The 60948-nt window shown below is 72.0% G+C and overlaps 5 protein-coding genes across 6 annotated transcripts in view; 3 read left to right on the plus strand and 2 right to left on the minus strand.

Moving 5' to 3' along the window:
* The window catches only part of SLC6A3 (solute carrier family 6 member 3), an 18200-nt gene extending 12092 nt beyond the window's left edge, over nt 1-6108 (plus strand). Inside the window, exons 9-14 of the mRNA XM_037529672.2 lie at nt 537-665; nt 1074-1173; nt 2540-2640; nt 4238-4405; nt 4534-4605; nt 6043-6108. Of these exons, the coding sequence (XP_037385569.1) occupies nt 537-665; nt 1074-1173; nt 2540-2640; nt 4238-4405; nt 4534-4605; nt 6043-6066 (594 nt within the window). The 3' untranslated portion in view covers nt 6067-6108. The remainder of the gene's footprint in view (nt 1-536; nt 666-1073; nt 1174-2539; nt 2641-4237; nt 4406-4533; nt 4606-6042) is intronic.
* A 9611-nt stretch (nt 6109-15719) lies between these two features.
* On the plus strand, nt 15720-24993 carry CLPTM1L (CLPTM1 like). 2 transcript variants are annotated; one of them, XM_037529961.1, is made up of 17 exons: nt 15720-15886; nt 16024-16124; nt 17383-17572; nt 18475-18623; nt 19340-19418; nt 20685-20802; nt 20885-20979; nt 21513-21597; nt 22045-22148; nt 22365-22430; nt 23036-23086; nt 23366-23448; nt 23681-23715; nt 23955-24010; nt 24091-24135; nt 24424-24539; nt 24653-24993. In XM_037529961.1, exons 1-17 carry the CDS (start codon nt 15725-15727, stop codon nt 24735-24737), a joined length of 1620 nt encoding a protein of 539 aa, XP_037385858.1. In that variant the 5' UTR covers nt 15720-15724; the 3' UTR covers nt 24738-24993. The 2 variants fall into 2 exon arrangements, with proteins under 2 accessions (XP_037385858.1, XP_037385859.1); XM_037529962.1 differs by having other exon boundaries at nt 18478-18623.
* A 1504-nt stretch (nt 24994-26497) lies between these two features.
* Nucleotides 26498-38780, plus strand: TERT (telomerase reverse transcriptase). The gene is made up of 16 exons (XM_037529381.1): nt 26498-26716; nt 26896-27898; nt 29543-29738; nt 30163-30337; nt 30492-30671; nt 30855-31013; nt 32010-32105; nt 32515-32600; nt 32932-33045; nt 33346-33417; nt 33874-34062; nt 35374-35500; nt 35852-35913; nt 36699-36823; nt 37209-37346; nt 37653-38780. Exons 1-16 carry the CDS (start codon nt 26498-26500, stop codon nt 37754-37756), a joined length of 3045 nt encoding a protein of 1014 aa, XP_037385278.1. The 3' UTR covers nt 37757-38780.
* Nucleotides 38781-39165: 385 nt separating this feature from the next.
* On the minus strand, nt 39166-46645 carry SLC6A18 (solute carrier family 6 member 18). Its single transcript, XM_037529383.1, has 12 exons — nt 46492-46645; nt 45574-45714; nt 45023-45160; nt 44431-44612; nt 43666-43780; nt 43021-43126; nt 42500-42628; nt 41576-41732; nt 41211-41415; nt 40773-40932; nt 39952-40114; nt 39166-39330 (listed from the first exon to the last, which is right to left on the minus strand). The coding sequence occupies exons 1-12, from the start codon at nt 46643-46645 to the stop codon at nt 39166-39168; spliced, it is 1815 nt and encodes a 604-aa protein (XP_037385280.1).
* Nucleotides 46646-48154: 1509 nt separating this feature from the next.
* On the minus strand, nt 48155-56980 carry SLC6A19 (solute carrier family 6 member 19). The gene is made up of 12 exons (XM_037529410.2): nt 56756-56980; nt 54004-54144; nt 53453-53590; nt 52833-53014; nt 52528-52638; nt 52216-52328; nt 51224-51352; nt 50846-51002; nt 50024-50228; nt 49772-49931; nt 49048-49210; nt 48155-48943 (listed from the first exon to the last, which is right to left on the minus strand). Exons 1-12 carry the CDS (start codon nt 56955-56957, stop codon nt 48740-48742), a joined length of 1905 nt encoding a protein of 634 aa, XP_037385307.1. The 5' UTR covers nt 56958-56980; the 3' UTR covers nt 48155-48739.
* Between the last annotated feature and the right edge of the window lie 3968 nt (nt 56981-60948).

Below are 60948 nucleotides of genomic sequence, written 5' to 3' on the forward strand. Positions count from 1 at the left end.
CAACTGCGGTTCCCCTCACTCGCACAGGTCAGGCCCCCCTCAGCCCCTTCCCCACCCACAGGTGCACCCCAGATGCATCAGTGCTGGAAGGGTGAGCCCCAAGAACAGCACTTCCCAGGGCAGACAACCCTCCAAAGAGGCAGCGAGGCTCACCAAGCCACGGGGGCACCCACCTGCCCGAGGCCACCCACCCTGGAGTCAGGACGTGTCACCAGGAGGGCTTGGCTAGCGGCCAGTGGCCAGCATCCAGGCCAGGCCAGGCGCCCTGGGAACCACTAAGCGGAGACATCTGCTCAGAAAAGTCTGGTGGAGCTGGGCGCTGTGGGGGCGCCTCAGAGTCACCTCTCTGTCGCAGCGTTCCCCCGCCCTCCTCCAGGTCCCCACTCCCGCACGTGCACAGCGAGGTCTTGGGAGGGCTGCCTCGCCTTCTGGTGCCCATTCCCTGGACAGACACTGGGTAGTGCCCGCCCCACGTCCACCTGGCGTCTGTCCCTGGCCCCGTCTGCCTGGCCTGCAGCCCCGCTCTGTGTCTGCAGATGGGCGGCATGGAGTCGGTCATCACCGGCCTCATCGACGAGTTCCAGCTGCTGCACCGGCACCGGGAGCTCTTCACTCTCTTCATCGTCCTGGCCACCTTCCTGCTGTCCCTCTTCTGCGTCACCAACGTAGGTGCTGTCAGGGACAGAGCCAGCATCCTCCCGGACAAGCCGCGTGCTCCCTCGGGGGCGTGGCCACGGGGGATGGGGACTTGGGCTGGAGGGACTTCAGCACCTGGACAGCTCCCTGGGCTGCACCCGCCTTGTTGTCCTGCAGCAGCAGGCGGAGTGTGCGAGGGCCCGGCCACGCCTGTCCCTGGAGCACCTGCCGTGCGTGGCCTCTCCGATGACTCCAGGAGTGCAGGGGGAGGCGGGGGAGGGCACAGGCTTTTCATTTTTGCGTAAAGGACAAACCCAAGCGGCTGTGTGCGGCTGAACTCGTGCCCGGGTGGGGCTGGGGGCGGTGAGGGGGGGTCTGCCTAGCCGACCGCAGGCCAGGTCTGGCTCCGGCACCGAGTCCGGCGGCCCCTCTTCCAGGGCGGCATCTACGTCTTCACACTGCTGGACCACTTCGCAGCTGGCACGTCCATCCTGTTCGGGGTGCTCATCGAGGCCATCGGGGTGGCCTGGTTCTACGGTAAGGACAGGGCCCCTGGGTGCTGCTCTGGGCGCCGGCCAGGCGTCAGCTCTGCAGGCCGCCTCTCGCTCCAGGAGGGGTCAGGGTGCTCCACCGAGGGCGCGGGCCTGGCCACCCCTCTGCCCAGCTGGTCGGTGAGGACAGCACCCTCATTGTGGTCAGAGGCGCCCGGTGGGGGCATGTAGTTGCAGACACCCTCGTTGGTGCTGGGAAGGAGGCTCCAGGCCCTGGGGCAGAGCGGCTGGCAGGAGGCGGTGCCAAGTCCCTAGAGGCCGGGTGCCCTGAATGCTGCCCTCAGCTCCTCCTCACAGGGCCACTGCTGCTGGCCTGCCCCCACCAGCAGCCTCTGGACCCCACATCAGCTCTAAGCCTGCGGGGTCGGCTGGACCCCCTGATGCACCCCTCCCGGCGCCATGATGCCCGGATGCCCAAGGAGCTGTGCCTTCCCAGGGCACCGACCTGGCAGCCTCACACGCCACCCCCGCTCTCCCCGCAAGGGTCAGGCCTTGCCTCGCCCCAGCCAGGCCCTTGGCGGCTCGTGCGGGCCTGCAGCAGCGTGCTCCCGCTGGGTGCTCGTGGTCGGGGTCGCCCCCCCGGTCCCGGACAGGGCGCCACCGCAGGGAGGCATGTCCCTCCAGAAGCAGCTAGCTGAGCTCCGCTGCCCCCGTCCACGCCTCCCCAGGCCACCGCCCTTCTTTCCTGCGGACGGCACCTGCAGCCAGTGCACTGTCCCCACTTTACTCTCCCTGCACCCCTGGAACAAGCCCACCGAGGAGGCTGGAAGCAGCGCCCAGAGCCTGAGCCCGGAGCCACCCCACAGCACCGCACAGATGGGACTTGTCCAGCACCCCTTCCGGCGGCACAGTCTGCACGGGCGCCGGGAGGCCGGAGGGGACGGCCCCCTCTTGGCCACCCCTGGGTTTGCCCTCGCCCATCCACGGTGCCTCTGGGTCTGCCTCCATGTCCCGGGCCGGCTTCCATGATAGGCTGGGGGTGAAGCGGGGAGCTGCGTGGAGGGGCGGCAGGGTGCTGCCCCCGCGGCCTGTCATTTCCTAGAGGGGCTGGACAACACCACGGAAAGAGCCACTCACCAGGTGGACACTCACCTGGGCATGACGTTCCATGGGCATCTGGGGGGTGGCCCTGGGGGGCGGGGCGTCGTGAGGCCCCAGAGACCCCGTAGCGTCAGGATCAGAATCCAGTCGAAATGGCACACGTGGAGCCGCGCTCCGAGGACAGGGAGGGGCCCAGCAAGCAGCCGGAGGGCCCAGGGGCGGGGCCTGGCTACAGGAGCGTGGCCCAGCTGCAGGGGCCAAGGCCACACCACGAGGCCACGCGTGTCTGACCCTTCTGGCTTGACCCCCAGGCGTGCGGCAGTTCAGCGAGGACATCAAGCAAATGACCGGGCAGCGGCCCAGCCTTTACTGGCGTCTGTGCTGGAAGTTCGTCAGCCCCTGCTTCCTGCTGGTGAGGCCCGGCCTGCCGGCCACACTGGGTGTCACCGGGGGAGGCTCCCGAGACAGGCTCAGGGCTCTCAGTCTGGAGCGCAGCCCCCCAAGATCCCCTCTGGCCTCTAAGGTGTCCGCTGTCCCCACTAGACCTGGCCAGGGTGAGCCCGTGCCCAGCCCTGGACTGGCATTGAGACCTCGGACCCAGCAGCCTCCACCGGGGCACTGGGATGGTTTAGACCCTCGGGGTGCCCAGTACTGGATTCCTGCCCGGCGCCGCGGGGCTCCCCAGGCCCTGGCTCTCATCCAGTAGCCGCTGGCTTGTACCACCTGGGCCAGCGAGCTGGGGCTCCAGGCTGATGGGGCAGCGGCCTCTTTCTGGAGCCAGTCCGTGCAGTGGCCCCATAGGGCTGGAGAGCCCCAGGAGACAAGCGCCTCCCTGGCCACCAGGCCCTCCTGCTCCCCAGCCAGCCTGGGGGGCACCCCACGCCGAGGGCAGCTGGCAGCCCCCGCAGACCCATCACGGCCAGCGTGGTGACTGGCTGCGTGTGCGCACCCTCCTTACACACGGCGCTGGGACCCGACGTCGCAGGGGCTCCCAGGAGGGGCTCTGGCCTGTCCGCAGCAGGGCCTGGGGTCTGGGATGAGGGGGAGGCTCGCCCCTGCCCAGGGGCGTGGGGCCCGCGGCCCCGGTGCCAGGACCCACAGGGGTGCAGACCGTGAGCCAGCTGTGGGCCGCTGCCCCCCAGCCCCGCCGAGGGCAGCTGTGCGCGGCCGCAGGGGCATCGCGCCCCCTCCCCTCCCCAGAGAAACGCCTTCCCCGGCGCAGCCAGACTCCAGAGCAGCCACGTGCTCCGCCCCCACCCCCCGGGACCCTCCGCGCCCCAGGGGCCGCCCGCGGTCCAGGGCGCAGGGTGTCCAGGGCGAGCCGCTGGCCTCTGGCCGGGCGCCGGGCACACCGCAGCGTGGTGGGGCCGCAGCGGCAGGGACAGCCCCTCCCTCCCATGGCGGAGGCTCTGGGCTCCCCCGCGTCCTGCCACACCCCTAGCAGGGAAGGCCATTTCCAAGCGAAGGCCCGCCTCTGCCTGCCCCCAGCGGCCCTCCCCGCGGCCACCGCTGACCGTGGGACCTCGGGCCGCCCCCCCCGCGGCCTTGGGCCTTAAGACGGGGCTGGTGCAGCTGACCGCCCGGCCGCCCCCGTCCACACGCGCGGTCCAGCTCCAGCAACACTCACAGACTCCCCGGACGTAGACGTCGGGGAGTGGGCTTCTAAAGTGCGCCCTGAACCCTCTGAGCAGCCCAGACAGTCCCCCCAGGGCCAGTCAAACATGTCGGTGTCGCCGTGACCCATCCAGGCCACAGGGGGTCTCTGAAGTGTGGTGGGAGAGACCCTGCTGGTCAGACGGGCCTGGAAGGACGCCCCCCCCCACGTCCTGGACCAGCCACCTGGGACAGACAGGGACCCTGCTCCTGGGATAGGGACCCCGCTCCCTGCTTTGCCGGCCCCTGGCCCGGGCGGCCTGCAGCCTGGGCTCCGGAGCACGTGGCCGCCAGGCGTCCCGAGCCCTCTTCTGCGAGCCCCCGGCCAGCAGCGCCTGACTCGTGCTCGGTTTCAGTTTGTGGTTGTGGTCAGCATCGTGACCTTCCGGCCCCCGCACTACGGGACCTACATCTTCCCCGAGTGGGCCAACACGCTGGGCTGGACCATCGCCGCGTCCTCTATGTCCATGGTGCCCATCTACGCGGCCTACAAGTTCTGCAGCCTGCCCGGGACCCTGCGGGAGGTGCGTGTGGGGGACATGAGCGCCTGAGGGGGCGGCCAGTGCGGGGCCCGGGGGACGCCGGGCGCAGCCCACTGGACGTGGCTGGGCGGGGCCACGCCGTGCTGAGTCCGCGGCACGTCTCCCCCCAGAAGCTGGCCTACGCCATCGCGCCTGAGAAGGAGCACCAGCTGGTGGACAGCGGGCAGGTGCGGCAGTTCACGGTGAGTCCCGCGCAGGGCCGAGGGGAGGCCAGGCCCGTGGCGCCCTGGGGAGGGGTCGCGGGGTGGGGCGGGGCGGGGCGCCCGGCACCGGGGAGCCTGGGCCCTCGGCCCTTGCTGGCTCAGCGGGAGGAGGGGCCGGGGTGGGCGCGGCCTGCGCTGGGGAGGGACCCCGCGGCCGCTCCTCCCTCTGCTGTGGCCGTGCCCCGTGGGACACCCAGGGGGCCCTGGCTCTCCTGTGCATCCCAGGCACCTCCTGGACAGCGTCCAGGGGCTGGGGCTTCTGGTCGCCATCCAAGGGGACGTTGTCTGGCTCTCACTCCCTGGCCATTTCTCCGGCCTCCATCAGGGACTCCCGGGCCAGGCCGTGGCCTCTGTCCTCTGTGGGTCTTGCTTGGAGCTTACGTTTGCTCTTTGTCCACTCCCTGGACGTGCAGTTGGGTCTTTTTTGGGTCACTCTCGTCCCTGCGGAGCTTCTGACCCCGGAGGGCACGTTCCAGCGGTGTGTCCCCCTCCCCAGAGCCCCTGTGGGCACTGGCCTTGGCCACACGGCTGCCTTATGGGCCTCGGGTTTGGGGTGCAGGCGCCCCGTGCCCTGCCCATGCCTGAGCTTGTTCTGGGGCCAGTTACACGGTGATGGTGGGGCTTGGGGGTCGCCCCGAGCCTTGTTAGGTGGGGCGGGGCAGCATTCATGTGGGACCAGGGCCCCATGGCCCTGTGAGGCCCCTGACGCCCCCCCAGGCACCCCTGACGCTCGCGGCTGTGGGGGTGACCCTTGTGCGCTTGCCCTCGGGCGCGCTGTGTCCTGCAGCAGCACTGGGTGGTGTCCTGCGGCTCGTCCCCGGGAAATGCGCAGCGGCCAGGAGTGTGGGCACCGGGCTCGACTCCTCCCTGCCGCCCAGGAGTGCACAGCTGCCCCGGGCCCGGCCCGGCCCCCCTCCTTCCCCCTGGACTGACGGCTTCTCCTCTCCGCGGGCTCCGGCCGCCCCCCCACGCTTGGGGCCTGCTGCTGCCCACGGGCGGGCAGGCGGCCACTGCCCCCGGGGCTCTCATCTGGACGCTGCTGGGGGGCAGTCTGCCTGGGGCCCTGCCAGCCCTGCCCGTGCCCACTCCTGGCCGAGCACCCGGCTGAGCCCTGCCCGGGCCGGACCGTCTCCCAGCCCTCCGGGTGCGGCCGGCGTGGCCTCGGCTCTCGTCCCCGCAGCCCCCGGCCGCTGTCACACTCCCGTTCGCGTGAAAACAGCCCCTGCCAGCGGGCGGCCGTGCGGCGCGGGGCGGGCCCGCAGCTGCAGGGTGACAGGCTGCGACAATTTCCGGAGTCGAAATAGCTGCCCCTGTCGCTCTCGCGTGCTGGTGGGGACGAGGCCGCACCCGCCATCTGGGCCTCAGCCGCGCGGCGCTCCCGCCCCCGCGTCCCGTAACCTGGTGCTTCCCTTGCAGCTGCGCCACTGGCTCCTGGTGTAGCGGGACCGGCCCGGCTGCGGGGAGGCGCGGCCCGCCGGGGGGAAGGAGGCCCTGCTCTCACCGCGCTCCGCTGGACACGCCTGGGGGGCCCCGCCGCAGACGCCCTCGCGCCCCAGGAGGCGACCTGCCCCCGCCCCTCCGCAGCCGCCCCCCCCATCCGCCCGACCCCCCACGCGCCCCGCCCGCCCGCCCCACACGTGTCCGCAGTCGCTTCTGGATCGTGTGTCTTGCTCGTGTTCGGAAACCCAGCGCTGTCTGTCTCATCGTGCAGAAGGCGGACGGCGGGACGGGGCAGCGACGCCCACGCACAGGCGCCTGCGGACAGCCCCGTCCTCGCAGCCCGGGCGCCCGCGGGGCCCCACGGAGGAGGGGCCGGCAGTTTCCTCCCCTTGCTGCCCCCAGCACGCGGGGCGGAGCTCCCGGCAGGCGCCTCATCCTCAGTGATGCTCTGTGCCGCCAGAGAAGCTTAGCGCGGCCCGCGTGACGACTGCCCCGCGCCCCTCAGGAACGGGGTGACCTGCACCCCCCAGGAACAGGGGTGACCCTGTGCCACCAGGAACAGGAATGCCCCCACATCCTGCAGAAACGGGGGTGCCCCCATCCCTCATGGAACGGGGGTGCCCCCACACCCCCAGGGAACAGGGGTGCCGACTCGGCACTGCAGGGGTTCCCCCGGGGGGCCAGGCGGGGGCGGGCGGTGGCCGGAGCCCCGGCATCGCCGTGGTCAGCTCCCGGGGCGTGGCTGGCAATAAAGAGCCATGGAGGACGCCGAGTGTGGCCGGTGTGCTGCCATCCTTCCCGCCGCGGCCGCCAGCGGGGCGCGCCCCTGGGGCCTCCTCCGGACGGGAGCACGGTCTCGGGGTCTCCCCCTGCCCCGCCGTGCCTGCAGGGTCCCTGCCGCCGACTCAGCCCAGCCGCCTGCTCACGGCCAGGGCCCCTCTGGGACGCGACGCCAGAGGCCCGAGCGGCCCTGCCCTTGCCCCAAGCATCTCTTGTCCACTCTGTGGCCAAAGACGTCCTTCCGGAGCCCGGCAGCTGAGGCCTGACCCAGAGCAGCCGCTGAGGCTCACCGTTGCTCCCGGAATCAATACCAGCACCCCCACCGTGGCGCGGGGCGGGGCAGCCGCTCCGCCAGCCCCAGCCTGGCCCTGGGTCTGTCCACCCAAGGCCTTGCCCAACACCCCGGTAACAGCCTCGTGCCCCTGGGGTGCCCCTTCCAGGGAGTGGGCACACGGCCCTGCTCTTGGGCCCACCCGAACCCCCGCCGGTGGCTGAGGCCCGGGGTCCAGACCTTCCCGGAGCTGCCCGTCCTCTCCGGGGCTCCCCACCCCTCCTGGCTTGCTAGGCCCCCATTCTCGACGTTCCCACCGCAAAGCCCGGTCTGGACACCAGCCGTCCCAGGAGGGTGATGCCGGCTGACCGCACACCCCCACCCCCCAGGGGCCCCAGGGGGAGGCGTCCCCTTGGGCTTGCTGGCCATGGCCAGCCCGTGGGCAGGACTGGGCTCTTACGCTCCAGCTGTGCCCAGGCCGAGCAGCCTGGGCCTCGACCCCGGAGAAGTGGGCAAGTGGCCTGACTGTGGACACAGCCCGGGGACAGGGCCCACCCCACACCTGCAGGGGCAGCAGCCGGGGCTGTAGCTCCAGAGCCTGGGAGGGGACATGTCCACCCGCCACACCCAACACACAGGGGCACGTGTGCCCACGTGAGAGCACGGCGCCGTGTCCGCCCACGAGCCCAAGCCCGCTGCCCGCAGGCACTCTTGCGCAACCAGGGCCTGGCCGGGGCCAGCTGAGCAGCGGCCTCACGCAGAGCCCGGGGGGTCCGGCCGGCCCCAGAACCGCCTCTGTCGGGTCACCCGTGGGTCCCTGAGTCCCTGGCCTCGGCCTCTGGTCTGGGGGGCTGCAGACAGCAAGCCCTCCCGGCAGGGACCCCTCAGCACAGCATGGAGGGGCCGACAAGAGGGGCCGTCTGCGCCCCAACGCCACACGTCCCACCGGACATGAGCCCCCACCTCACGCTCAGGAGCCCGCTGCAGGCAGCTCAGCTGAAGGTCCGGCCGGCGCCGCGTCTGACCAATAGCTCAAAGCAGCCCGACCCAGCTCACAGAACCCAGAGCTGCTCCGCCAGCGCCCCCACCCCCGGGGAGGCTCCCCCTTCTGCCCCCACTTTCGCCACCGCTTTTTGGGGCTCTCTCCTACCTGCCAGGTGGGCGCCGCCCGGCTCACGGCTCACGCCACACCGCCAGTTAGCTTGGCAGGTCTGGTCAGTGGGCGGCCGGAGGCACCACCCCACACAGAGCTGACCCAGCCTCACCCGAGACCCCAGGCAGCCCAAGGGGGGCATCCTGGAGGAGCTCCTGGCCCCCCGCCTGTCCACACCGCCTCGTTGACCGGGAAGCTAGGGTGCAGGCCAGAACCTCTGGTGGGTGAGCGGCCAGCAGAGGCCCAGCTGCCCCCAGGCACGCGTGCGCCCACCCCCAGGACCCAGCAGCGGGGGCACCTCAGGGGCCATGATGGGGCCGGCCAGCCCGCGAGACGCCCTCCTCTGGGCAGTGCTGTCTTCTGTGCCCCTGCTGTGGGCACGGGGCCTGCCCAGCACTCACCAGCACCCAGGCGCTCGCGGCGGCTTTGCTGGGAGGTGGCCGCCCCACACCAACCCCACCCCCGCCCGCCCCGAGGACTAGGCACTGACCGGCGGGCTTCCCCCACATGGTGGGGACCTCGCGGGAAGGCGAGACTCGGGCCCCAGAGGAGGTGGACGGCAGTGGAGCTGCCTCCAGTCGCCCCGAGGCTGGGACCGGCGGGGACGGACCCACTCACCGCCGCCGGCAACTCTAGCCCTGGCCTCCCAGGCTGTGAGAGGACAGACGCCCGCCGGGTGCTGCGCGACAGCGCCCAGGAAGCCCCAGGCGCGCGTGCAGAGGGGCAGAGCTCCTGCGGCCACCCCAGACCCTCCTCCAGGCCTGGCCCAGGCCCTCTACCCAGAAGGCTCTACCCCTGGCCTGTCCCAGCCGCCCATCTGGGCCCGGCCCCCTCGCCTGGCCCCGCAGGCCCAGCACCCCTGAGCGGCTCTTGGCAACACCTCCGGCCCCTCTCCTCCACACCGGCGCTGCCCGTCTGCGCTCCTGACCCCACCCCAGGTCTCTCGGGCGTCCGGGGCGCCGTCCCTAGTGGGTGGGAGCCCCCTGGGCACGGCCCTGAGTCTCCTCTGACCCCTGTGTCTGGAGTGGGTGTGGAGCACTTGGTGTGTGTTCACACGCGGAGGAGCCAGGCAGGCGCTTACGGGGTGAGCAGGGGGTGGACGGAGAGGGGGCAGGAAGGAAGAAGGGAGGACGGCCGGACGGGTGGGACACGCAGGCGCGGGCCCAGGGCCCTGCCCGGCACGGGGCCTCCAGGTGCCCCCGCCCCTCACCCCCGCCGGCGGCCAGACCCAGCGAGCCAGGCCGCGGCCGAGCAGCGCCGGGCCCCGCGGGAGGGCGCGCCCCTGTCCTGTCGGTGGGCAGCCCCGTCCACTCTGCACTTTGCAGTGGGATTTGTGCTCCGCGCCCCGTGACCTTTAGACGCCGCCTGGCGCGGAGCGCAGAGAAGCCGCCGCGCTCCCTCGAGGGCGGCATTTTAATAAAGGTCGGCCGCGGTGGACGCGCGCTTTAAAGAGCAAACAGGCCCCTCCACGGCGGCGCGGTCTCTGCTCCACAATCCCCTTTAATCTCCGCCGTCACCTCGCGCCCGCGGCCTGCCTGCTTCCTCGCGAAAGAAGAAGTCGCCTTTGGGAGGCAGTTACCTGGGAGGCCGTGCTCCAGGCCTGTGCGGGGCTCAGCCCGGCCCGCGGTGCCCCTCCAGGGACGCGGGTCCCCCCCCTCGGGCCGCTCCGCAGGTCAGGGCCAAGCCGGGCTGCGGGCTCCTGCCGGCCAGCGCAGGGAAGGACGAGGCCTGCGGCCGCTCCCTCTGCCCTGCTCGGGCGGCGTCCTCGAGCCTGGGGCGCTGCGGCTGCGTCCAGCGAGGGAGCCGAGCTAGACCTTCTGCGGCGTGACCAAGGATCAAGCTGGAGCACCTGACGGCGAGTTCTGCTCGTGGGGCCGGCTCTCCCGCGCCTGCTGAGAGAAGCCTTGGCCGAGGGCACGCAGGGGGTGGGCCGGCAGGCAGGGTGAGGGCCGGCCTTACCGGCCGCTGGGCCAGCGGTGCAGCGCCCCCCACCCCCACCTGCGCTGCTGGGACTCCCAGGCCCGTCACAGCCCTGCACCCGCGCTGCCCTCCTGTGCACCCCGGAGCAGAGCCGGAGAGGGCCTCGACCCGGGCAGGGAGAGAAGGCACCGAGCGGCAGACTGCACCGGCCCCCGCGTCTGCCGTGCGCGCACAGTAGGGCCTCAGCGTGCAGGGCTGGGCGCTAGGTCGCCCGCTTCCTGTGCAGGAGGGCGCTCATGTCCGCAGCAGGCCCTGGCGCCTCCCCAGGCCGGGCCGGGCACGGTACAGGCTCCTACACACGGGCTGCGAGGAGGGAGCAGCCCCATCCGGCCGCGGGTCTTGGAGCGGAAACCCCAGCATCGCGTGGCGTAGCGCAGCGCTCTGACTTTGGGAGGAATTCAGAGGGGTACTTTTATTTAAAATGAACTGTGGCATCAGAATTTCCAGCATCAGCAGCCCCGGCCACATCTCCCCGGCCCGCCCCGGCCCGCCCCGGCCCGCCCCACCTGCCCCTGGCTCATGGGCGCATCCACTGCCTCCGCGTCACCAGGCCACGCTGGGCCCAGGCACACGCTGCCGTCGCGCTAGCGCCGGGGCTGGGGACCTTACTTGGTGGCTCCCGCAGCCCAGCCGGGGTCCCCTGAGGACCAGGCGGCCACCAGGTGAACGGGCAACACCAGAGGCCGGGGCGCAGGCCCGGGAGCCGCCGTGCACATCGCTGACCCTCTCGCGCAGCGTCCACCTGCGGCAGGTGTTTACCCGGAACTGGGTTCATTTCCCTGGCCCGGAGCGGGCGCTGCTGCGGTTCCGCTGGAGGTAAGGCCCAGCCACACCCGGCCCTGCGGGCGCACTCCGGTCCAAGGTGCTGTTCCCACCACGCCCCCGCCTGGCCACACGCCAGCCGGACACCGGAAGCTTCTGCCGCGCGGAACCATTGCTTCAAAGCCTCCCAGGAGCGCGTCTCCAGCGGGCACACTCCCCGCGCCGGAGGGCCCGACTGGTGAGGCCGGCGCGTGGGGCACTCGCCGCCCGCTCGGCCCGTGGTGGGCGCTGTCCTCCCCGGGGGCCGAGGTGCCCACGCGCCCGTCTACCGGAGGCGGAACACGGAGCTTGCGGCCCAGGAGGGGCCGGCCGCAGAGGCTGCTTCCTCAGGACGGCTTCCGCCCCAGAGGCCGCTCTCGAGTTACACCTGCGCACGCACGGCGTCTGGCTGGGCAGCGGACACGGTGGTGGCACAGACCCCAGTCCTGTGCCCGAGTCATGGGAGGCCCGCCGGGCTCCTGGGGTCCCCTCGCCGCCCTGCCTGCCCTGGACACACAGCCCGGTGCCCTGGCCACACGCTTCTGCTGCCCGTGGGGCCTGGGCCAGGTGGGCGGCTCCAGGAAGACGGCCTCGGGCTGGGGAGGTCAGGTGCATGAGGCGAGGGGGGCAGGCGGGCACCGCACTCGGACTTCAGGGGACGTCGGGGCCTTGTCCGCCCCACAGGGAGGGGCCTGCGTCCTGGGTGGCCCCGTTGATGCTGGGACTGACCAGACACCCGGCACTCTTCAAGCGAGGGCACAGAGGTCTTTGCGCCGCCCCGGGCTGCGGGCACCTGTCAGGGTGTGGGGACGCTTCTGCACGTGGCCACCAGCCCCCCAGCACACGGCCCAGCTGGGCCGCCTGGCCGAAAACTAAATGTCCAATATTCAGGCCAACAGGAGCATCCAGAGGCCTGAAGGCCCGAAGGCCTGTCGCACTGCTGACCACGCTCTGGGCTGAGCGGAGGTGCAGGCACCCCTCAGCCCTCTCCTGTGGCCTGCAGGGAGGCCTGGGGGTCGGGGAGACACGGCCTGCTCCCCCTGGTCGGCAGGGACCCCCAGCACCTCAGCAGGCCCTCCCCAGGCGTGGGAGGCGGCAGAGCCCCAGGGGCTGGAGCGCCACAGGCGCCTCCCGGGCAGCCCCCACCGCAGAGACCCCCAGCCCGTGGCCTGGGAGCTGCTGGCCCCACGTCCGCCGGAGGACACAGCTGGGTAGCCGCCAGCGCCGGCGCAGCACTGAGTCGTGTGGGTCACCGGGGAGCCGCCAGCTGGGGAGATGGCTGCGCGGTCCACAAAAACCTGGATTCCCCTCCTGGAGAACCAGCCTCCGCACACCCCTCCCTCTCCTGAGAGGTCCTGGCTGGTGAACGTGGCCCAGCTGCTGGGCGGAGGTCCCCGAGGGCCAACCCCCACCCCCGCAGGCCAGGCGCAGTCCCCCCACCAGACCTCGTGCCCGCCCTCAGGACCGCAGGGCCCAGCAGCAGAGCCCATTGGACTCCTCCAGACTCCACGCTGGAGCCCTGGCCCGGGCCCCAGGGTGACGGGGTTAGACGTGGCCATCAGGCCTAAGGCCCAGGACTAGGATCCTTACGAGAGGACGGGACCCACAGCGGGGTGGTGGTGTGGGGACCCGGGGGTCAGGACGCTCGAAGGCCAGCGGCCGGGGCCGCCTCCAGAGCTGGCGGACAGTCCTGCTGTGGGAGCACCTGTGGGGCTCCCCCCGATGCCCCCTCCCCTGGCGGCGGTGAGGTCAGGTTTGGCGAGCCGGGTGCTTGGGTTCCCTCTGGGAAGTTTCCCCAGAGCCCCCCTTTCAGCGGCACCGGGCGAGCTCCCAGGCGCATTTCTCCACGCCACAGAGACACTGGCTGTATCCTAAAGGGCAGGTTTATTGTGAAAAGGAGCGGAGAATAAGGGACACTCACATGGACACAGCGGGCAGAGGCCTGCCCCGAGAGGGACAGGTTTGTGAGAGGCCTGCGTGGTCCCAGGCGGGCAGCCTAGGGGAGCTGCCCCTGCTGCAGGGGGTCAGTGGGGAGAAGCCCAGGCGCGGCCACAGGCCCTGGGCGGGAAGGAGGGAACGTCCTGTGGCGGGAGAGGGCTGGGGGCGGAGTCCTGCACAGGCCCAGGAGGGCGGAAGGGCCACTGCCCCTCCCAGGGCAGAGAATGCCTCAGTAGACAGTAGGGTCTTTTCTTTGGGGGGGGGGGCTGACCCCTTCATGGAGTGATCTGTTCAGTGTTGATTCGGGGTATCCAGGTAGAACTTGAAAGGGACGGAGAGTCTCCAACGGCCTCCATCTCCGCCTTTATCTCGGGTCTGCACCCGACAGCAACAGCGTCTGACACTTTCCCGGGGCTGTGCCTGGCACCGAAGGACTTTAACTCCTGGAGCTTGTCTGCGCTCACCCCTTCCGCCCATGGCTCCAGCTCCCAGCACGGGTGAGCCAGGTTTCCTGCCTTGTGGGCCTCCTTCCCAGCTTTTCTATCCTTCAGCTCAGTGGTAGGGAAGGCAACGCTGAGGCCCCCCCTGCCCCCCCCCCCGGGGAGACTGAATTGCTGGGAACCACCGAGTCAGGATTACAGGGTTGGGATTACAGCCCCGACACTCCCAAGCTGCAGGCCACAGGCCACACACCCCCCAGGGACCCACAGCCCCACTTCCAGGATCTCCCTCTGGAGAAATAAAAAGATAGAGTGGGGCAGAGTGGCTGGCGGGGGCAAGGGGAGCCCCCAGCCCCACACAACAGGGAGCGGGAGGGGCCAGCGGCAAGCCCAGACGCCGGGAAGCCCTTCCCGCCACAGGGGCAGACGCAGCGCTGCCTGGGAGCGGGTGGGTGCCTGGTGGTCTCTCCGGGAACAGGGTCACCGGACCCAGCGACTCAGAACTCACTGAACTGCTCGCTTGGGACAGGCTTTCTCCCCACAGAGGTAACCGGGATCGGAGGGCAGAGCAGGCCAAGGGCCGGAGGGGCAGGGAGCCGGATCCAAGAGGGCGACGTGCCGCCCGGCCCGGACCCTCGCTAGGGCTACGCGACCGCTGTCCTCCCGGCCACAAGCCAAGGGCAGCCTTTCTGCCCGGCAGCACCCCACCGCTTCCGATCCCCAGATGCCCGGGCTGAAGGGCGCGCCAAGAGTCCGAGAAGGAAGGGCCCAAGCCGCCGCCCCTCGGAGGCCACGCTACCCTGCCCACAGCGGCTGGACGGCCCGGGCCGCCCGCCCCTCCTCCTCCCGCCCTCGCTCCGCGCTTTACCCAGAGTTTGCTCTCCGAAAGCGCCCCCGCGGGGTTTTTTTTTTTTTTTAATTTAGAGCAGTTTAATTAATTAATTTATTTATTATAGAGGCATGTTTTATTTATTTATTTGTTTTGTTTATGCATGCACTGGGTACAGTCAGAAGCGCAGGAGGGTGAGAGAATTCACCAGAGCCAGAGCGGGGAGCAGAGCAGGCAGAAGGACCGAAGTACACTGCTGAGGGGAGCAGCGGGCGGCAGGAGAGGTCTGCGCGCCATGTGGGACCCTCCTCCGGTGGCTGGGGAGCAGCCGGGGATCGAACTGGCGCTGCAGAGGGCGTGGGCAGCTTGGCAACCCAGCGCTCAACCGCTGCGCCACCTGGGAGGCCCCTCCCCGCGGGGTTTTTATTGAAAAAAGGAATCAACGCCGAGCAGTCTGCACCGCCCCAGCCAGGAGGACCTCCGGCCCAGCCTCAACCCCAGGCTTGGGGCCTGCGGCCCCACGAGGCCCCGCGCCCTCCGCTATCGTGCCTCTCTCCGGTTGCCTCCAGGTCTGGGGGGCCCGACCCCCGTGTGCACGCCCCGCCCCGCGCCGAGGCCGCCCCGTGTGCACCCCCCGCCCCCATAGACTGTCCCCCCCCCCCCCCCCGTGCACGCCCCGCCCCGCCCCGAGGCCGCCCCGTGTGCACCCCCCCGCCCCCCATAGACCGTCCCCGTGCACGCCCCGCCCCCCGGAGACCGCCCACCGTGTGCACGCCCCGCCCCCCAGAGACCGCCCCCCGTGTGCACCCCCCGCCCCCCGTGTGCACCCCCCGTGTGCACCCCCCGCCCCCCGGAGACCGCCCCCCGTGTGCACCCCCCGTGTGCACCCCCCGCCCCCCGGAGACCGCCCCCCGTGTGCACCCCCCGCCCCCCGGAGACCGCCCCCCGTGTGCACCCCCCGCCCCCCGGAGACCGCCCCCCGTGTGCACCCCCCGCCCCCCAGAGACCGCCCCCGTGTGCACCCCCCGTGTGCACCCCCCGCCCCCCGGAGACCGCCCCCCGTGTGCACTCCCCGCCCCCCGGAGACCGCCCCCCGTGTGCACCCCCCGCCCCGCACCCCGCGTGCGACGCCCCCGCCCCCTTCCATCCCCCCCCCCCCCCCCCGCCTCCCGGCGCCTCACCGGCAACGAGCAGCAACCAGCGCCGCGGCGCGGCGGGAGGACGGCGCGGACAGATGACGCTGAGCCGTCGCGCTGACGTTGGCGCGCGTCACGCCGCCGCGACTACGCCTCTCGGGCCGCGCGGCCACTTCCGGCGGCGCGCGGACCCGGAAGCGGCGCCGGCGGACCCGCGGCCTCGGGCGGCGCCGGGAGCATGCGGGGCGCGGCCGTTCCCCGGCGGCGCGCGGCGGCCCTCGCGTGAGCGGCGGAGGCCGGGGGCCGGGGCCGGGCCGGGCCGGCGGCGCCATGTGGGGCGGCCGCAGCTCCTTCACCAGCCTGGTGGTGGGCGTGTTCGTGGTCTACGTGCTGCACACCTGCTGGGTCATGTACGGCATCGTCCACACGCGCCCGTGCGCCGGCGCCGCGCCCTGCATCCGGCCCTACCTGGCGCGCAGGCCCAAGCTGCAGGTGAGCCCCCGCCCCGGGCCCCGGCCCCGGGCCCCGCCCGGCCGCCCCGCCGGCCACGGCCTCCCCTGCGGGCGGGCGGGGCCTGACCCGGGCCGGAGGCCGCCCCTCCCGGCCCTGCTGACCGCTGCCCCCCCCAGCTGAGCGTGTACACCGCCACGCGGGCCAGCCTCGGCGGCGAGAGCAGCGTGGATCTGGTCCTGAACGTGGAGGACTTCGACGTGGAGACCAAGTTTGAGCGGTACGTGGCGGGGCGCGGCAGCCTGGGGGTGCTGTCAGGCGGCTGTCTGGGGGCGCTGCCCGGAGCTGCCTGGGCGCGGGGCGCTGTCGTGCCTGGTGTGGTCGGGCTGGCCATTTCCAGCTTGTTCTTCCCGCGCAGGAAAGCAGGAGCGGCAGGGCCTGGGGGCGCAGGGGCCTCACCCACATACAGGCCGGGCGGAGGCCATCCTGAGCCCCTTTGGGGAAAGGGCTGATTAGGGCCGAGCCTTGCGGAAGGCCGTAAAACCGGAGCGTAACGTTAGGACACATGGAGATGAGTGTGGGAAAGCGTATGGCTTTCCAGAGGTGTGTGTGGCGCGTGGTTCCTGCAGTTCAGACGCCCTGGGGTGTGCCCTGAGAAGGGCTAGCGCGTCAGGGTCTGCCTGGCTGCCGGCTGCCTGAGACGCAGCAGGTGAGCTTCACAGGCTCCGGCCAGGAAGCTGGGGAGGTAGCGCGGGGTCACGCTCCCAGGGCGACCGCTGCCTGGCACCGGAGCCTGCGCGCTCAGGCCAGTGACCCCGGCCTCCGAGACCGGAGATGGCAAGCGCGGCGCTTTCCAACGGACCACTTGCAGAGGAAATACCTGGGCGGCATCTGTGTTGAGGGCACCTTTGCTGCTGCAACCACTAGCACGGTCACCCAGCCTGGAGATGCAAGGGACAGGGCGTCCTCATTCAGGGCCCCCCCCGCCCCGTCCTCCCTCGGTGTCTCAGTGAGCCTTTAGCCAGGGGTGCCCGAGGGGAGCAGGGCACCAAGCCCAGCATCTGCCGCTCAGGGCATGGGGGTAGAGGAGCTGTGCTGTGCTCAGGGGCCCTGTGCAGTGGCAGCAACTACTGAGCACCCTGGCCGGCCAGGCTGCGGTCACTCTGGCAGGGCCCTCCAGCCTCCCGGTGGTCCTCTAGAAGGGAAGCAGACACAGACCGCCCACAGTGCCGGCAGCAGGTTCACTGGGCCTGCTCTGGGGTCAGGGGCTTTGTTTGTGTACCCTGCACTGTGGTGCCCCGCATGCCCTGTATGCTGGCAGTCTGGCCAGGTTCCTTGCCACTTTCTGCCCACCAGCACTTGAGCCCTGAGGTCGAGCAAGTGACCTCGCTGAGTCTCGCGCATGGAGACAGGTGTTAGAGGAAGTCGGTTAGCCACAGCGGCCAGGGCAGGCGTGCCTTGTGAGCGCTGGGGGCGGGGTCAGCTCTGAGCTTTCCTCCTCCACTGGGGGGGTGATGGCGGGCCCTGGCTTGTTTCAGGACGGTCAACGTTTCCGTGCCCAAGAAGACAAGAAACAACGGGACGCTGTATGCCTACATCTTCCTCCACCACGCCGGTCTCCTGCCATGGCATGATGGGAAGCAGGTGCACCTGGTGAGCCCGCTGACAACCTACATGGTCCCCAAGCCGGAGGAGGTCAACCTGCTCACTGGAGAGGCCGACACCCAGGTGCGTGTGCCCACACCTTGAGCAGAGTAATGCCCTGGACGGCGTGCAGTCGGCCGCCCTCCCACCTCACCCTGAATCCTGCCCCAGCAGGGCGCAGAGCACTTGAGCTGCAGCCATTCGTGAGGGCAGGCTGGGGGCGCAGGCAGCACTGACGATGGTTATAGGCTTGTCGCCTGGAAGGGGGATCGGATGGGGAGCCCTAGGCGACACGCGGCAGCCTCGGCACACCCAGCAGGGCCCTGGCCTGCATGGAAGGGAAGGGGTGGGGCCCAGGGCGCCATCAGCTTCTCAGGAGGCGTCTCTAGGCATAGGCCGGGCGTCCAGGTTTCAGGAAGGGTAGCCACCTTGTCTGGGCTCCTAGACTGTGCTTCCTGCCATGCGGTCTCGGGCAGCCGTGCCCGCCCTTTGCAGGGACAGTGGCTGTGCCCCCGGCCTCTTGGGGCACTCTGGGAGGTGAGGGAGGTGAGGAGACTGGGGCTCTGCAGCGGACGGACAGGTGTCTGTGAGCGGGACTTGGACAGTTCGCATCAGCCGTCACACGTAGACCACATTCCGGGCGGGTGAACGGAATCACTGTTTGCCGAATGTGTCCTCTGCTCTGGAGGAAGTCGGGGCTGTCCTGGAGGCCGGTCTCTCTCTGGACTCGGCTATTTCCAGGGCAGTGCCCAGCCCGTCCCAGGCACCTGGCTGCTGCTGTCCGGGTCTCCTTTTCAGCCGCGTTGTCAACCACGGGGCAGTCACTTGAGCCTCCGCACCTGTCCCGGACGCATCCCCTTTGGACCCTGAGGTGTGGGGCGCAGAGTAAGCGGGAGCTTGGCCCACGTGTGTCCGAACAGGACGTGGGCAGGCAGGTGTCAGGCCCAGCGGCACCTTCTGTCAGCAGTGGCTCTTCCTGTCGCCAGCAGCAGGGTGAAGCCGAGGAGGGGCCGGCCAGTGCGCTGGACGAGCCCGTCTCTCACTGGAGACCGAAGCTGACCCTGAACGTGATGGTGGATGACTTTGTCTTCGATGGGTCCTCCCTGCCGGCCGACGTGCATCGGTACATGAAGATGTGAGTGTCGGGGCCTCCCTCGTGTGCTCTCTGAGCTGCGCGCCCCGGGGTTACGCCAGACAATCCACAGGGGAGGGCCCAGTGCGTCCCTGAGGGAGAACCAGAAGGGCTGCCTCTCACAGAGCCCGGGCGCAGAGGACGTTCCGGAAGGGGCGTCCCCAGCATGGTGGACGCGCCGGCGGGGTCTGGCCTGCCTGTGTGCCGGGTCCCCCGTGGGGCACCCCAGCATCCTCGCCGGCACGTCGACCTTCGTGGAACATCGACCTCCGTAGCGAGGTGTGCTTGATCTGCTGCGTTGCCTGAGCTCAGGCCACCTGTGCCCCCCAACCCCGGTGCCCCCGAGGGTGTCACCAGGACCTCAGTTGCCCCTTGAGCCACCCATCCTCCTCCGCCTTCAGCACGGCCCGTGGCGGCGTCTCAGGGGTCCGTCTGGAAGACAGAGACTTCGTCTTTGGCCGCGTGGCACGGTCACTGGGTGAAGAGGCACCCTGGCGGGGTGCCCAGGACGCCGGTGTGAGCCTGTGGGCCTGCTCCGCGCCTGCCCCGCTGCTGAGCCCTGCTGCCTCCTGTGGCCACTCGGGCCGTCCCAACCCGGGCTGCTGAGGGGCCCTCTGCCTCCACCGGGAAGGCCTGAGAGGTCTGGGGCTCCTCCAGCACGCGGTCCTGGCCCTCAGTGCCCCCAGAGTGCTGGCTCTAACCCCTGCACTTGGCCTCAGGGTCCAGCTGGGCAAGACCGTGCACTACCTGCCCATCCTGTTCATCGACCAGCTCAGCAGTCGGGTCAAGGACCTCATGGTAAGCACTTGGCTGGGGCGCCCTGCCTGCCTGCCCTCCTCGGGGGAAGGCTCTGGAAGGCTGCAGTGTCGGGTGTCTGCACAGCGGAGCTCGGCACGGTAGAAAAGCCTTTGTCCTGCCCAGTTGGTTTCTGTGCGCGCCACCTCCTGTGGGCGGTCCCGGTGCAGCGGAGGCCCCAGCTGGCGATCACGGGCCGCTGACCCACCCCTGGCCATGGTGTGATGGGCATCCTGGCCACACCCCACATTGCAGAGTCCCCGGCTGACTCTGTGGTATCTCGGGGAAGTCACCCCTCGGTCATGTCAGCACAGCCGGTACACAGCTCAGGCGCCACTCCCTGGTCAGCACTGGGCCTGTGCAGGACGGTCCAGCTGTCTCGTTGCCACGCCCTTGTTGACAGACCAGAAACGGCTCGAGAATCGGGAGCCTGACTCTGGTCCCCGTCCCCGCTCTGCTGCCTCCCGCCAGCCAGGCCCCAGCAGTGACCCGCGTGGCTCTGCTGTGGAGTTGGGGGCCTCACGCCCCAGACCTCTGGGGATCTGCAGCCCAGCAGCCGGCACAGGGCCTGATTCGCTGAGGGTGCAGGCGCAGCCTCACCGGCTGCTTCGCCTCGAGAGCGCCGTGGTGCTGCCGGGGTCCCGGGTGTGAAGGGCATGTCCGGAGGGGCTGCTCTGCCTGGGACAGGTCTGCAGTCGCCTGTGTCTCAGCCAACCTGAGACACCCGCCGCGCCCCGTGTCTAGCTGGGGTCTCGCTCTCAGGTCTGGCTTGGACGGGAGCGGTCCTCAAGCACTGAGCCCCTCTTGGCGCTGTTTTGGGGCGGGCATGTCTCTGCGGGCAGCCAGTCCACTGGCCCTGACCCAGCCCCCGGCAGGCCCAGCAGCTCCTAACCCTAACCCTCAAGTGTGCCCCGAGGCCAGCAGCTGGCCTGGCCCTGGTGTCTGGCCAGCCTGGCGTGTGCTGGTGGCGGGTGAGCAGATGTGTGGCCCTGGAGGCGTCATGGGGCCAGTGTCTGGAGCGCTGGCCATGTGCAGCGTCAGCCCTGCAGGGGTGCCCCGGGCACACGTGGGGAAGAGTTGCCACCAGGCGTGGCTGGGAGGTGCGAGTTCAGGTGCGGGGTAGGGCAGCAACAGCCTCAGGTCCCGCGGGCTCAGGTGAGCCCCTGGAACAGACAGGCGGGTCTTGGCCCAGACACCAGCCCTGCTGGGCCCCTGGCCCGCCACAGAGGGACGGGGCAGCCTGGCACCCACCAGCCACATGGCCTCCAGGTCATCAACCGCTCCACCACCGAGCTGCCGCTGACCGTGTCCTACGACAAGATCTCCCTGGGGCGGCTGCGCTTCTGGATCCACATGCAGGACGCCGTGTACTCGCTGCAGCAGTTCGGTGAGCCCCGCGCCGCCTGCCCGCCCCCTCCGCCCTGGCCCAGCCCACTGGCTGAGGCCACCGCCCTGCTCTTGCCCCCCAGGCTTTTCAGAGAAAGATGCCGACGAGGTCAAAGGGATTTTTGTTGACACCAACTTGTACTTCTTGGCGTTGACTTTCTTCGTCGCCGCATTCCACGTGAGCGCTGGCTCGGTCCGGGCAGGGGCAGGCGGGCGGCCTTGGGGGGCGTCCGCACGGGCATGCCCGTCAAGCGGGGCTTCATCTGCGGGGCTGGGGCTGGACCCCAGCTGGGACAGGACCCCAGGAGCAGTGAGTGATGGGCAGGCGATTGCATTTCTATGCTGAGCACTTGGGGGTCGACTCAGAGCTCATCTTCAATGGCAACAAGGCCCTGGCGCAGTGGGCCTGAGGCTGCAGGGGTGGAGGTCGGGCTGGTGCCAGCTGGTCTCACCAGACGCCAAGGGGCACTCAGGTTTCCCGCGGCCTGGGGACTGGCTATAGGTCAGGCCGGAACATTCCAGAGCTGTTGGAAAGCAGCGGGACCCACCAAGAGGTTGGCGTTCTGCTCCTGCGCTCAAGCGCAGAGCGAGCAGGGATGAGGTGGGGGGCGTGGGGCTGATGGGGGGTTTGCTGCCAGTCCCAGCCCCACCTGCAGCCTCAGGCAAACGCATGAGAGGCGCCTGAAGGTGCAAACTTGCTCTTGGTTTCAGCTTTTGTTCGATTTCCTGGCATTTAAAAATGACATCAGCTTCTGGAAGAAGAAGAAGAGCATGATGGGAATGTCCACCAAGGCAGGTAAGGCCCTGGGCGCTGGGGTGGGCAGCCAGGCGGGTGCCTGGGCACACATAGCCTGGTGGCCTGTGTCCTCCGTGCCCCAGACCACTCCATCCTCGGCTCGGAGCGCAGCCTCTGCCCCTCCCTGACCTTTGACACTGGGGTTGCCAGCCAAGCCAGGCAGCTCTGCGGGGCTCTGCCCTCCTGCCCCTCAGCCTGAGGGGCCCGGGCATTTCCCACAGAGGGAGGGTCCTCAGGGCAGGACGGCCCGGGGGGCGGTGACAGGGCTGTCACCACGTCCGCCCTGACCAGCCTCCCCACGTGCCTGTGAGCGGGCAGCGCCTGTCCAGCCAGGCTCTGGCCTGCTTGAGTGGGGGGAGGGAGGAGGTGCTGGGAGGGGACCTGCATGTGCACGGGGCGTGCGTGTGTGCGAGAGAGGCCCCCAGCGCCTCTCCCCGCCTCCCCCAGTGCTCTGGCGCTGCTTCAGCACCGTCGTCATCTTCCTGTTCCTGTTGGACGAGCAGACGAGCCTGCTGGTGCTGGTCCCGGCGGGCGTCGGGGCCGCCATCGAGGTGAGTGGCAGGGGCACACCGACCCCCCCCACGCCTAGCTGCCCCGGGCTGGCTGTGTGGGCTCGGGAAGGGCCCCCTCGGCTGGTGGGGGGAGGGCGGGGACGGCACCGCCAGCTGCCTGTGCAGTGATGGGGTCCCGGCCGGGGGGGCAGGGCAGGCGGCCCCGGCTCCGGCTCTCCGGGTCTGAGTCTCACGCGGAGGCCTCGTTCCCCTCAGCTGTGGAAAGTGAAAAAGGCCTTGAAGATGACCGTGCGGTGGAGGGGCCTGTGGCCTGAGCTACAGGTGAGCGCCCCGTCCCGGCCGTGTTCCCCAGCAGCCGCCTCTGGGCAGGAAGCAGCTCTGCGCGGGAGGGCAGGCGCCTGCAGGCCCTGCTGCCCAGCCCCAGCTGATGCCCCCCCACCGGATCCTGGGCTCCAGCCAGCTCCACGCCGGTCCCCCGCCCTGCTCCCGAGCTGCGTGGACGCCCCAGGCGGCTCCACACCTCCCCGAGCATTCCGGCAGGCCTGGGCTGGGGCCGGGGGTCAGAGGTCGCGGCGAAGGTGGGTGGCTGCACTGAGGGAGCAGCGCCTGGGAGCAGACCCCCCATGTCTTAGCGCCGGGCGGGCCACGGTGGGGCTCGGCAGTGGACGGAGCCCGCCGTGTTGTGGACTGGCCGGTCCGCGGGCAGCAGCGTCCCACTCGGCGTCCGCAGGGCTGAGGGGCAGGTGGGGTCTGGGGTCCAGGCCCACGCGGGCTGCCGGGCTTGACCTGGGGGAACTGCTGGGGTCCTGCCGGGTGGAGGCCCTCTGGGTGCCTGGGCTGGCCTCGCTGCCCCCCGGTCCGCGTTCGGCGCTGACGGCCCGGGTCCTGCTGACGGCCCCACCCAGCGAGCGTGTTGGTCTCCGTAGTTCGGCGCCTCCAGTGAGTCCGAGCGGAGGACGGAGGAGTACGACGCGCAGGTCAGCGGCGGGCGGGCGTGGGCTTCCCCGGCAGGGTGGGCGCTGGGAGCGGCGTGGGGGCCCCGGGGCTCCCGTGAGCTGTTCTCCCTTCTCCGCACGCGCCGGGCCTGGCGGGGGTCTGCAGAGCACCCGTTTAACGGGCGCAGGTTTGCCTGTGGCGGTCACAGAGACCCTGCGAAAGCTCTGCTCACGCGCTCCCGCTCCCGGGGGCGTCCTCGGAGCCCGGTTTGCTCCACCGGCCTCCCCGGGAGCCGCCCAGCAGCGCCCTGCCGTCCGCAGGCCATGAAGCACCTGTCCTACCTGCTCTACCCGCTGTGCGTCGGGGGCGCCGTGTACTCGCTGTGGAACGTCAAGTACAAGAGGTGGGGCCTGGGGACCCCGCGCCCTGGCCTGCCCTGAGACCCCTGCGGACCCCGCCCCACCTCCTGCTCCCAACGGGACTCGTCCTCTGGGGCTGGGAGGGCCGCGGCGTCCACGGGGAGCCCGGCTGCCTCCGGCCGCGGCAGGCAGCAGGCCGGGGAGGTGCCGTGGTGCAGTCCTGGGCAGCGGGCGCCCGCGGTGCTGGGGGCTGACGCACCCCCCTGTTCCCTCCAGCTGGTACTCGTGGCTGATCAACAGCTTCGTCAACGGTGAGTGGGGCGGCCTCCCCGCCCGCTGTCGTCGGCCTGCTCGCCAGGCCAAAGTCCCGGGTCTGCTTTCTGTGGGGGGAGGTGGGGGGCGGGAGCAGAATCCTGCCCAGGGCATCCCAGTCCAGGGCCCGGCGGCGGCGGCCGGGGCACCTTCTCCCAAAGCCCCCTGCTGGCAGCCACATGGGCTGCCCAGGAAGGGACACAGGGCGGCCGGCGCCCGCTCACCCCCGTCTCCTCAGGGGTCTACGCCTTCGGCTTCCTCTTCATGCTGCCCCAGCTCTTCGTGAACTACAAGGTAGGCCGGGCACCTGTGCGGGGCCGCGTCCTCCCCCGGGGCGGGCCAGCGGGCTCACCTGCTTGTCCCGTTGTCCCCAGATGAAGTCGGTGGCACACCTGCCCTGGAAGGCCTTCACCTACAAGGTCAGTGTCCGGCCGCGGCCCTCGCACAGCCCGCAGCCCCGTACGGGACGCCGGGCCTCACTTCGGGGCCCACAGGCGCCCCTGGGCACCCAGAGCGCTGGCTCCCGCGGGCTGCGTCCACCCTCCCTGCGGTCACCAGGCCAGGCCCCGTGCCCCATCGCGGGTCCCGGGCGAGAGTGTCTGGGCCCACCCGCGCCCGCACAGCCCCTCCACTCCCGCTGGCTCCCGGGCGGCAGGAGGCCGGGCCTGGCGGGTTCCAGCCCCAGACGCGCCGCCCGCCGCCCACAGGCCTTCAACACCTTCATCGACGACGTCTTCGCCTTCATCATCACCATGCCCACCTCCCACCGGCTGGCCTGCTTCCGCGACGACGTGGTCTTCCTGGTCTACCTCTACCAGCGCTGGTGAGTGCGCCCGCCCGCCCGTCCCCGAGCTGCCCGCCAGGCCCTGGCGCCCTGCCCCGCCCCCGCAGGCCGGCCTCCCCTGCGGGCGCCCCGAGCACGCTGCTTTCTTGCAGGCTGTACCCCGTGGATAAGAGCAGGGTGAATGAATACGGGGAGTCCTACGAGGAGGCGCCGCAGCGGAGGCCCCACGCAGACTGAGCCGCGGCTGCCCGGGCCTGCCTGGACACTCGGGGGCGTCTCCCGGACATTGCTCCCGGACATTGCTCGCGTTGCCAAATCTCCGGCTCTCCCGGCCGAGCCCACGCGGTGTGGGGGAGCCACCCCCTCCAAGGGCTGCCGGCCGCTCGGGAAACCCGCCCAAGGGTTCTGGGGTCACACCGCTCTCCTTCCTCTGGGATTCAATCCTGTAAAGCTCCGCGTATGTTTCTATTTTAAAATAAACCCCTGGCTGTGACGCTCCCTGGGCCTGGCACCGTCCGCACGGGGGCGCCGCGTCGGGGCGGGGCTGGTGCTCGCTGGCGGGGCCGGCCCGTGGCGGCAGCCGGCGCCTCTGCTCCCCGCCTTTTCTCTGCACCTCAGCAGCTGGTGTCCGCAGGGGCCTCTGGCTGCTCCCCGCTCGCTTGCTGCCCTGCGCTGCAGCTGTGGGCCTCGCTGGGCTGGAGAGGAGCCGGGGGTCCCAGCTGCCCTGGTGCCCCCCACACGGGGCCGCTGTCTGGGCTCTGCCTGCTCCTCTCCTATGGTGTGGAGGGCCTGGTGCCCCCCAACATGGTCTCCCAGTGGGTGGCTTTCCTCCCCCCGGGCTCTGCCCACTGCTGGGCCTGTGGGAAGCGCAAGGGCCCTGGCCGCTCGTCCGGGGCTGCGGCGATGGCGCGAGAGCCGCACGCTCTGGTGGCTCACGGAGGCCTCTTCTCCGCTGGGCTCTCAGCAGCGTCCAGAAGCCCCAGGCGAGGCAGCCTCCTGACCCTGCCGTCAGGAGAGGTCATCAGCGGGGCGCCGTGACCCCCACTTGGGCAGCATGAGCGCAGGGATGTCATGTCTGTCGTGAGGAAGCCCCGACCTCACAAGGCAAGGGGTTGGGCCAGCTGTGTCCCCCTGGGGTGCTGCGGCGGGGCTGGTGCCCACACCCCAGAACCATGCTGAGCAGGAGCCCGTTGCAAAGGGCCGTGTGCCGCAGAGCTGACCCTGCAGCGTCCCAGGAGTGGCCGGCAGGCCAGACGGGTCTGGTGGGCGTGGGCAGGGCCATGCCTGCAGGGGACGGGCACCCGCCGCGGTGGCAGCGGCCAGCAGCATCCGGGCCTGGCCCTGCTAGCGTGGGTGTCGCCGGCGCTCGGCCCCCTGTGGCCAGCGTGTGGAGCCAGGGCTGTGGCCTCCCCACACGGGGGACCCCGGAGCCAGGAGCTGGGGTGCGGAGACCGCTGGGGCCTCCCTCCAGCCCGGGCGCACCCTCGGAGCCGCCGTCCCGGCGGAGGGGTGCGGGGCTCCTCCCCGGGCTGCAGCCTGGGCCACCAGCCCCCCGTCCCGCTCCCCGGGGCTGAGGGCGAGGTGCTGTGGCGCCCTGGGGGCGCTCAGGGAACTAACGGGTTTATGGTGGGGACCGCGGTGAAGCGGAGAAGCCGCCCGCGCCCCTGTGCCCACGAGCGCCACCCCCTGGCCACGTGCCCGCCCCCGCGGGCACCCCCGCCCCGCCGCCGCGAGGTCGCGGGCCCGCAGGACGCCCCGCCGCCAGCCGCCCGGGCCGAGGGCGTGGGGGGCCGCCCCGGGGTGCAGGGGGCCCCTGCCTCGGCTCCCCCAGAGCCCTGCCCACGCCACCCGCTGGGCGCCCCCGGCGCCCCCGAGCACCCAGGGCCCCGGGACGGGGGCGCGGCCGCAGCCCCCACCGCCCGGGACCCGCGCGCCCGCCCGCCCCTTCCGGCGCGGCGCCCGCCCCTTCCTGCGCCCCCGCCAGGCCGCGGACCCCGATGGCGCGCGCGCCGCGGTGCCGGGCGGTGCGCAACCTGCTGCGCGCGCGCTACCGCGAGGTGCTGCGCCTGGCGGCCTTCGCGCGGCGCCTGGGGCCCGAGGGCCGGCGGCTCGTGCGGCGCGGGGACCCCGCGGCCTTCCGCGCGCTGGTGGCCGGCTGCCTGGTGTGCGTGCCCTGGGGCGCCCCGCCGCCGCCCGCGCGCCCCGCCTTCCGCCAGGTGGGCCCGCGCCCCGCCCCGCGCCCCCCGCCCCGCCCCGCGCCCCGCGCCCCCCGCGCCCCCGAGCCCCGCCGCCCCGCGCCCCCGCGTCCCCGCGCCCCGCGCCCCGCCGCCCCGCGCCCCGCGCCCCGCCGCCCCATCCCCGCGCCCGCGCCCAGCGCGCCTCCCGCTCCCCGCAGCTGTCCGGCCTCAAGGAGCTGCTGGCGCGCGTCCTGCAGGGCCTCTGCGAGCGCGGCGCGAGGAACGTGCTGGCCTTCGGCTTCGCGCTGCTGGACGAGGCGCGCGGCGGGCCGCCCCTGGCCTTCTCCGCCAGCCTGGCCAGCCGCCTGCCCAACACCGTGGCCGGCTCCCTGCGCGGCAGCGGCGCGTGGGCGCTGCTGCTGCGCCGCGTGGGCGACGACGTGCTCACCCACCTGCTGGCGCGCTGCGCGCTCTTCGTGCTCGTGGCCCCGCGCTGCGCCTACCAGGTGTGCGGGCCGCCGCTCTACGGGCCCTGCGCCCCGCCGCCCGGCCCGGGCCCCCGGCGCCCCTCGCAGGACGGCGCGCGGCCCGGGCCCCGGCGAGGCCAGGGAGGGGGGCCCAGCCCGGGCCCGCCGCGGGGGCCGAGGGGCCGCGGCTCCCGCCAGCGCGACCCGCGGCCCCCGCGCGCCCCCGAGACCCAGCGCTTCCTCTACAGCCCGGGCGGCCGCGAGGGCCCGGGCGCCGCGTTCCTGCTCAGCGCCCTGCGGCCCAGCCTGGCGGGGGCCGGCGCGCTGGTCGGGGCCATCTTCCTGGGCCGCCCGCCCCGGCCCGGGCGCCGCCTGCCCCCGCGCTACCGGCGCCTGCGGCCCCTGTTCCGCGAGCTGCTGGCGAACCACGCGCGCTGCCCCTACCGCGCGCTCCTCAGGACGCACTGCCCGCTGCGCCCGCGCCCGCCCGCCCGGCCCGCCCGGCCCGCCGGCCCCGAGCGCCTGGTCCAGCTGCTCCGCCAGCACAGCAGCCCCTGGCAGGTGTACACGCTGCTGCGCGCCTGCCTGCGCCGCCTGGTGCCCGCCGGCCTCTGGGGCTCCAGGCACAACCAGCGCCGCTTCCTGAGGAACGTGAAGAAGCTCCTGTCCCTGGGGAAGCACGGGCGGCTCTCGCTCCCGGAGCTCATGTGGAAGATGAGGGTGCGCCACTGCGCCTGGCTGGCGGCGCGTGCAGGTGAGCGCCCGGCCCGGCCCCCGCCCCTGGCTGGGCTTGGGCTGTCGGGGTCGCCGCTGACCCGCTGCCTCCGAGGGCCCCCATCCAGCGCAGGGGCCCAGGAGACGTGGCCAGGGCCGGGAGCAGGACAGGAGAGCCGGGAGCCCTTGGCAGGCCCCCGTAGGCTGTTCCTGGCCCCCTTTGTCTCCAGCGCCGGCCCCTGGCGACGGGGTTCTCCCTGTGGACGTGGGAGGCGGGAGGAGGGGCGCTCCCGGGGCGCCCGCGGCGCCGGAGCACCTGGGCCGGGTCCAGGGCCGCGTTCAGGTTGAAATAGGCAGGGCCGGGCCGAGGAAGGCGGGTAAAGGGCCGGCTCTCTCCCTGCACGAGGACCCCGCAGCCGTCCGTAGGACCGGAGGCTGCAGCGAGCAGAGGGGCCGGCGGGCGCCCCCGTGCCGGGGAGGCTCCGCTGCGTGCTGCTTGCAGGGTGTTTTCTGAGACCCTGCGCCCGCATTCTACCCCCGTCCCTGGGGTTCCCCGGATCTGACGTTGAGGGCACCCGCCTCGTGCAGCCTGCTGGTCACACCCTGAGCGGAGGGACCAGCCCCCTCCCTCTGGTGGAGGGCGGTGGGAGCAGAGCCTCGTGTTTTGCCACTTGACCTCCCCGCAGCTCACGGGGCACGTAAGCATCTGGGAGAAGCCCAGTTCAGAGCCCCCCAGCCTTGAGGACGCCCCAGCTGTGCAGAGATCTCGGGCCAGGCCCCGTGGCCCTCAGAGGGGGTGTCAACACGGGGAGGGCCTCGTCGGGCACCGTCGGGTCCCAGTCATCTTCCGCGGGTGGGTTCTGCCCTCCTTCACTTCTTGAGCGGGCTGGGCTCTGCCTCGCCTTTAAATACGGCTCAGCCGCACCCCCGTTTCGATGGGTCGCCCGCGTCGGGGTGTCCGCTGTTTCGAGTGTCTGATTCTCAGGACTTCGTCTCTGATCAGGAGCCACGTGGATGTATTTTAAATTATCTGCTCGCTTCCCTCTCCGCTGTCCGGGGGTCTCTGCGGGCCGGATTGCCTTTGACCCCGTGGAGCCTTGCATTTGAACCTCGCACGCGGGTGCTTTTCCCCAAAATGTTCCCTGGATGTTTGGAGTTCCGTGGGCGACAGCGCATCGCACCCCAGGCTTACGTGGGTGCCAAACCCAGCGTGCCAGCGCCCCAGAGCCGCGCGACGTCGTGGGCTTCGTTACCCGGCTCGCTGTGGTCCACCTTTGCTTCGTTTAACCCCCTCCCCCGCGTTCACTGCTCTCTGCTCGCCCGGGCCCCGCCTTCTGTGCTTTGCCCATGGACACACGCCCGCGGGGCAGGTGCAGGGGGCAGCGGGGAAGGGCGGCGGCCGTGCGGCTCGCGCAGGGCTGGTGGCTCTCGCTGCCCGGGCCGGCGCTGGCCGCCTGGCCCGTGTGAAGGGCGCGCACGTGCGCCGCGTTAGGGCGGGAGGAAGAAAAGGTGACGTCAGCGTAAAGCCAAGCCAGACTTTCCCAAAGCCCGGCGCCCGCCCGTGCTCTGCGCGCATCCGCAAGAGGCCTGCCCCGCCCGCCGCCCGCCACGCCGGGCCACGGCTGCCGTCCTGGGCGTGTGGCGGGGTCACCCTGGCGGGTGACGGGCTGCCCCACCGTTTCAGGGGTGCGCTGCGTGCCGGCTGCGGAGCACCGCCGGCGGGAGGCCGTCCTGGCCGCGTTCCTGTGCTGGCTGATGGACGGCTACGTGGCGGGGCTGCTCAGAAGCTTCTTCTACGTCACAGAGACCACGTTCCAGAAGAACAGGCTTTTCTTCTACCGCAAGCGCGTGTGGAGCCAGCTGCAGGCCATCGGTGTCCGGTACAGCGGCGGGCACGGGGCCCTGCCCCACCCCCTCGGGTCCCACGGCCGTCCTGCCACGGGGTCCCGGCCCCAGCACAGCCCCTGAAGCCCCCTTCTTGCTGTGAGATCCGGGCTTTGAGCGCACGGGCCTCCGCAGGCGGGCACGCTGTCTTAATTCCCGGGGGCAAGCAGGACACAGGATCACTGGCAGCTGGAGCAGGAAGCCCCCGGCAGCTGGCCCCTCACTGGGCCTCCTGGGCTAGTGGGGGTCTCTCTGCCTGGGGCTTGCCCCCCCCGTCTCCCCCCCAGGGCTCTGATGGGGCACCTGCCCTGGGTAGCCCCGGTGCGTGGGTCAGGGCTCAGCGTGGCTGGCACAGCGCAGCTCCCTGGCGCCCGAGCCCCCCAGGCCTGCCGGCCACATCCAAAGAGGCCCCTGTTTCAGGCAGCACCTGGAGAGGGTGCAGCTGCGGGAGCTGACCCAGGCTGAGCGGAGTCAGGAGGCCAGGCCCGCCCTGCCGCCGGCCAGACTGCGCTTCGTGCCCAAGCCCAGCGGGCTGCGGCCCATCGTCAACATGGACAGCGCGCTGGGGGCCAGGACCCTACGCGCAGAACGGAAGGTCGTCTGCTCTTGGTTCAGGGCGCGCAACTGCAGTAGAGGGGAGGGCGGGGCCTGGGCGGTCAGAAGGGGGGCGGGAAGCCCCTCACTTGGCCTCCTGTGCTAGTGGGGGTCTTCCTGCCTCCCGGCTGACCCTGCCCTCTGGGGCCCCTCAGGCCCAGCATCTGGCCTCGCAGGTCAGGACGCTGTTTGGGGTGCTGAACTACGAGCGAGCCCGGCGCCCCGGCCTCCTGGGCGCCTCCGTGCTGGGCCTGGACGACATCCACAGGGCCTGGCGCGCCTTCGTGCTGCGCGTGCGGGCCCAGCAGCCTGCGCCCCAGCTCTGGTTCGTCAAGGTGGGTGTCTGCCCGCTGAGGCCCGGGCGCGGGGTGGGCAGGCGTGCGACCCCCCTGGAGGCCTGGTTCCCAGACACGGCGCGTTTTGTGCTGTCCCTGCACCCCAGGGCTTGGGGGGGCTGGTCGGGCCTCGGGTCGCAGGGGACCACGGGCAACTGGCACCTACAACGCCCCCGTGCCCAGGTGGACGTGATGGGGGCCTTCGACGCCCTCCCCCAGGACAAGCTGGTGCAGGTGGTGGCCCGCGCCATCCGGCCGCAGGAGAGCACCTACTGCGTGCGCCGCTACGCCACCCTCAGGAGCGCCGGCGGCGGGCGTGTGCACAGGGCCTTCGGGTGCCACGTGAGAGCGGGCACGGCTGGGGGGGTGTGGCTCCCATGGGCGCCTGTGACACGCGAGGCGGCCTGCGCCCACCTCAGGCGCCGACCCCCTGCCCCCGCCCGGCACTGCCCCCGCATCCCCACTTTCTCCACGCGCTCGTGCAGCCGCGGGTCGCCGGTCCCAGCCCGGGCCGCGGGCTGCTCTGTGCACGGCGGGGGCTGTGGCAGCGGCGCCCCAGCGGGTCTCGGGGCTCTCCGCCTGCTGCTCGGGGTGCGCGTCTCCTGGGCAGGACACGGCGGTCCCCGCAGCAGGGCTGGCCCGTGCAGGGTCCCCGCAGCAGGGCTGGCCCGTGCAGGGTCCGTGTCTCACGGCCCCCGTCCGCCACCCTTTCACCCCAGAGGCCTGATGAGCGCAGGATGGTGGGTCCGCGAGGTGCGCCCCGTCCTCCGTGCTGGAGGCGCGGGTGGGTCTCTGGCTCCGCTGCTCCCCTCGCTCCTCCCCCCGGCACCCCCGGGTTCCCCGCCTCCTGGGCCCGCGCTCGGGGTGCTTGCGCGGGGACCGGTGGCCGAAACCCCGTCTGTAGCGGCCCCGCCTGCTTGCCGTCCTCCAGCTCCGCTGCGCGGGTTTGGCTCCGGGCACCGCGTGCGTCTTCTCACCCGGGGAGGCCTCTGCGCCAGCCTCGCCTGTCCCGTGTCGCCCACTGTCTCGTCCACCCGCGACGCCCCCACGTTGCTCATTTTCCTTCTGCTCTGGCCCAGGCCTGTTCCGAGGCCCCTTAGTTGTTCGCCTGCAGCCCCGCCTGTAAAGGAGGCTCTGGAAACCCAGACCGCGTGTGCCGTCCTCCAGAGCCCTGGGCCCGCGGGAGGCGCCCCGCCCCGCCCCGTCCCGTCGCCGGCAGCTGTGGTGGCGTCCGTGGTTGTGCGGCTTCTGCACCCGCTGCCCTTTGTTCTCCGCCCCACACCCGCGCCGCAGGCTCCTCCCAGGGCCGCGCTCAGCGCCTCGCGCCCTCCCCCACAGGTGTCCACCCTGGAGGACCTGCAGCCGTCCATGCGGGCGTTCGTGCGCCATCTGCAGGAGACCCGCGCGCTGCGGGACGCCGTGGTCGTGGAGCAGGTCGGTGCGCTTGGGGCCTTGGAGGTGCCGCTGCAGCCGCCTTGCCCGGCTCCCGGGCATAGACCTCTGCCACCCGCCCCCCCAACCCTTGCCCCGCCCCAGGCCCCGCCCCAGGCCCTGCCTGCGCGCTGTGCTGTGCTGCCCGCTGCGGGGCTCCCTGCTGCTCGGGTTAACCTTGAGCTTAGAAGGCAACGGTGTCCCCCACGCTGGCCCTTGGAGGGGAGCCCCGCTCTTGGTGTGGGCAGCCCCTGCCTGCGGCATTGCTGGTGGCACAACCAGCTCCAGGGGCAGGCGCTGGGCCTCCAGCACGCTCCCCCCGCGGCCAGGGCCACCCGGCGGCGCGGGCCAGCTGCAGGCGCACACGGAAAGCTGGGCTGGCCGCCTCACCTGCGTGTGCCCGTTTCTCCAGAGCTTCTCCCTGAACGAGACCGGCCTCCACCTCTTCGACATCTTCCTGCACTTCCTCCGCAGCCACGTCCTCAGGATCGGGCACAAGTGAGCTGGGGGCTCCCGCCCCGTGCGCCCCCTCTGCTGGCGGCCAGTCCCCGTCCCTCCCCCCGCGCCTGCCCGACCAGCCCGCAGGCTGGCCCAGGCCCCAGCTCTCGCCTCCCTGCGCGCCGGGGGTGCCGACCCCGTCACCGCGAGGGGGTATGCCGGTCCAGGCCCAGGCACCTGCTGGCCAGCCACTCAGACCAGCCCGGCGTGTGGGCGGGCATCTGCACACGGACACGGTCTGCGCCCACGCGCGTGCCGTCTTGCAGCGGGGCTGTGCCAGGCCAGGAGGCCGGCCGTGGCCTGCCTGCTCCCTGACGCGTCCTGCCCCCAGGTCCTACGTCCAGCGCCAGGGCATCCCCCAGGGCTCCATGCTGTCCACCCTGCTCTGCAACTTGTGCTACGGGGACATGGAGGCCAAGCTGTTCCCCGGGCTCCAGCAGGACGGGTAAGCGCCTGCCCTGGTCTGCTTTGCTGTCGTCCCGTTTACTTCTGCTCCCCAGCGACTCCGGGGCGCTATCTGCAGGAGCCAGAGGGGCTTGCAGAGCCCAGGAGCCCGTGGACCTTGGGCACTGGGCCTAAGTGGCATCTGCCCCCGGGGAGTGGACATCCTTAGGGCTGGCCCTCCTGGCCGGGCTGGTGGGTGTGGGGGCCGCTCCCCACACCATCTGGCTGGGGTCCCTCTGGTGTGGGGTCCCCCCTGCGGGCGGACGTGCAGGGCGAGCCCCCTCATCTGAGCCCCCTCTAGGCTGCTCCTGCGTCTGGTGGACGACTTCCTGCTGGTGACGCCGTACCTGACGCGCGCGAAAGCCTTCCTCAGGTGAGCGCCGGCGCCCGCTGCCCGCCGTCGCCCTGGCTCCCGCCCACGGCCTGTGGCCTCCCCCACCGGCCCCTTCCCCTGAGAGGGCGGCGCTCGCTCAGCCAGTGCCCCGCGCGGCCTCGGAGGCGGGCCTGGCGGTGGGTCAGTTCCGGTCCGCGCAGCCCGAGCCCAGCATCTCCCGGGCAGGCGTCTGGAAGAAAGTCATAAACCCGACCCTTCCGAGGTCACGGCGGCCGCTCCTGGGCTGCCTGTGGGGCGGCCGTCTGGACTGTGCCCGGACCCCAGGCCCCACGCGGTGCATCCCCGCGGGCGGCCAGCGAGGGGCGAGGGGGGGAGCGTGGGGGTGGCCTCGGGCGGGCAGGGCGGGGCCGCAGGTGGGGGGGGCTCGGGGCGGGCGCCCGCTGCCCGGGCTCTGGGCGCAGCACCCCCGGCCCCCGCTGTCGCCCTCTGCCGCAGGACCCTGGTCCGAGGGGTGCCCGAGTACGGCTGCGTGGCGAACTTGCAGAAGACAGTGGTGAACTTCCCCGTGGGAGCTGGGGAGCTGGGGGCCGCGGCCCCCCTCCAGCTGCCGGCCCACTGCCTGTTTCCGTGGTGCGGCTTGCTGCTGGACACGCGGACCCTGGAGGTGCGCTGCGACTACAGCAGGTGGGCTGGCGGCAGGCGGGGCGGGGGCTGGCGCCGTCCCTCCTGGGAGTGGGGCCCTCGTGGGCAGCTTGCGTCAACGGAGGTTTGGGGCAGCCGCGTGTCCACGGGACAGGGTGTAGCTCCGAGTTCAGGGGCGAGGCGCCCATGGCCACGGCCTCCCAGGCCTTTGAGGCCCGCCACGGTCTCCCTGGACGGCGTGAGTCCGCTCGGCCACCCCGTGTGAGGTGCCCTTGTCCCTGGCGGTTTCCCCAGCACGAGCTGACCTCCACGTCCGGACGCCAGAGGAGCTGCCGGGCGTGTCCTCCGGGGCCGCCCGCTGGGCGTGCAGACGCAGGGTCCCCGGGTTATGCCTCACCTCGCTGTGCTGCTTGTTGCAGAGAACCGCCCCGGGTCAGCGTGGGGCTCTAGCCGGAGCTGGGCGCAGGCGGCCCCCACCCCTGCTGGTTATCCCGAGGCCGGCCGGCACAGGCGGGAGGCCGGGCTTTCGCCGACAGAGCGCAGGGTGCCGCGTGGAGCCCCCCAGGGGCTGCTGGAACCCTCGGCCTGGCGGGCCCCGCCCCGGCGCCTGTGGGCCCGGTCTGAGGGGACGCTGCCGGAGGGGCTGCCCGGCAGAGGGGCCGCTGGGCGTGCAGGCGGCATCTCGAGCGCCGGCCATGCTGGGGAGGCCGCGGGAGGAGCTGGGCCGGGGCCGGAGCTGCAGCCACAGCGCCGCCGCGCGGCGAGGACCGGCTGGGCCGGAGCGCCCTCCTCGCCCTCCCTCGCTGCCGCGGCCCAGGCCGGAGAAGCAGCGATTGGGGTTTTTCCTGAGAAAGTTGATAGTTTGGAAGAAGACAGCGAGCGCCGTGTTGACCGCACACACGAAGCCGGCCTGGCGGGGAGGGCGGGCAGAGGCTCCGGAGGGCAGGCCCGGGCCGCCAGGCTGATCTGGAGGGGGCCGAGCTCACAGGCCCAGGGCAGTGGGTGGCCAGGCCCCTGGATTGACCGCCCAGTGCCTCCGGGTCCTTCAGACGAGGATCGGGAAGCCGAGGCCCCGGGGTGGCGCCTCAGCCAGCCGCCGACAGGGTGCCCCAGAGCCTGGTGTCCTGTGGGGCACGCCAGTCCAGGGCTGGGCCCACGGAGGGGCCACGAGCTGAGGGTGCGGTGGGCCCCAGGTGGCGAGGGGAGCCGGGGCTCGTGAGGCCTGGGGCTCCGAGTGGACGGGTCGTGGGTGGGGGCTGGCCGGGCTGTGTGGACCGTGACTGGCGCGTGTGGGGGTGCGCGCGAGCCCCCAAACGGCGCCGGCGCGCGTCTCAGGCCCGCCCTGTGTTGCAGCTACGCGCAGACCTCCATCAGGGCCAGCCTGTCCTTCTGCCAGGGCTCCCGGCCCGGCTGGCACCTGCGCCGCAAGCTCCTGGCCATCTTGGCGCTCAAGTGCCACGGTCTGTTCCTGGACCTGCAGGTGCGCGCGGGGCTCTGCAGGCGCGTCCGCGGGGGCGTGAGGCAGCGCAGCGTGGCGCCCTGTGCTCCGAGTGAGCGGGGCCGTGCCGGCTGCGTGCATGTGCGTGGAGGTGTGTGTGCCCGTGTATGAACAGGTGCATGCAGGTGAGGCCGAGGGCAGGTGTGTGCACGCACGTGTTCATGTTTATGGGGCACATCTCACCCTTGCCCTCCCCTGCTGAACCCAGGCCCTCCTCATAGGGCAGCTCCACGCCTGGGTGGGCCCCTGGGTAGGCTGCTGGTGAGGTCCGCAGCCCCGGCGGGATTTTGCTCCCCGCCGCAGGACACGGGCCGAGCGTGCGTGTCCCCGCAGGTGAACAGCCAGCAGACGGTGCTCGCCAGCGTGTACAAGATCTTCCTGCTGCAGGCCTACAGGTGCGCCCGGCGGCCGCCAGCAGGGGGCACACAGGCCCCACGTGTGCGGGCACCCACCCCTCCCCGGGGCTGCTCCTCCGGACCGCCCCAGACGCCACACCTTGCCAGGGGGCGGTGCCTGGTATCAGGCTGGGGGGGGAGGCAGAATTCCAGGGGTCCTTGGAGCAGAGCTCCCCAGTTCCACAGCACCCCCCACCTGGGCCTCTGCCGTCTCCTATGCCTGTCTTGGTTGGGACACCCTGGGAAGGAGCTGGCCACCGTACCCCTTGGGCTCAGGGACAGTGGACTTTGCTCCCCGTGGTTTCCGGGCGAGCCCGCCCGCAGGGCAGCGAGGCCCCAAGCTTCCGATGCTTTATCACCGGGAGGCGCCCACCCGGAGGGGACAGATGGCCGGGTGCATCGCCCGACAAAGGCCAGTGTCTCCTGGTAACTGGAGTGTGCAGCCTCCGCGCCGGTCCCCAGGGCGTGGTCACCCTGGAACCGGAGAGGGAACCCCAGGGCCAGGTGCGGGTCTGTCCCTGGGGCCTGCCCAGAGGGCACTTGCTGGCTCGCTGGCCCTGGGCTCCGCCCGGGCCCTGTTCTCAGCACTGCCCCGCCCGTGTCGCCAACCTGGCCTCCCGCGCGTGCCCCCGCACGTGGGACACATGCACACCTGCCCACGCCGGCAGCTTCTGTGACCTTCGCCAGGGGACCCCTTGCTCGGGGAGCCACAGGGGAGGTTGGGTGCAGGGGACCCCAGGGCGGGCACGGCGGGCTGCGGGACGTTTGCGCATGTCCTCACGCAGGTTCCACGCGTGCGTGCTGCAGCTCCCGTTCGCCCAGCGCGTGGGGAGTAACCGCGCCTTCTTCCTGCGGGTCATCGCGGACATCGCGTCGCGCTGCTGTGCCCACCTGCGGGCCAAGAATGCAGGTGCGAGCAGGGCCTGCGGGAAGCTCCCACCCCACGGCACATGGGGGGTCACCTGGGGCACACCTGCTCAGCAGCACCCCCGCCCCACCCCTGCCGCCTGGTGCATGGCCCCATGTGGTCCTGCCCTGGCCGCCAGCCCCCTTCCGTGGGCCCGAGCCCCTGTCCCCGCATCCAGCCCAGGGTGCCTCCGCCAGTGGGGGGTCCTGCTCACCCCTGGTGCAGGCTGTGCTCGCTGGGCGCAGCTTGGCCGGCTGTCCTGTCTGTGTTGGGGGGCTCCGGAGACCCCTGGGCTGATAGGTCCCACTGTGTGGTGGGAGAACCCCACTGCCGCCCCAGCCCGCTCCCCAGGCCTCCCAGCATCTGGCCTCATCTGTCTGCTCCCCAGGGGTGTCCCTGGGGCCGGAGGGCGCCTCCTGCCCCTTCCCCGCCAAGGCTGTGCGGTGGCTCTGCTTCCACGCCTTCCTGCGCAAGCTGGGTCAGCACAGAGTGACCTACAGGCGCCTCCTGGGGCCCCTCCGCACCGGTAAGCCGGGCAGGGGCCTGGCCGGGCGGGCCCTGCTCCCTCCACTCCTCACCCGATGCCCCCTCTGCTTCCCTGGCCTGGCCGGCTCCTGCCAGCCTCCCCTCGGCCACCCACCTCAGCCACCCAGGCTCTGCTGCCTGTCCCTGCCCCCCACCTCCCCAGCTCCCGTCTGCTCCGTGGGGCAGATGCTGGCCTGGCCCAGGCCTCCAGATGAGCCTGCCCGGCACACAGCAGGTCCGCCTGGGCACTGGCCACATCTCCAGGCCGGGCAGCTTGCCAGGACCAAACCTGGTTTCTCTCTTGCAGCCAAAGCACAGCTGTGCCGGCAGCTCTCTGCAGCAGCACTGGCCTCCCTGGAGGCTGCAGCCGACCCAGCCCTGACAGCAGACTTCAGCACCATCTTAGACTGACCGCTGCCCCCACCCGGCAGCCCAGTCCCTGCCCACCCCAGCTGCTGCCCCCTGGGCCTAGCCCTCTCCCCTGCGGCCCTGGGGCAGAGGGTGGGCAGCTCTGGGGAGGGGACACCCCCAGGGGGGCAGGCCACCTGCCGTGACCCTCCAGTACCCAGTCCGTCCTGCAGCGAGGCCCTGGCTGGGGCATCGGGTGGCTCATGGGCGTGTTGGGGACTTTGTCACCCCGGCACCATGCGGACACGGTCCCCGGGACGCAGGGTGGCACGTGCTTGCTCAGCAGAGGGTGCAGGCCCATCCTGCTGACCTGTCCACAACCGCCAGGAGCCCCGCCCACCGCCCCGCTGCATCCAAAGTCCAGCGCCCGCGCTCCAGAGCAAAGGGCCTTCAGCCGCGGGCCCTGCCCAGGGCAGCGGTGCTACTGGCGGAGGCTGCGCGTCGCGTGCCGGGCTCTGGGCGTCGCCTGACCACCGCGCGGCGGCCGGAGGCGCCTGGGCGCATGGGTGACAGCTCCTCCACACCGGAGAGCCGCCCCCCGCCCCCGCCTGGGCAGGAGGGCCGCTGCTGGGGGGGCGAGGCCGGCTCCGCGCAGCTCTCCTGACCGTCTCCAGACCCGGGTGTCCTCGCGGGTCGGGGAGGGCGTGAGCAAGTGAAATTTTAAAAAACAAAGCAAGGCTTGGTCTCTTCAGGGTCGGCCTGGCCGGCCTCGGGCGCGCACCCAGCTCCCACAGGCCTGAGCAGGCATCGAGCAGCGAGGAAGCAGGGGTGCCGCGGGCAGTGTGATGCCACCACCCCCACTGCACGGCAAAGGGTTCCCAAAGGTGCAGGTTCAGACCCCGGCGCCGCAGGGGGCAGAACAAGGGTCCAGTGTTTCACATCCCAGTGCCAGAGCCTGCGGCCTTCCTTGCTCCCTGGGGGCACGCTGAGCCAGGTGGAGACGTCACGGGGCTCCTCCAGAGCGGGGGAGGAAGGCCGGGGGACCCTGCTGTGCAGGGGTGCAGAGTGTGGGCGTAGGCTCGGGGCTCTGAGCCGGCGCCTGGTGTCTGCCCTGGAGGCTGCCGCCGCCCTCCAGCCCTGGGAGCCCCCACCCGGCCCGGAGCAGGTGCCGAGGCAGAGCCGCTCCACCCCGAGCGGCTGCAGCTGTGCCCGGGGGTGGGGGTCTGGTGGGGGCAGCAAGGCTGGGCCCTCGCCCCCCAGGTTGAGGTCTTGGCTCCCAGGGCCCCTCTCCTGTGGGCTCACCAGGGCAGGCCACGGCCACGGCCACGGGCCCAGCCGTCCCTGGGGGTTGGCGCCGCGGCGGTGGGAGCGACGCGAGGGCCCCAGGAAGCAGCACTCAGGACGAGGTCGGGATTGAACGTATAATGGGGTTTGCTCTGCAGGGGCACCTGCCCTCCCCCCGAGAAGCCGCCTCAGTGGTCGTCCTGCTGCGCGTCCCTGGGCCGCCGTCCACGCCGGGCGAGCCACTGGGCCAGGGCCACCCCGGGGACCCACAACATGGGCAGGAAGGACAGGAGTATGCAGACCGCCTGCACCCAGCCCGGGTAGGCCTTCGGCTGCCGCGCGGGGAACCACTCCTGTGGGGACACGGCTGGGTCAGCTGGCGACTGCCCGGGTGGAGCGGGGACCCGGCGTGGGGCACGCTGCTCCCCCCGGGGGAGCACCCAGCGTGGCTTTGGGGTCCGTGCTTGGAAATGCCCATGAGGGCAGCGGCCCCCTTGCTGGGCTGGGCTCTAGGGATTTGCCAGGACCCTGGGGTCTCTCCTGGAAAGAGTTGCCGGCAAGACCCTGGGCCCTCCCCAGCTGTCCTCTATAGGGGTGCCGCCGGCCAGGAGCTGCTGCCCACCTGCCCCTGGACTCAGGCTCCTTGGCCACAGGGCAGTGTCGGGCTGGCCTGCCCTGGGAGGGCGCTGGCCGTTCTGACCAGATACCCAGGCCATGCGCCACCTGCAGGCCTCGGTGCCCCTGCCGCACACCTGCAGTGGCTGGAGCAGCTGCCGGTGAGCCAGGAGGGTCTGTGTGCTGCCCGGGCTGGCTGCCACCCCCTTAAGCCTGAGGCCCTGGTCCAGGCCACAGTGGCCATGGGCCGCCTGAGGCACCAGGAAGGCTACAGCCTCAGGCCTCCCAGCAGAGGCTGCCCACGAGGTCACTTAGCTGCAAGTCTATCGTGAGGGCATTCCAGGCTCCCCAGGACCTACATATTGGGGGTTCCAGGCGCTGTAGCCTGGTGGCGTCCGGGCCAGAAGCACCACATAGGCCACAAGGATGGTCAGCAGCAGCAGGGGGCTGATGGCCTTCCAGGTCAGTTGCCAGTAGAGCCCAGGCTTCCTCCCGGTCATCCAGGCCACGTCGTCACAGAACCTGCGGGTCCAGGCCCCAGGTCACCCTCTGCGCCACAGGAGCTCTGCCCACCCTAGCCTTGCCCGTGACGTCCAGGCAGCTGGCACCCTCGTCCTAACAGCCCAGCCCTGCACAAGGGGCAGGTGGCAGCTGCTGCCATCCAGGAACCGGGGAGGTTGGGGTGGGGAGTGGCAGCTGCATGGGGTTCTGAGACGCCAAAGAGGTGGACATGTGTCAGCTGTGCCCACTGCTCCCCAGCTGCCCGCGCACACGCCTGGGTCTCCTGCGGCCCAGCCCGTCCAAGCCCAAGGTCACTGCCCCGCCTGTGGTGCTGGTGCCCTGGGTGGAGGCTCTCCCCTGTGTGCCTCCAGGAAGGCAGCTGTGAGGCCCGGGGCACCCAAGGTGGGCGGTGTGACCGCCGGCCCCAGGGCAGCGGCGCTGGTGCCCGCGAGAGGCTGAGCTGGGCCTTGTGGCCTAGGAGGGGTTGGGACAAGCCAGGCGTCCACTGCTCCTGGGCCTTTGGCACTGGTGGCTGGAGAGGCCAGAGGTCAGTGGTGGGGTGGGATCTGGGCACCTCCTGCACCCCGGGAGTCACCACCCTGGGGTGTCTGGGGAGAGGCCTCGGAGGCCCCATGTTCCCCACTGCTGCCTGGGAGTCCCGAGAGGCCACCGAGCTCACCGCTTCATCCCGTAAACATAAACGACGCCGACCACCTCGAAGCAGGCGAAAATGATGAGGTTCGGGGGCGCCGCGTAGCTGTCGAAGATCTCCAGCCAGTAGTTCCCTGACTGCAGCGTGAAGCAGGTGGCCGAGAGGAAGCAGAGCAGGCAGGCCGCCCCTGGACAGCACCCGGCCTGAGCAGGCGCCCGCCCTGCGTCCTGGGGCTGCACCGGGGCTCCTGGGGGGCAGGGGCCTGTGCCCAGGGGGTGTGGCTGGACCCTGCCTCTCGCTCTGGCTCCCCTGTGGCAACCCCCTGGGGACATCCAGTGAGCGAGAGGCTCCAGGACGACCCTGGGAGGTGGCCAGGCCTGGTCAGTGACCCTCAGGAGGAGGGGTGCCCACCGGGGGCACCCAGGAAGTTGGCGGGGAGAACAGGCCCTCAGGCTGGCCGCTCACCTGTCAGGACCTCCTTGGGGACCGATTTGGGCAGGACGCCCAAGTCCAGCAGCGGCGTGATGACCCCCTCCATGTTCCCGAACATGGACGACAGCCCCAGCGTGAAGAGCATCGCGAAGAAGAGCACGGCCCAGCCGGGCGCGCCGGGCATGTGCAGGATGGCCTCGGTGAAGACGATGAAGGCCAGGCCGGTGCCCGAGGCGCTCTGCAACACGGGCCTTGGTGGCATGTGCCTGGGGCCGGCTTCCCGTGCCGCCCTGCCCCCGCCCCCAGCGGCAGCCCCCGGGCAGCACGGCGGGGCCACGTGTCCCGAAGGCCCGGCAGGCCGAGGCCGCAGAGGGCCCGGCCCACAGCCCCGGCCGTACCTTGTCCAGAAAGTCGCGCAGGCGGCAGGTCTGCAGGGGCAGCCTGGCCACCCTGCCCGGCCAGGAGGCGTTCAGGTGGGCGAGGGCGGCGGCGTAGCCCTCCCTGGAGATGCTCTGGTCCGCGAGGTCGAAGGCGTCGAGCAGGACGAGGATGTTCCTGCAGGGCCGGGCGGTCAGCGCAGCAGCAACCCCCCCCCACCCGCGGGGTCGTCCCAGGGCGGCCGCCCGGGGCCTGGGAGCGGCTCCTCCCGGCAGGTGTGGCGGCGCGTGGCCGGGGGCGCTGCTGCCGACTCCAGGCGAGGCCTGGCCGCCCGCCCCTGCCCCGCGCCCCCGCGCCCTGGCCTTCACACGGTGTCCTTTTTGTTGGTGCCGTATTAGATGCCCCCTGCATGGCCCTGGGGTGCCTGTGTCCCGAGCGGGGTGCAGGGCGGGAGCCTCTGCCCCTGACCTCCACCCCTGCAGTCTGGGCGTTGGCGCCTGGACTGGAGGGCAGGTGCAGCAGCCAGACGCCATCCTGGGCCTGGGAACAGCCAGCAGCATGGGGTGCCCGGGACCCCTGTGGGCCTGAAGGGGAGAGCCATGCGCAGAAGCCGCTGGCCAGTGGGTCTTTACCTGCCCAGGCTGTCCACCCACAGCCCGGGCTGCGCTGCCCCAGCCAACGCTGACGGCGGCACGAGCCCCTCCTGGCGGTCAAGCCGGAGTGTGGGCACAGTGTGGCTGGGCGGCGCTCCTGCCGGGACCCAGGCCTCCGTGGGCGAGTGGCCTGTCCACTCAGCTCCTGCCCCTGTGCTCACGGCCTCGTCCCGTGCTCTGTGAGGACACCGTCCGGGCCATAGCCCCCTGGCCCATCACGGCCGCAGAGGCCCTGCTCCCACAGGGCCTGGCGTCCAGCCCCCTGCTGGCCACGCGGAGGACGCGGCTCACCCATCCAGGCAGCGCCCGAGGTCATTGGCCGCCTTGAACCCCAGGACCGAGAAGATGGCGATGGACGCGTACAGGGAGGTCATGCTGTTCACCAGGGCAATGCTGACCGCGTCCTTCTCACAGTCGTTCCTGGGGACACGTGGCAGGGCCGTGGGCAGGAGGAGGCCGGGGCGCAGGGTCCCCCTGCACCTGGGGCCCGCACACAGCCCTGCCGCCCAGCTCCAGGCCCCAGGGGCCCCAGGCCCACCCCGGCACCGGCGGAGGGAGGGCGGCAGCGGGGCGGCTGCCCTCTCCAGGCGAGCACCAGCCCCACCTGCGCTGCTGGGCGCCCGGCGGGACCGCGCTGGAGGCTCACACGGGCCGGCACCTGCAGCTGCTCCAGGGCGCCCCGGCGTCCGCGTCGGGAGCCCGGGCAGCGCGGCCCTTCCTGGGCCCTGGGAGCCTCCCGCCCGCCCGCAGAGCAGCCTCAGCAACACCCCTGAGCAACATCCCAAGGTCGCGAGGAAGCCCCTGGGGCCTACCTGGGTGGGTTGTAACTTGCAAACGCGATGTGTCCGCCGAAGGCCAGGGACAGGGAGAAGAAGATCTGTGTGGCCGCGTCCAGCCACACCCGGGGTTCTGGAGGGTCTGCAACTGCGGGGACGGGCCTGAGCTGGGCTGGCGCTCGCCCCGTGGCCCAGGACAGGCCAGGCCAGGCTGCCCGGCCGCTGGAGGGGCAGTCGGGGGCTCCCCGCTGCGCCTAGCCGGGCTCCTGCAGAGGGTGGGAGCCGCTGGGGGCCTGGACAGTCTGCACTGGCCTCCGTCGGTGTTGGGGCCGCGGGCGAGGAGTGTGTGGGTACAGGGCCTGGCCGCCTCCGGGTGCCCTGACCAGCCGTGCCCCCAGGAGCCCCGGAGTGTCGGGTGGAGGTGCTGGGGCCCTGGGTAATTGGAATGGCCAGGAAGGGGGTGCAGGCTCTGGGGGGCGGGGCCCTTGGTCCTGGGGCTCCTCTCAGAGCAACGGGGTCAGGACTAGAGGTGGGCCAAGGGGCCCCGCCAGCACCCCAGCCCCCCCTTACGGTGTCCCCCCCTGGACCTGGGGGAGGACCAAAGCCGGTGCTGGCGCCCCTCCCTCCATGCCGCTCCCGCCCTGAGCCCCCGAGCCCCCGCCCCGGCGGGCCAGCGCCCACTTACATTGGGGGTGAACAGGTAGATCAAGCCCTCTGTGGCCCCGGGCAGGGTGAGGCCCCGCACGAGGAAGACGGTCAGCACCAGGTAAGGGAACAAGGCCGTGAAGTAAATCGCCTTCGGGAGAGAGACGGCAGGCCTCGGGCGGCGGCTCCGGGCCCAGCAGCCAGAGCGGCAGGTGGTGGGTGGCAGCCAGGCCTGTGTGCCCACGGGGGCGCCCCACCGGGCCGCGCCCCGCCCCTCCGCTCAGCCCCTCCGCCCCCTGCGCGGCCTGGACCCTGCCTCTCGCTGGACAGGGCCACCTCGCGTGGGGTCTTCTCTCCCCGCACATCCCCCAAGGCGTGACCACAGACTGACTTGGGGGGCCCCGTGTGTCTGTAGGGACTTGGATGCCTGGGAGCTGCCCTGTCCGCCAGCCTGATGCCCTCGACGGCAGGCAGGGACACGGGGTCACGGGGCCAGGAGGGCACTCAGTCTGGACCGCGACAGGTGCCCGAGGCCTCCGCTCTGACTCCTGGTCCCGCTGCCTGAGTCTCCGAGAAGGTGATTCTGTCTCCACAGCGGCCGTGCGAGTGTCCGGCCGGTGCTGTGAGCAGCTGTGTGGCCAGGGAGTCGCCCCAGCAGCAGGGAGTCAGGCAGGGCTAGAGCTGCGCGGTGACTGCCGCCCGTGGGGCCTGCAGACCTCCCCGGAGGCTGCACCAGCCCTGGGGTCCGCCCCCTTGGCCACCCAGTGGACGCAGAGGACACGGGCTGTCGGCGGCGCGCACCTTCCCGCTGGACTCGATGCCCCTGATGATGCACAGGTACAGCAGCGCCCAGCTGGCCGCCAGGCAAACCAGCAGCCGCCACTGCACGGAGCCGCTGTCCGCAATGTCGGCCGAGATGTTCAGGGTCCGCCGGTACCAGAAGTAGCTGACGGCGCTGCTGCGGCCACACTCGTCCTCTAGGCCTGGACGACATGGGCATCAGTGCTGGCCACGGGGCTCGGGACATGGTGGTCACTGCCCACTGGGCAAATCGCAGGACCCGCCCCCGGGGGGATGGGCACACGAGGGGACTCGCTGCCCCAGTGTCCAGCTGAGCCCAGCGGGGCCACCAAGGGAGACTCGGCCATCGGCCATTCTCGCCCTTCGGCCCCAGGCCAGAGCAGGGAGGGGCGTGTGGGCACGGGCACCGAGGGGGGAGGGGTGTGGGCGCCGCCTGGGGTGTGAAAATGAGGCCCTGAGCCCCTGGAAGGGCCCCTGGGCAGAGCAGAGCTAGGGCCCAGCTCAGGGCGGCGCTGGGCGCCGGTTCCTGGCCCCCGGGCTGTGTGGGGGTGGCGGCGGCAGCGAGGAGGGACGGCCGCCGCCCGCAGCCCACCTGTGCGGTTGCCGTCCGGCGGGCAGGAGCCCCAGGGCAGCGGGTGCTGGAAGGAGTTCAGGAAGTACCAGAGCACCCAGGTCAGCACCGTGTTGTAGTAGAGGCTGACCAGGAGGGACACCGTGAAGCAGCCCAGGCCTGCGGGGGACAGCGTCAGCCCCCGCCACTGCCAGACCCGGGCCCTGTCCCCGGCCCCCGCCCCAGGCCCCCCGGCTGCCCCAGTCCCCCAGCCCCCGCCGGACCTGTGCCCCGCCTCGGCCCCCCCAGGTCCCCGCTGCAGCCCCCCAGTTGCTCCCCAGGCCCCCCACCCTGCCCCAGTCTCCCTTGGCCCAGGTGCCCCCCAGACCCCGGCCCTGCCCTAGGGTGCCCCCATTCCCCCCCAGGTACACTCCCAGGCACCCCAACCCGGCACCCTGCCCTGCCCCAGCCTCCCAGGCCCCGGCCCAGGCGCCCCCCAAGTCCCCGCCCCCGCCCCAGGGCGCCCCCCAAGTCCCCGCCCCCGCCCCAGGTGCCCCTTCCGAGCCCCGCGGGCACGGCGGGGCGGGGCCTACCCACGCCGCCCAGGTAGGGCGAGATGGCCGTCCACGCGCCGACGCTGCCCCTGCGCAGGCGCTGGCCGATGGCGAGCTCCAGGTGGAAGATGGGGATCCCCTCGAGGACCAGGGCGATGAAGTAGGGGATGAGGAAGGCGCCTGCGGGGACGCGGCTCAGCCCGGGCGGGCGGGGCGGGGGCGGGGCCTGGGGGCGGGGCGGGGCCTGGGTGGGCGGGGCGGCCCCAGTGGGCGGGGCGTCGGGCCCGAGGGGCGGGGCCCCGGCCGGGGCGGGGGGAGGGGGCGGCCCCGCGAGGCCGTGGCCCCCGGGCCGTCCGTCGGGGCCCCGGCCAGTCGCCCCGGGCCCAGGAGGTCGTGCCGGCGCCCCGCGCCCCGGCTCAGCCGCGGCCTGTGCTGCGGGTTCGCGCCCCGGCCCCGCGACGTCCAAGCCACCGGGGGCCTGCGGGGCCTGCGGGGCGTGGGGGCGGCGGGGGGGCAGGTGCGCTGCGCCCCGGGCCTGCGGCCCAGCCCCGCCCCGCGCCCCCCGTCGCAGAGCCCGAGCTCCCGGGAGGCGGGTGGGGGCAGGGCGGCCAGCGCCGGGGGTGGGGGGCGGCGGGTCCCCAGCAGGACGTGCCCACGCCGCCTCGACCCTCTGCCCTCCGGCCCCCAGGGGACGCCTCGTCCCCAGCAGGGCAGCGTGAGACCCGCCGGAGCTCCACGCGGCAGGGCCCGGCGGGGGCAGCCTGGCCAGGGACGGGAACATGGGCCGGGCCCCCAGGGAGGCCCCCAAGTGTCGGGGCAGGGTGCCAGGCAGTGTGCCCCAGCTTGGGGGGCTGCGGCCAGAGACCCGCGGAGCTGAGCCCTCCCAGCTCCCCTGGGGGCCTGGGGGGCCTGCGGGGCCTTGGAGGGAGGAGCCCCCCGCGCCCGCGCCCAGCTCACCCCCGCCATGGCTCTGGCACAGGTACGGGAACCGCCAGATGTTGCCCAGCCCCACGGCGAAGCCCAGGCAGCTCAGGAAGTACTGCAGCTTGTTGTCCCACTGCGGCCGGTCCTCCCCGGCCCCCGGCGCGTCCGGGCCGCCCGCGCTCGCCATCCTGCCGAGACAGCGGCGACCGCCCCGGCGGGCGACTTAAGGGAAGCCGGTGGAGCCAGTTAATGGGTAACCCCGCCGCCCGCATCCCGGCCCCTGCAGGCACCCGCTGCTCCCCGGCCCCCCGCGGCTGTCCACCCTGGGGGCAGCTCCTGCTGGCCGCTGCTGGGCCTTCATTTCCAGAGAGAATTCAGGCTTCTCTGGCCACTGTGCAGGCCTCAGGGGAGCCTCCCCCAGAGCACCCCGGCCACCCACGGGCAGTCCCCGCCCTTTCGCCTCCGCCAAGGGGGGCTGCGCCAGGGCGGGGGGTAGCGTCTGGGGATCCCTGGACGTGAGACCCACAGCCCACAGACACCCCAGGACAGGGCAGGCCCTGGTCCACAGTTCTCGGGCCAGGCCCCATGCCCACTGCACGGTCCGATTCACGCGTGTGTCCTGGAAACGGCTCCAGGGGACTCATCTACAAGGTCCTTTTGGGGTGAGAAGGGAAAAGTGGGCCTAGGAAGACCAGGTGGCTGGGGGGTGGGGAGGGAGGCAGGCTCCCGACAGCCCTCTTGTGCCCAGAAGCCCCGTCACGCCCACAGCTCGCTGCCCCCTGCGAGCTCGCGGCCCCGAGCCCCCTCCATGGCCTGGCCTCCCTGGCTTCCTCAGAGAAGACTCCCCCGGACAGAACCCAGTCCCCCCCCGCCCCCGCCCTTTCAGGGGCCCTTTGCGCGCAGACACATTGGGCCAAGAATACGAAAATCAATTTATTCCCCAGGATGGGCACAGTCTGCAGAGTCAGGGCCGGGCGGCACCACCCTGTGCCCAGGTGAGGCCAGGGGGCTTCAGGAGGGGCGGGGTCCCGACGGCCAGCAGCACGGGGGTGGGGGTGGCCCTGTGGGCTTCCCAGGTCAGCGCGCCGGCCCAGCTGCACACCCAGGTCCGTCTGAGGTTCTGTGGGTCGTGGCGTCTGGGCTGGGGCGCCAGGTCTCTGGAGGGCCTCCTTGGGCCGTGGGGCACCCGCCGCTGTGATCTCCGTGCCGGGAGACTGGGGAGGTGGGGAGCGGCGGGCCCCCACGGCGGGCGGGTGCTCGGCTCCCCGGACTCCTGCTCTTGACAGGTCTCAGAAAGTCCAGGGAGTTGAAACTTGCAGATTTTTCCATGGAGAGTGGGCAAGCGGTGACTGCCGGGGCGACGGGCTGTCTCGGGGAGCCCGCCTGGCACCCCTTGGGGCATGCCATCCCCCACGCGGGGCCCAGCCGAGTTAGCCTGTAACTGGTCTTCTCCGACATCAGGCTAAAAATTCACGCAGCTCACATCCCCGTGAGGATGCAAAGGTGGCTTCTGCCTAAGTCGTGCCAAGCTGGGTGTGACAACTGTTCCCGCGGCGGTGCCAGGAGCAATGATTAATGGGCTGCGCTCGGCTGGGGGCTGGGGGGCAGGGCGCCCGAGGGCCGCAGATGGGCTCCTCAAACCACAGCCTGGGGCAGCGCGGCCGGAGACCAGGCTTCCCGCTGAAGGGACGAAGGGCTCGACCCGCCGAGGTCGGGGTGGCACAGAGCGGGGCGCAGGGGTGCCGCCTCCCCAGCCCCGCAGGGCCTGTCCCGGGAGTGTGGGTGGTGCACGTCCACGTGTGAGGGCCAGCGAGCAGGCAGCATGTGTGCAGGGTGCACAGGTGTGCAAGGCACATACACCCACATGTGCACCTGCACACACGACACACAGGTGTGCGGTCACACTCACGTGCACACGCCCCAACACACATGCTTGTGAGCTGACACTCATGCAATGCACGTGCAGTCAGACCTCGCAAACACCCACTCTGTGCGACCAGTGCACACAAGACAACCACATGTGCTGTTCTCACGCCCATACTGCACACACGAGTGCACTCATGCTCACACGTGTTCACACACACACACCCCTGCATGTGGGGCACATGCATGCCTGCACTTGTATTGACAGGGATAGCACTCGCACACACACACTCGCACACACTTGCACATGTAGCACACGCACACACGCTCATACACAGTGCTCCCCTGTGCACACCCGTGGCCTGTGGCTGTGCACACTCACCCTGACACCCCCACCATCCCCCGGCCCCTCTGGGGATCACTGCTTCAGGCCCCCGTTCACTGAGGCTGTGGACGCCGAGCTGACCAGCCCCTGCTGGTCCCCGCCGCGCTGTAAGCGGGTCCTGATAAGCTTGTAGATGGCGAAGCCGGGGATGACCAGGCAGGGCGCGCCGGACACCACGACCACCACGGCGTACACCCAGCTGGGGTACGTGGTCTTCTGGGACTTGGGGAACTCCTCCTGGGGAGAGAGGCCTCGGGGTGAGCAGGCGCCAAGGTCACGGGGCCCCATAGGGCAAGACCCCCATCCCGATTCTCAGCCCCCCGAGGCCGCCCCGCGCTCACGTAGGAGGGGTCCCACACGCTGTAGATGAGCTGCTCGTTGACCTTGACCACGAAGAAGAACAGGAAGATGACCAGCATGAGCAGCGGGCTGACCACCCGCCACATGACCTGCCAGAAGATGTTGGGCTTGTGGCCGATCATGAACTCGATGTCCTTGTTGAACCTGGAGGCCGAGGCCAGAGGGTGCGTCACCACCCTGTCCGGGAGAGAGGGCAGCCGGGGGCCGCCATCCCTCCTGCTGCACCTGACCTCCCACACCACAGGTGCGGCCACCCAGGAGGCCCCGTGGCCACTCGTCCCGGGGCCCCTCGAGGCCTGTCCGGCGGTGCTGGTGGCAGAGCCTTCTGCGGGCTCCCTGCTGGCCCCCGCCCGGGGGCCTGCGCCTGTGCCGCTCCCCCACGCCAGGCGACCTTGGTTGGGAAGGGCAGCAGAAGCGAACCGGGCGGCCAGCGAGCCTCGGGGACGCTTGTGGGAAAGGACAGGTGCCCCAGCCTGCGCCCCAGCCCCAGGGGCTGCCCCAGCGGAGACCCTGGCATCTCCGGGCCTGCCTGTCCACGTCCCCACCCCACTCGGCTCCTCGTGGGAGCGGCCCCACCCCGGACAGCACAGTGAGTGCCGTGCTGGACACTCAGGGTCCCAGCGGGCCGGCCAGGCCTGCCCCCAGCACCCAGGCCTGTCCCCAGGCCCATGACCCTTTGATGCCACGGCCACCGCCAGGTCCCACCTGTCCACGCCATACACGTAGACCACAGCGAACATCTCGCAGAAGGCGATGACGAGCAGGGGGATGGAGCCGGCATAGCCATCCAGCAAAGAGAGCCAGTACTGGCCAGAGTTGAGCGTGAAGATGATGGCCAGGAGGTAGGTGCCCAGGCAGATGAGGCCTGCGGTGGACGGCAGCGCTGCAGACCCGGCCGCCCCAGCCAGCCCGCCCCGCCCCCGCAGCCCAGCCTGCCCCGCCCCCGCGGCCCCCCACCTGTGAGCAGCTCCTTGGGCCACTTCTTGGGGATGATCTTGAGGTCCTGCAGGGGCACGACCACCCCCTCCATGTTGCCGAACATGGACGACAGCCCCAGGCAGAACAGCATGATGAAGAACAGCACGGCCCAGAGCGGGGCCACCGGCATCTTGGTGATGGCCTCGGTGAAGACAATGAAGGCCAGGCCTGTGCCCTCCACGCCCTGCGCGGGGGGAGTGGTCAGCGGGTGGTCAGCGGGGCCCTGCCCCCGGGCCCACGCACCCCCGCCTGGGGAGCTCGGCTGGCGCGGCCAGGAGGGAAGACCCGCGGGGGCCTCGGCCACGGCCTCAGGGGGAGCGCGGGGCAGGGACACGCGCCCAGCGGCCGGAGGAGCTTGAGGGGAGCAGCCCGACTGCGCGAACAGGTCGAGCAGGGGTCGAGCCCAGCCGGCCTGCGGGGAGGCGCCGTGGACCGGCCCTGGCCACACAGGCCCAGACCATGGAGCGGGGCCGCGGCCTCTGCGCGGGTTTTAGGGAAACACGGATTCGTGTGGCCGCCGAGGACGGCCGGGGCCCTGCGGGCTGGGGGCCTGCAGGTGCCGACACCCCAAAGGCTGCGCGGGCCCAGATGGGAAAACTGCCCCATCAAGGCGCGGGTGTGGACGGGCAGAGCTCCGTGGACGGGCAGAGCTCCGTGGACGGGCAGAGCTCCGTGGACGGTGCCGGCGGGCCGCGGGGGGCCCAGCCCGCGGTGCCCGGGACCGCCCCGGGCTTCCGTGTCAGCGGCGGCCCCGGCCCAGCGACGCGGCCGGTGCCTGACCAGCCGGGCGGGCGGGCTCACCTCCGACAGCAGGGAGTTCATGTCACACGTCTGGAAGGTCAGCGCCGCGAAGGCGGCGGGGTGGGTGGCATTGTACCACTGCTGCACCTCCGTGAAGTTGTCCTGGGTGACGCTGCCTTCCGGCAGGTCGAACCCGTTCATGAGGGTCAGGATATTCCTGGAAGGACCCGTGGTGAGGTCCCAGGGGGTGGCCAGGGGTGTGGACAGGATGGGGGGTGGGGCGGGGCGGGGCAGGGGCCAGAGGGACTCCCGTGGGGGGACACGGACGGGGGCGCGGGCACAAGGGTGGGTCGGGCACAGAGCGGGGCCGGGACGGGGTGGGCGCAGGGGGCTGGGGGGCGCCTCCTTGGGCTGCCAGGGCCAGGCGGGGGCACGCACTGGTTGAAGCACTCGTCGTAGCGCTCGGTGGCCCGGAAACCAATGATGGAGTAGACCACGGTGGCCGCGTACACGGACGTGAAGCCGTTGATGATGGACACGATCACAGAGTCCATCTCGCAGTTGTTGCTGCGGCCGAGAGGACGCCGGTCACCGGCCGCTGGCCCAGGGCCAGACACGCGTCCAGGCCGCTCCACTGGCAGCGGCCGGGGATGCCCTTCTGGGAGGGCCAGGCAGGCCTCGCTCACTGGCCCTGGAGCTCCCCGCCCACGGCCGCGGGCAGGAGGGCGGCGCCGGGCCCAGACGGGATGTGCAGGACGCGGCGGGGGTGCCGGCGACCCCCCACACTGAGCCCCACGCGCAGCCCACAGCTGAGTGCAGTTTGGGGTCTCAACGCCCGGCCACCCCTCGTGCCCCCTTGGCCCCTCCCCTGACCGCCCAGCCGCGGCCTTAGCCCCCTTATCTCCAGCGCCCGGGCGCGCGGCGTCACTGTTACCACACCATCAGGGTCTGTGCCAAGGCGCCCCCTCTGCCCACTCTGAGCTGCCCGCGCCCCGCCCCCGGGCTCCTGCCGCAGCAGACGGGCGCACAGTAGGTGCACTCGTGTCCTGGGGAGGAACCAGCCCTGCTGTGTCCCCTGGGTGGGGGCCGCGAGGCTGGGCGTGCGTGCAGGGGAGGCTCAGGGAGCCTGCGGCTGGGGGGCCTGCGTGGGGGGCCAAGGGGAGAGCGTGCCCACCCAGGCTGGCCCTGGCAGACCGAGCTGGAGGGGAGGCGGGTGGGACCGCCCCGCTCACTCCTGGCTGCCTCCGAGCGCGGGCTCTGGGTCCAGAGGGACCCCTCCCGTGGGGTGCGGGAAGGCGGCCCCGCAGGTGCAGCAGGGGGGCTCTGCCCGCACCTGCACGGCTTCCGTCCTCACACAGACCCCCTCCTGGAGGGAAACCGAGGCCAGCACCAAGGCGCCCGTGCAGCCCCCCACGGGCCCGCACACTCACTGCACAGAGTTGTAGCTGGAGAAGGAGATGAGGCCCCCGAAGGCCAGCGAGAAGGAGTAGAAGACCTGAGCGCCCGCATCCAGCCAGGTGACCGGGTTGGCCAGCTCCGTGACCTGCCACAAAGGGGACGCTCAGCCGGGCACCTCGGGGCCGCCAGGGCACGCCGCGGGGGAGACCGAGCGGGAGGCAAGGCTGCGGCCCCGGCATGGGGCGAGGGGCCAGGACCACCCCTCAGAGGGCAGCTGACCCTCCCCGAAAACCCGGCCGTCCCCTCTGCCCTGGGGGGAGACCCGGCCGGGATCGGAGACTCACGTTGGGCGTGAAGAGGAAGATGATGCCGTTGGTGGCCCCCTTCAGCGTCAGGCCTCGGATGAGGAAGATGGTCAGCACCACGTAGGGCAGCGTGGAGGTGACGTACACGGCCTGGCAGGGCGGCACGGCGGTGGGACCCCAGCTGACCAGCCTCCTGCGCGCGCCCTTGCGTCCCGCCCCACCCGCGGCCCTGCGCCCCGGCCTTCCGCCCTGCGCCCCGCGCCCGCCTGCGGTTCAGCGGTCAGCACCCCCCCAGGGCCTGCGGGGGCGGGCACGCGAGAGCCGGCGCAGCCAGGGCACCGCACCTTCCCGGTGGTCTCGATGCCGCGGATGGTGCACACGTAGAGCACGCTCCAGGCGCAGGTCAGGCACAGCAGGATCCACCACTGCACGGAGCCCGAGTCGTCGATGGACGTGGAGATGTTCAGGGTCTCCCGGTACCAGTAGTAGTCAACAGGGGAGCTGCGCGCGCACTCGTCCACGTAGCCTGGGGGCACCAGGGCGCTGCGGAGCCCGGCCAGCCCCAGGCACGCGCCCTGGCGCCCGGCGCCCCCACCCCCACCGCGCAGGGCTCCCGGGGCCCCCCCCCCGCAGGGCGCGGGGCTTGCCGGGTGCAGGCGCTGCGAGGGGCCCCCGACCCGGCTCCCGCCGCAGACTGTCCCGCCTCGTGGTCTGGGGTCGGGCCGCCGCTCAGGCTCACGGACCCTCCCCAGACCCTCTAAGGGGAGGCGACCCAATCCCGGAGGACACCTCGGAGACGGGCGCGGCGCCCCGCGTTCCCTGGGGGGCCCTGGGGAGGCCTGTCCTCTCCTGGCCCCTGGGGGTCCACCGGCGGCCCGGCCCTGCCTCCTGTGGGCGCTCGCGGCCTGAGGCAGCCGCGGGGCCGGACGGCGCGGGGAGGGCAGCCCGGCCGGCGCCCGCTCACCTGTGCGGTTCTCGTTGAGGGGACACTGGCTCCAGGGCAGCGGGTCCTGGAAGGAGTTGAAGAAATACCACATGACCCAGGCGATGATGGTGTTGTAGTAGAAGCCCACCATGAAGGACACGAACATGGACGCCACGCCTGCGGGCAGAGCGCGGTCAGGGGCAGGGCGGGCCGCGGGCGGGCGGGGGGGCCGGGGGCGCCCCGGGCGGGGGCTCAGGGCAGGCCCGGAGCGGGGGGTCAGGGCCCTGCGGGTCGTGATGGAGTTAGGAGTGTGGGGCGTGGGGGGATGGGGGGCGCACGGCACGGTGGGGTGCAGGGGGCACGGAAGGGTCTGGCCCGAGGATCTCCCCGCTGAGGTGTGTAGTGGACGAGGAGTCCCCGAGGGCAGGAGGGGCCTGCTGTGCCGACGCCTGCCGCCTGGGCACTGGCTGGGCCAGCTCTGGCCAGGGTGTCCACACCCCCTGCCCTGGGCACCCGTGGACTCGGGTCCTGGCCCTGCTGCCCTGGCAGCTCCGGGAAGAGGTGGGCAGCCCGCGGGCGGGGACACGCACCGACGCCCTTCAGGGCCGGGTGGATGGAGCTCCAGACGCCCACGCTGCCCTTGCGCAGCCGCTGGCCGATGGCGAACTCCAGGTGCAGCAGGGGGATGCCCTCCACCACCAGCAGGATGAGGAACGGGATCATGAAGGCCCCTGCGGGCGGGCGGCGGGCGGGAGAGGGGCCAGCTGAGCGGGGCCGCGGAGGACTCACGGCTCCGGCCGGCCGCAGAGGCCCCCAGAGCTGTTTCACGGGGTCCCCTCTGCCGAGCCCAGCGTCCCGGGCCCTCGGCCCACGTGTCCAGCCCGGGCCACCTGCCGGCTGGGCGCGCCACGGGGGGCATCCGTGAGGGCACGGGAGGGCCCGCGGCTGCTGGGGGTCAGACCCTAGAGCGGGGCGGGGAGGAGGCCGTGGCCAGGGCGAGCAAGCTGCCCCTTAGGGCCCCCTGACAGGCGTGGAGGGGCACCCCCGAACCAGAGGGGCCGCGGCCGCGGCGGGGGTGTCCTCTGCCTCCACTACCCGGCTGCCCCTGCCCGGCGGGGCAGGGACTCCAGGGGGCCAGGCCCAAAGCACCCGGCGGCGCGGCGCGGGCTTCAGGCGAGGGGCGGAGAGGCCGAGGGTGGGACTGAGCCGCGGCGTGGGGAGCGAGGAGGCGGGGCGCGCGAGGGGCGGCAGCGCAGGGGGTGGGGGCGCCGTCTGCCACTGGCTGCGAGACCTGAGACCTCCGCCCCCCGACACTGCCCCGCGCTCAGCTCCGCTTCAGGGCCACGGGGGCTGCTCCCAGAGGGACACGCGGGACACCCCAACATCCGGCGCGCCTGCACCCCCACCCCTACGTGCTCAGCACCCACCCCCGTCCCTCCCTCGCGGCCCTGGCCCCCTGGGCTCTGTCCGTCCCCCCCCCCCCCCCCGCACCGGCTCCTGTTTGCTCTCCTCCCCCGCTCCCCCACCCGCCCTGCGCCCCTGCCGGCACCCCCAGCCGCCTCGTTGGGCCGCAGCAGAGGCCCTGGGTGGGCGAGCTGTGTCCACGCGTGTGCATGGCCTGTGCGTGTCCACGCGTGTGCATGGGGCCAGCACCCAGTGCCGAGCCGGGCGCTGGCCAGGTCGCCTGCAGGGAGTCCCCCTGTGTCCCGGCTGGCCTCCGCCCTGCTCCCACCCCCAGGCCACCTTCACCCCACTCTCCCTGCCCGTCGGTCTCCACTGGGAAATGCGCGGGCCCCCTTGAAAGCCCTGCCTGGATGACCTCTCCTCCCGGGAGCTGCTGCTGCCCCCACAGGGGCCCACGAGAGCTGAGGGCGAGGGGGTCGCACACGCCCCCCACCCCGGACCTGGGCCTCCGGGGGTGGGGCGCTCCTCAGCCCCTTTCTCCTCGGAGACCCGGCAGCCCCTCCGCTCCCGGGGATCGGCGGTCTGGGGTCTTTCTTTTAAACCCCTCGTTTGGGGAGGGGGCTGTGCGCCTGCGCCGAGTGGGCGCCCGGGCGGCTCCCGAGGCCCCCAGACCAGCCTCCCTGGGCGGCACCGGAGCCCCTGTGCCCGGCCCAGGCCGGACAGAGGAGGTGGGCAGACCGGGCCAGCGTCTGGGGCCTGCAGGGCACATCCCCGCCTCCCAGACCCGCCTCCCCTCCGAGTGCCCCGCCCGGCCCCGCAAGCCCAGGCCCAGCCCCTCCCGGCCAGCCAGGACCCGGAACGCTCGGCCCAGATGGCGGAGCCCAAGCCCCCGGCCCAGGCCCGCGCTGCCCGAGGCACCGCCAGGCGGCGGGGGGCTGAGGTGACTGGAGCGGGGTGCGGGGAGCACATCTGGAAATGGAGGAGCTGGGAGGGTGGGGTGCGGCCGCTCCCCGGGCTCAGGGTCCGTGCTGCCGTGGAAGGCCACGCCCGGCCTGCGTGGAGGGACGGGGCCGGCCCTGTCCACCCGGAGGCGCCCTCCCCACCGCAGACACGGCGGGCAGCACCGCCGAGCCCCAGGCCGGCGCCCGCGTGACCCAATTTCACGCCATCGAGTCAAAGCGAAGGGAGGCGGCCTCGCCTTCCAGTTCATCCACCCCCGGGAACAAGGGGAGGCAAATGACCCTTTCTCCAGGCCAGGCCCGCCAGGCTGGATGGGCCTCGGGACTGCTCCCTCGCCAGCCTGAAGGGTCAGCCATCCTGGGGGTCTCGTGCCCAGCCCCGCCCCCCAGGCCTGGGTGTGCCCCCGCACTGGCTGCCCCCACAGACGGCCCACCGTGTCCGGCGGGGCCAGGGAGTTGTGGGGGCCGCCCCCCACCTGGCAGCCCCGGGCCCCACACTCGGTCATGGGTCGCCCTCTGGGCTTACACCCTCCCAGACATTGCAGCCCGGAGGCTGCCCCGGCCCCTCTGTCCCTCAGGACACTGACCCCAGCGCCCCCTCATCCGGCCACACAGAGCCGGGCTCCTGGGCTTCCAGCCAGCGGCGGGGGTGCCGGCGCCACCCTCCCCGGGCCCCACTGACCACTCCAGGGCACGGGCCAGAGGGGCCAGGCTGGGGCCGGGGGCTTGGTGCCCGGAGACCCTCAGAGGCCTCGGCAGGCAGCCAGTGCCGGGGCACCCGACACGCCTGTGCGAGGGGAGCAGCCGCGCCTGCCGGGAGCAGCCGGGAGCAGCGGGGAACGCGTCGTCCACGAGGGGCAGCCTCCGCCCGGGTAGGCAGGCGGTCCTGGCGCCACCTCCCGATGGACGGGGCAGAGGGGGGTTCTGGGCAGCCGCAGCCCTGTCTTCCCGGCGCAGGCGCCGCCCGCCGCCCGCTCACCTCCGCCGTGGCTCTGGCACAGGTAGGGGAAGCGCCACACGTTGCCCAGGCCCACGCAGAAGCCCACGCAGGTCAGCATGTACTGGGCCTTGTTGTCCCACTTGGGCCGGGAGCTGGCCTCCGCCTGCTCGAGGTCCTCCAGCTGGTCCAGGGAGGGGATCCGGTCCTCCAGGCCCGGGTTGGGCAGCACCAGCCTCACCATGGTGGCCGCGTTGTGCTCGCCGGGGCAGGGAGCGCGGGCAGGAGCTTGGGCGAGGGCAGGCCCCGGGGCTTTATAGGGAACCTTTGGCACTTCGCCGAGCCCCGAGCGGAGGCGTCAGCAGATCCCGGCTGTTAATGCCTTATCTGCCGGCGCCGACCCTCCGCCCCGCCCCTCTGCAAACTCAGGCCTAGCGGCACAGGTGGGGCCGCCGCCCAGCGCAGCAGCAAGACCACCTCCCAGGGCCCGGGGTCCCCGCCCCACAGCCCTCCCCCACCGCACCCCACCCTGCCGGCGGCGGCCCCAGGGGCCTGAGCGCAGAGCCCCCACCCGACTCAGCGGAGCCAGCGCCTTCACGGCCCTGGCCTCCCTCCGGCCACGGGCGTGGCGCCCGGCGGGGCCTGCCAGCCGGGCCCTGGACCCCAGAGCGGCCCAGCCGCGGTGCCCAGGAGTGGCCGGCCTCCGCCATCCCCAGGCACGAGGGCCCGGCCCCAGCAGCGGTCAGGCGGTGCCACACGGGTCGGGGGGTCCTTCCTCCACGCGCTGGCCCGTGGCCCACGTGGTCACCGCCGGCCGCTTTCCCTCTGGCTAGTGGCTGTGCCGCCGTTCCTGCTGGGCCCTTCCGGGGGACGCCCTGGCCAGCTCAGGCAGCGCCGGGACAGTGGCCTCCCCCCTGGGGCTGCCCTGGCGCCCTGCTCAGGTCTGCACCACTGGACGGCGCCGTCCCAGGACCCCGGTCCAGGGTCAGGAGCTGGCATCTGCGCCCACGACGGGGGGCTGGGGAGGGGCGAGGCGGGAGGGAGGGCGGGAGGAGGGGTAGTATTTAGGCTCCTGGGCGGGAAAGGCCGAGGGCCAGGGCAGGACAGACAGACACGGAGAGGCGGGGGGCGCAGGCTGCTGGGCGGGGGAGTGGCCGCGGCAGGCAGCGTGGCCTGGGGCACCGGGCAGGGTGGGGTGGCGAGGGCTGGCCTGGACGTGTCCAGCGCACACCCCCGGCCCACAGACGCAGAGCCAGGCTCTGGACACAGGCTCTCCCGGATGCTCCGCCGACGCCCGTCTCCTCCTGGGAGCCCCCGCAGGCCCCGCTCCTCCGGCCCGGCCCCCGCCCCGGGCCCCTGCCCGGCCCGCTGCCAGGGCTGCTGCCCCCGGACCCGCCCTCTCCTCCGCGCCCTCTCCGTGACGCCGTCGTCCCGAGCTGCGCGCCCGTGTCTCCAGGGGACGTGGGTCGTCACGGTGACAACCGCTCATCGACTTCTCCTTTCAAGTCATTTCTGCCGGGGGTGTCAGCGCCTCGGCGAGCTGGAGGCCAGTGGCTGGACCTCGTCCCCGGGGCCTGCCGCTCGCTGCCCACGCTCACACCCACGCCGAGACAGGGAGACGGCCTCGGGGCGGGGCCCCAGAGAAGCCCCTGAGCACCCATCCCAGCCGGCTCCCCGTGGTGCCCACCCGCGCCACTGGCTGCCTGGGCCGAGGAACCTGGGCACTGCGGGCGGCAGCCGGGTGTGAGGCCTCCACCCCTGGCGATGGGGTCCAGGCCTGAGTCACCCCACAGCCCTGTGTCTGGCTGTGGGCCCTGCCTCAGAGGCTGCACTGGGCAGCGGGGGACACTGGGGTCAGTGTTCCTGCAGCTGGGCCAGCCTGGGTGCCACGTCTGTGGGTTCCTGGGGCCCCATGATGTTCCCGGGGCCAGGCCGGCCCTTCCCCCACCAGCCCCTCGCCCAGGGATGGGGCTGCACGCGGGAGGTGTCGCCTCCACCCTGCTTCTCCGGCCTGGACCAGCCGGCTCTGCTCCTGCCGAGAGCCCCAGTGGCATCCCTCCCCCTCCATCCTGTCCCGGGGTCCCGTCTCCTGGCCGGGCACATGGCCGGCCCCTGCCCTTGCAGGCCTCTCTGGCTCCACGCAGCCCAGGGGCCCGAGGCCCGCGGGACCGCCGGACCATCCACGCACCTGCCTGCCCGCCGCCCGTCCCCCACCGTGCAGAGGCCCCTCGGGCATCAGTTTGGCAGGGCCCGCCCCAGGGTCCCCAGGGGCCTGGGAGCTCAGAACAACCCGCCGCTGCCATCACCACGTTGGGGCTTCCTGCACGTCAGCCCTGACGCCTGGGCTTCCCCTGCACACGCTGCGCGGGCCGGAAGGCCGTCCGTGTTCCCCTCCTGCCTTCCCTTGCCGTCTCCCGCCGTCTCCCGCCGTCTCCCGCGTCCTGCTCAAGCCGAGGAACCAGCGGGGGGCCCCAGCACCTCAAGGGCCTTTCAGCCCACCCGCAACGTCCAGGCGCACAGGCTGTGCCGTGGAGCGTGCTGGTCACTCTGAGTGGACGCACACTGGCGGCCGTCCCCGCTGGGCCTCCCGCGCCCGCCCCAGGCCCCCCATCACCAGTGGCAGCAGACGAAGGGCCCGGCTGCCCTTTAAAGACGGCCATGAGCACCTCGCCCTTTATTCTCTTTTTTATTTAAGATTTATTTTACTTATTTATGCTTATAAGAGCTGGGTGCAGGCCAGAGGTTGGGGGGATGGGAGGACTCCCCAGAGACAGAGAGGGGAGCAGAACAGGCGGATCCACTGAAACCCACTGCTGAGGGGAGCAGCGGGAGACAGAGAGGTCTGCTGCGCCCTGTGGGCAGCTCCCTGGCCGGGGATGGGACTCAGCGGCTGGCGATAGCTTCATAGCTCTGAGAATCAACCTGTGCGCCCCAGGGAGGCCCCACCCTTTATTCTCTTAATGCCACAACTGCAGTTGACCGTGGGCCCACCCTGCACCCCCACACTAGCCCCGGCCTTCACTAGGGACCCCCTCATCCTGCAGGACGCGGCCCCAAGCGGCTGAGGGCTGGACGTGGCGGTGGCGTCTGCGGGACGCAGGTGAGGCCAGGGCCGGCCCTCACGGCCCTCGGCAGGCGGTCACCCCACCACGCCCAACAGCGGCTGCTCCACATGTTTCCTGATTCCATACATTTACCAAACACACGGAAAACGGGCAGAGCTGACCGCCTGAGTGCACCCGCCTGGCCCCGCGCCAGGCCTGCCCGGCCTGGGAGCCCTGGGGTGCTCAGCGGTGCCACCGGCAGAGAGCCAGGGCCATCGCCGGGAAGTCCCGGAGGGGCAATTGGGCGCCGCCCTCGGTGCTGGCCGGCGCGTGCGCCACGCCCGGGGCGTGGGGAGGAGCAGGGAGTGCCTGGGGTCGCGGAGCCGCTGACCTTTGTCTGGATGGGACTTGTTTTCCTGAGAGCCTGCGCCCGGGTTGGCTGGAGGCCGGGTCGTCCTGGGCAGAGCTAAGCCCACATGAATGTCCCTCGGCGCCCACCAGGCCTGCCTCTGCGGCCCCTCCCGCCCCGTCTGGGCAGTGGGGAGGGGAGACGGAGTGAGCTGGAAGGCGTGTCTGGGCGACACATACCCCCCCGGGCTCACCTGGGCAGGAAATGCCCCCCTGCTGCTGACTCTCAAGGAGCAGCCGAGCGCCCAGTCCCTGGAGCCCCGCCCTGCGCGGTCACTGCTGAGCTATCAAAACAGCGGCTGTCACCTGGGCCTGGAGGAAGTGGCCAGATAAGAGGGTGCTGGGTGAGGGGCTGCAGCCTGAGTGTGGCCTTGGCGGGCACTGGCGGGGGACACGGACGGCCACGTCGGCCAGCACCCATGGCCCCGCGGCTGCTGGGGAGCCGCGGGTGGGCAGCTGCAGTGGCCAGGGCAGCCGCCGAGGCCATCCGCCCAGATGTCCGTGCGGCTTCTGAGATGACACGTTCTGACACATCGCTGGAAAAGGCAGCACAGGGCCGGGCGGGGGGCAGCTGGCGCGGGTGGCCCACGCATCTCCCGAAGCACTCACGCTCACTTACCCGGGATACTTGGAAGTGTGGTTGGCTTTGCCGTTAGGGTCATTTTGTGGTTTTAACGTGTGCAGGTGCTGGACACATGGGCGACCAGGAGGAGGCTGACCCCATGACCCGGTGTGGAGGCACCGGGAGGGCGTGCGGGTGACGGCGGGCAGGAGAGGCAGGGC

The sequence above is a fragment of the Talpa occidentalis genome, unplaced genomic scaffold (assembly GCF_014898055.3).
Source record: "Talpa occidentalis isolate TD23 unplaced genomic scaffold, MPIMG_talOcc4v2.1 talOcc4.6, whole genome shotgun sequence".
Lineage (NCBI taxonomy): Eukaryota > Metazoa > Chordata > Mammalia > Eulipotyphla > Talpidae > Talpa > Talpa occidentalis.

Excerpts from the sequence above, each read along its gene's own strand:
- CLPTM1L (XM_037529961.1), top strand. The coding sequence starts at position 15,725 with ATGTGGGGCGGCCGCAGCTCCTTCACCAGCCTGGTGGTGGGCGTGTTC. Across the intron at positions 19,419-20,684 it reads GTCGGGTCAAGGACCTCATG|GTCATCAACCGCTCCACCAC; the intron begins GTAAGCACTTGG and ends CATGGCCTCCAG. Across the intron at positions 21,598-22,044 it reads GGGAATGTCCACCAAGGCAG|TGCTCTGGCGCTGCTTCAGC; the intron begins GTAAGGCCCTGG and ends CGCCTCCCCCAG.
- TERT (XM_037529381.1), top strand. The coding sequence starts at position 26,498 with ATGGCGCGCGCGCCGCGGTGCCGGGCGGTGCGCAACCTGCTGCGCGCG. Across the intron at positions 26,717-26,895 it reads CGCGCCCCGCCTTCCGCCAG|CTGTCCGGCCTCAAGGAGCT; the intron begins GTGGGCCCGCGC and ends CGCTCCCCGCAG. Across the intron at positions 32,106-32,514 it reads ACGCCGTGGTCGTGGAGCAG|AGCTTCTCCCTGAACGAGAC; the intron begins GTCGGTGCGCTT and ends CCGTTTCTCCAG.
- SLC6A18 (XM_037529383.1), bottom strand. The coding sequence starts at position 46,645 with ATGGCGAGCGCGGGCGGCCCGGACGCGCCGGGGGCCGGGGAGGACCGG. Across the intron at positions 41,733-42,499 it reads CTCGGGCGCTGCCTGGATGG|GAACATCCTCGTCCTGCTCG; the intron begins GTGAGCCGCGTC and ends CCGGCCCTGCAG. Across the intron at positions 41,416-41,575 it reads TGCGCGACTTTCTGGACAAG|AGCGCCTCGGGCACCGGCCT; the intron begins GTACGGCCGGGG and ends CCCGTGTTGCAG.
- SLC6A19 (XM_037529410.2), bottom strand. The coding sequence starts at position 56,957 with ATGGTGAGGCTGGTGCTGCCCAACCCGGGCCTGGAGGACCGGATCCCC. Across the intron at positions 53,015-53,452 it reads CCTCAACGAGAACCGCACAG|GCTACGTGGACGAGTGCGCG; the intron begins GTGAGCGGGCGC and ends TGGTGCCCCCAG. Across the intron at positions 49,211-49,771 it reads TACGTGTATGGCGTGGACAG|GTTCAACAAGGACATCGAGT; the intron begins GTGGGACCTGGC and ends CTCGGCCTCCAG.